The 72089-nt window shown below is 38.3% G+C and overlaps 1 protein-coding gene and 1 long non-coding RNA gene across 2 annotated transcripts; both read right to left on the bottom strand.

Moving 5' to 3' along the window:
- Positions 1-23397: 23397 nt before the first annotated feature.
- LOC142172809 (uncharacterized) lies at positions 23398-36436 on the bottom strand. The gene is made up of 3 exons (XR_012701780.1): positions 36222-36436; positions 34971-35062; positions 23398-23636 (listed from the first exon to the last, which is right to left on the bottom strand). It is a non-coding gene; the product is annotated as an uncharacterized LOC142172809 (long non-coding RNA).
- A 728-nt stretch (positions 36437-37164) lies between these two features.
- LOC107789398 (sodium/hydrogen exchanger 8) lies at positions 37165-64755 on the bottom strand. The gene is made up of 23 exons (XM_016611193.2): positions 64317-64755; positions 63542-63592; positions 63279-63370; positions 58610-58687; positions 58378-58535; positions 58092-58193; positions 57900-58017; positions 51572-51624; positions 51428-51493; positions 50964-51008; positions 48972-49027; positions 47535-47719; positions 47383-47430; positions 47160-47267; positions 46078-46309; positions 45052-45354; positions 42342-42439; positions 41925-42056; positions 41625-41843; positions 41338-41544; positions 39752-40019; positions 39140-39444; positions 37165-37755 (listed from the first exon to the last, which is right to left on the bottom strand). The coding sequence occupies exons 1-23, from the start codon at positions 64522-64524 to the stop codon at positions 37423-37425; spliced, it is 3465 nt and encodes a 1154-aa protein (XP_016466679.1). The 5' UTR covers positions 64525-64755; the 3' UTR covers positions 37165-37422.
- Positions 64756-72089: the final 7334 nt, after the last annotated feature.

The following is a 72089-nucleotide window of genomic DNA, read 5'->3' as shown; positions in this document are numbered from 1 at the left end:
GATCATCTTGTATTTTAATCATACCACACTTGCGATTTAAACTTGATTAACACCCGCTCTTCCCCCATGGCGAATTCTTCATGACAAACAATTTCCTGCCCCTGTTTCAATCACTGAAAATTTCGTTAGTTTTTTTTTATTTTTTTATTTTTTTTTTTTAAAAAAATGGTGGTTAGTTGATGTCATTCTTGCTGCATCGTCCTTCCATTGCCTTGCTTTGTATTGCCCGACATCCTCGGAACTGCCTGACTTTCCAACCGACTTCCCCGTTCCCCCAATTTCTGACCACCTGAATGCCTTTGTACCCATACTGTTGTCTCATCTTTCCGGCCCTTTTGCTTGAACCTTCATATTTCCCATAACATTTCCCAAATATTCTGCCGATGCAACTTCCGGTGACTTCCCTTATTCCATTTTACCTCATGTTGTTTTGACATGCTCTGACCACGTTGTGCTTTACAATTCCGGAAGCTGGTAGTGAGCCTTGAAATCCTTTCCCACTTGCTTTTGAACATAACTGACATTAGAACATTTAGACAAACAAAAAACCCCAAAAGAGAATGAAATGCAATGGTTTTACAGGTTAAGGATAAGAAGAATCCAAAACCAGATGACTACTAAAATGAAGTAAAGAAAAGAAACTTATCTGACCGGAACAGCTAGCACCAATGGTCATGACATGCATTTTGGATTAATCGGCCCAATCTGTCCAAATAACCAACTTTCAATTGCCATACTTTGTTGCCCAGAACTTCCATCAATTGTTTAAATTACCCAGACCTTTCCCTAGTTTTCCTGCGGTACCTCGAAACATTCTTCCACCCACAAACGTTTTGCCTTTTAACTATCTTCCAACTCACTTTCGCCTCAAGGTGCCCGCTAGGGTTTTCACCAATAAGACTCTCTCGTTTATTTTTCTCTCAGCTCCCGTTGCCTTATGGTGCCCGTGAGCCTTTTATACCTCTCGTTTATTTTTCGTACCAGAGTGTCGCCACTGATACGAATTACCATCACCTGTTCGACCTGGAATTTCTTAGAGATTGATCAAAAGGTCTTTCTTTGGACCGTAATGTAGGCTTTTGGATGGGGTTAGAAAGAGAGGTATAAAAGGATCAAAACGATTCGAATGGGTCCAAATTACAACTTTCGGAATCCAACTTATCGGTGAAAATCACAATTTCTACCCCAGTTTCTTGCTTGGGGATTTTAGGATTTTTATTTGATATGACTGAACCTCGGAGTAAGGCTGCCTACGTACCCTTTCGGGATCAAGTCAAACGTAGTTCACTGTATTTAACTTTGTCGTTGTGATTTTCTTTCTTTCCTTTTTCTTTCGCTTTTCTTTCTTTCTTTTCCTTTTCTTCTTTTCTTTTCTTCTCTTTCTTCTTTTTTTTTCTTCTTTCCTTTTTTTTTCTTCTTCCTTTCCTTTTTTCTTTCCTTTCTTTTCTTTTCTTTCTTTTTCCTTTTGTTTTTCTCTTCTTTCTTTTATGTTCGGCACCTGTGTTCTCTGATAGTGCCGCTGATTCCGAAAGAGGGGTATGAAAAATAAGTAAGGCTTGAAGGGGGATAACAAGGGATAATAGTGTTTGGATAGCAGGACAAAATGCCTTCATCATTTCAATCTTTAAGATATGCCAAATACAGACAGACACATTCAGAAAAATAAAGAAATCATACATAATATCTTTTGACCGCATCGGAATTGATGGCCATTTCTACACATTTTCCTTCCACATCGGTCAAATACAATGCTCCGTTAGACAACACTCTGGTTACTACAAATGGTACCTGCCAGTTTGGGGCAAATTTTCCTTTTGCCTCAGCCCAATGAGGCAAGATCCGCCTCAGTACTAATTGTCCGACTTCAAATTTCCTTGGACGTACTTTCTTGTTGTATGCTCTTGCCATTCTTCGTTGGTGCAGTTGGCCATGACACACTGATGCCAACCTTTTCTCGTCGATCAAACTCAACTGCTCAAGACGGCTTTTCACTCATTCATCATCATCGATCTCAGCCTCTGCAATGATTCGCATAGATGGGATTTCCACTTCTGCGGGTATTACTGCCTCGGTACCGTATACCAATGAGTAAGGGGTAGCCCCTACCGAGGTACGCACGGTGGTGCGATATCCTAACAATGCAAAAGGCAATTTCTCGTGCCATTGTCTAGATCCTTCAACCATCTTCCAGAGTATTTTCTTTATGTTCTTATTAGTCGCTTCAACCGCACCATTTGCCTTGGGACGATACGGAGTAGAGTGCCTGTGAGCAATCTTAAACTGCTCACATATCTCCTTCATCAAATGACTATTAAGATTAGCCCCATTATTTGTGATGATTACCTTCGGGATCCCAAACCGACAGATGATATTTGAATGCACGAAGTCGACTATAGCCTTCTTAGTCACAGACATGAATGTCTTAGCTTCCACCCATTTGGTAAAATAATCTATAGCTACCAAGATAAACCTGTGCCCATTTGATGTTGCTGGATCAATTGGACCGATAACATCCATGCCCCATGCAATAAAAGGCCATGGTGCGGACATCGTAAGCAATTCTGATGGTGGAGAATGAATCAAATCTCCATGTACTTGGTATTGATGACACTTACGCACAAAACAGATACAGTCCTGCTCCATTGTGAGCCAATAATAACCCGCTCAGAGAATCTTCTTTGCTAGAACATACCCACTCATATGCGGTCCACAAACTCCGGAATGCACCTCAGTCATGATAGTTGTGGCCTGCCGTGCATCTATACATCTCAACAACCCGAGATCTGGCGTTCTTTTGTACAGTACCCCTCCACTAAGGAAAAACCCACTTGCCAACCGTCGAATTGTTCTTTTCTGATCACCGGTGGCCTGCGTTGGATATATTCCCACTTTGATGTACTCTTTGATATCATTGAACCACGGCTCTCCATCGATTTCCTCTTCTATCACATTACAGTAAGCATGCTGATCACGGACCTGAATCTGCAACGGATCAACATAAACCTTATCTGGATGGTGCAACATTGACGCCAAAGTAGCCAAAGTGTTAGCAACCTCATTATGAATCCTTGGAATATGCCTGAATTCTATGGCCTGAAAATGCTGGCAAAGCTCATGCAGACATTGCCGATACAGTATAAGCTTCAAGTCCCGTGTTTCCCATTCCCCTTGAATCTGGTGTACTAGTAGGTCCGAGTCACCCATGACCAAGATTTCCCGTACACCCATATCCACAGCTAATCTTAATCCCAATATACATGCCTCATATTTTGCCATGTTGTTTGTACAGTAGAAATGAAGCCGAGCTGTAACGGGGTAATGCTGACCTGTTTCCGAAATAAGTACTGCTCCTATTCCCACGCCCTTCATATTTGTAGCCCCATCAAAGAAAAGTTTTCATCCCGACTTCTCAGCTTGTTCCAATTCGTCAATGTGCATTACCTCTTCATCAGGGAAATAAGTTTTCAAAGGCTCATAATCTTCATCAACGGGGTTCTCCGCCAAGTGATCGGCTAATGCCTGTGCTTTCATGGCAGTCCGGGTCACATATATAATGTCGAATTCTGTAAGTAAGATCTTCCACTTTGCAAGCCTTCCTGTGGGCATGGGTTTCTGAAAAATATACTTCAACGGGTCCAGGCGAGATATAAGGTAAGTGGTGTAGGATGACAAGTAATGTTTCAATTTCTGTGCTACCCAAGTTAGGGCACAACATGTCCTTTCCAGATGAGTATACTTGACCTCGTAAGATGTGAACTTCTTACTGAGAAAGTAGATAGCCTGCTCTTTTCTGTCCGTAACATCGTGCTGCCCCAGTACACAGCCAAATGAACCGTCCACAACTGTCAGATATAGAATCAAAGGCCTCCCTGGTTCTGGCAGAACCAACACAGGTGGGTTTGACAAATACCCCTTTATCTTATCAAAAGCCTCCTGACATTCATTAGTCCATTTGACCGCAGCATCGTTCTTCAACAACTTGAAAATTGGTTCACAAGTTGCCGTGAGCTGAGCAATGAACCTGCTGATATAGTTCAATTGTCCCAACAAACTCATCACCTCGGTTTTGTTTCTTGGAGGTGGCAACTCCTGAATAGCTTTGATCTTTGACGGGTCTAATTCAATACACCGCTGGCTGACTATAAATCCCAACAACTTCCCAGATGGCACCCCGAAAGCACATTTCGCAGGATTGAGCTTAAGATTGTACCTGCGAAGCCTTTGAAAGAATTTTCTCAAATCTCTGACATGGTCAGATTGCTGTCTAGACTTCACGATCACATCATCCACGTATACCTCGATTTCCTTATGTATCATATCATGGAAGATGGTTGTCATGGCCCTCATATAAGTTGCCCCAGCATTTTTCAAACCAAAGGGCATGACCCGATAACAATACATTCCCCGTGGCGTAATGAATGTCGTCTTTTCTGCATCTTCCTTGTCCATTAGAATCTGATGGTAACCCGCATAACAATCCACAAAAGAGCCAATATCATGTTTGGCACAATTGTCGATTAGTATATGGATGTTGGGCAATGGGAAATTATCTTTTGGACTTGCCTTGTTAAGGTCTCGATAATCGACGCACACCCTGGTCTTACCATCTTTCTTTGGCACAGGCACGACATTAGCTAACCAAGTGGGATATCGTGTAACCTGAATGACCCTTGCCTCAAACTGCTTGGTGATCTCTTCTTTGATCTTCACACTTATGTCCGTTTTGAACTTTCTCAACTTCTGCTTGACAGGGAGGAGTACTGGATTAGTGGGCAATTTATGAACCACCAAATCGGTGCTTAGACCCGGCATATCATCATATGACCATGCGAAAACATCTTTATACTCATGCAACACTTTAATTATCTCCTCCTTGAGTTATGGCTCCAGATGAACACTTATTTTAGTGTCCCGTACATTATCTTGGTCCCCTAGATTAACTGCTTTTGTGTCATTTAGGTTAGGTTTGGGTTTTTCTTCAAAGTGACTTAATTCTTTACTAATTTCCTCATAAGCTTCATCATTGTTACAATCCACCCCATCATCACACTCGATCTCTTGTATTACTACTTCCGAGCTAGATTGGCTTTTAAAACTGGGCCGAAGATTCCTCATGCATGTCATGTCATTGATATCAGCATAAAAAGAACACGACTCCCTCCGGACTGGAAGAGGAGCAGCTTCCCAATTGTTGATGTTGACATGTGGTCCGATGTACTGTATGTCTGCTCCGTTTGACCCTTCCCCGGCCTCAACCATGTTTACTTCAGCAAATACTTTCTCAAACACCTTATCCAAATTCCCCTCCGCCTCAATCAACGAACCTGACATCTTTGCCAATGACTGTTTCTTAATACTCGGCCTGACGAAGGACCTGGACAATCGAGGAATTGGTTTAGGGAGCACCCAAGCTTTCTTCTTCAATTTACGGGCCTTTCTGACATCTGCCGCTGTTGGTTTGAACCCTAACCCGAAGGTGTCCAGATTTTTGGGCAAAGACACAGGTTGAGTAATGCCCTGCAGTTCAACCCCCAAACCCTTCCCGGTCACGAACCCGTTATTCAGCATTTCTGACACTACCATGACGGTCGCAGCTGACACCCTGGGATAGGGCATGCTTTTACCCTCATGCACCCTGCTCACCGGAACCGCGTCGAGGATCTGATACACCCATGGACCCTTATCATCTTCGGTCTCTATAAAGGGTACAATGGCATCATTCATGGCGCACGAAGGATCTTCCCCATGTAACATAATTTCTTGTCTGTCCCACTCGAATTTGATCATTTGGTGCAGTGTGGAGGGCACGGCTTTTGCTGCATGAATCCATGGTCGACCCAACAAAAGATTATAGGATACTGCAGCATCCAACACCTGAAATTCCATCGCGAACTCGACTGGTCCAATAGTCAATTCGAGTACAATATCCCCTACTGTGTTTGTTCCCCCTCCGTCGAACCCTCGAACACAAATGCTATTTTTGCGGATTCTATCCTCATCAATCTTTAACTTGTTCAATGTGGATAATGTGAAAATATTAGCGCTCGACCTGTTATCGATTAGTGCCCGAGTAACCATTGAACCTTCACATTTGACTGTCAAATACAGAGCCTTGTTGTGTTCTGTGCCTTCCATAGGCAATTCATCATCCGAAAATGCTACCCTGTTCACTTCAAAGATCTTGTTGGCAATTGTCTCTAAATGGTTCACTGAAATTTTGTCAGGCACATGAGCCTCATTCAATATCTTCATTAAAGCTCGGCAGTGCTCCTCAGAGTGAATTAATAACGACAACAACGAGATTTGGGGCGGTGTTTTTCTCAGTTGTTCGACAATGTAATAATCTTGTACTTTCATCCTTTTCAGAAACTCTTCTGCCTCTTCTTCCGTTACAGCTTTTTTAACTGGCACTGGATTTTCTTTTGCGCCCTTAGCCTTTCTCAACTCCTCGGGAGCGAAACAACGTCCCGACCGGGTTAGTCCTTGTGCTTCACAACTCTCTTCCTCAATTTCCTTTCCTTTGTATGTCACCACTACCTTGTCATATTTCTACGGTACGGCTTTGCTATCCACCATGGGTAACTGGACTACCGGTTCTACATAAGCTCCCTTCACAACTACCACGGGCGCTGATAATGACCCTGGTACCACTATCTTGACTGGCTCCTTCTTTTTCTTGGCCACAACGGTCCCTTCCCCTGAGCAGTACTCGCAGCTAACAGAATGGTCCAGGTTTCTGGGAAGGGGGTTAGGTGTTTTGGATTCAATTGGGGTCAACATCCCCAACTGTTTCAGTCTGTGGAAGAGGGCAGTGTAAGATTCTCCCAGTGGAGTAAATGTTTTTCTGTTTGGGGCTTTCTCACTTCTAAAGGCTTGGTTTGGGCGGAAGCTGGTTCCTGGTCTGTTTGGCCTGGGAGGTGGATAGGTGTTTTGTGGGAGTGGATGTGTGTTTTGGGGGTTCGGTGCACGCCATTGCGAGTGCACCGGGGGCTGAGTGTAGGTCTGGGCATGGTGAATAGAAAAGTGTGGTTCTGGTGGTGGATAATAGTGTTGCGGCGGGCCATATGGGGTATATTGGTAATTTGGGTGGTGAGGTCTGGGTTGGTTGTAGTAGGGTGGAGGGTTATTGGGCCTAGACCAAGCACTAGCCTCAACTGCAGCAACTTCTTCTTTCTTCTTTTTCCCAAGCACACCACCAGTACCGCTTTGGATGGCCTGGGTGGTTGCTTTCAACGCCGAGTAGCTCAATATCTTGTTAGATTTCAATCCTTCTTCAATCATGGCTCCCATCTTTACCACTTCATTAAACGACTTTCCGACAGATGTCACTAGATGACCAAAATAGGTAGGTTCCAATGTTTGCAGGAAGTAGTCTACCATCTCACTCTCCCTCATGGGAGGATCAACCCTTGTAGCTTGTTCCCTCCAGCGAAAACCAAACTCTCTAAAACTTTCCCCAGGCTTCTTTTCTAATTTCAATAATGACAGACGATCAGGGACTATCTCGAGGTTATATTGAAAATGGCCAATGAATGCCTGGGCCAAGTCATCCCATGTATACCATCGGTCGGGGTCTTGCCTCGTGTACCATTCTAGCGCTGACCCGCTCAGGATTTGCCCGAAATATGCTATCAACAACTCATCCTTTCCCCCGGCACCTCTAATTTTGCTACAGAAACCATGCAGATAGGCTACTGGGTCACCGTGCCCCTCATACAAGTCAAACTTCGGCATTTTAAACCCCGCAGGCAACTGTACATCAGGAAAAGGGCACAAATCTTTGTATGCGATGCTAACTTGGTTTCCTAAACCATGCATGTTCCTGAAGGATTGCTCCAGGCTTTTGACTTTGCGAATCACTTCCTCTTGTTCTGCATTCTTAACCGGTTTCTCAATTTCTCCTGGGATTTCAAAATGGGGAGAATAGGTATATGGCTCAGGCGCTTTGAAAGTGGGTTCGGGAGGGTAATATTGGGTGTCGTGAGCTTGGAATAGCGGCTCACTGGATGATCTATGTAGTGGAGCTGGGGGAGGTGCCACAAAGACGGGAACCATGGTTGGTGGAGGGTTCTGTTTAGAGGGTGGAGCTGGGGGAGCGTATGACGTAGTACCATAACCCTAGGCCTGATAAGGGAAAGATGAAGATGCATGGGGAGTGGTAGGCTCCTAAGCTTGAGCCAGGGGTGGGATGTAAGATGGGTTGGCAGGATATAGTGGTGTTGGGTGTCCCTGCGACCATGCCCGATGCATTTCAGCCATTTGTGCTTTTAATTTCCTCATCTCTTCTTTCATAGCACCCACATCTGTCACCTCAACCTCATTCGAAGGGTCTATGATGCTGATTTCCGAATCCTGCCCTGTCATTTTTACTTGATCTTTCGACCGGGTGTTGTATGGATGAGTTGCCAGAATTGCCAATCAACTATCCACCTGCCTGAAATCACACATTTAGACAATCACTTTGTTAGCGATTAGGTCTTAACAGATTTAACAACCACACATTGGCATGAATGCATTTATACAGTTATTCCTTTCTATTATGCGTTTGCTCGATTGCATGCGTCATCCCGGCATTTCATTCCTTGTTTCGTTTTTCTTCTCCTCGCCTTATCCCTCTCTTGTGTTTTTCTTTTCTCCCTCTGTTTTTTCGCTCTTTTCTTTCTTTCTCTTTTTCTTGGTTTTCTTTATATTTTCACTTTCATTCTTTTTGTTTTCCTTTTGGTTATGGTCGAATCCTATGGAGATTGCCTACGTATCGTGACCCCGCACGAATCATACCAAGCGTAGTTCGTGAAGATAAATGTAAAAATAAGGGTGGAAATAAAATGCTCAATTTCATTAATAAACAGACTCTTACAAACTTGACATCTTTTGTTTTGGAAAGAAACTAACAAACGCAAGCTGACAACAAACCAAAAACCCTAAACCTGCAAACATACTCAATTCAGAAAGGTAACAGACGTACAAAAGACTGACTCGAAATGGTAGACACTTACAGACACGGACTATGCATATTCTAGTGCTTCAAACTTAGGTATCCGCGGGGCATCGTTCGGCCTCGCCGCGGGTCTAGGATCCAAATCCCTTTCAAGCTACTCTAACTCATTCATGGTTCGCTTCACATAGATCATCACTGCTGAGATAAAAGTAGTACGGGTCATGTCTTCACAAACCCGGCATCTCCTGACAATAGCATGAGCAATGGCTCTAATCCTGTCTTTTGTTTGCTTCTTTTCTATGAGCAAGCGTCTTATTTGATCGCTGCACGTTTTTAAAGCTCGGGAGTCTTGCAAGTGATGGTCTTGCAGCTGTTGCACTTCTGCCTCCATTTGGGCCAACAAGTTGTAACAATGTCCGCTTTCGGTTTTGAAGTCTCTAGCCTACCTAACCGCTTTACCCTCAAGGGCAGCCACTTTTCTCTTTAAATTGGAAACAATTTTCTCATGGTCCCTTTTCAACTGATTCAAGTATTGGCGATGCTCCTCGGTTCTTGTCGCTCACTGGGCCTTAATTTCTTGCCATGGCCTTTTCAGATTTCCCTAACTCATCCCGCCGTTCTCTGACTTCGCCTTCCAATCTTTTTACCAATTGTTCATCGGACCGGCTCCTGGGTTGCTTATCAATGGTTGTCTTCAACTGTCGGATCTGGACCCTAAGTGCTTCATTTTCTTTGGCTAGTCTATTCTTTTCACCTTGATCCGCGGCCATCTATACACTGTTCTCGAATTTCAGACTCTCGACTTGTTGCTTTAATTTACCAATCTCAACTCGATAGCTTTCTTCCTTTGCTAACCGATCCCACTGCTCTTGGGATGACTTGGCGAAATCTTCGAGATGAGGTCTTTTAGCCGGTCTCCCATATGCCACGTCACCTCTGAACCATTCGTGATACCCTGGAGCAATTTCCCCTTTGACCCTATCAGACACACAAGTGTTTGCCATCAGATATTGACACTCACTCCAAATTTGATGAACCTCTTCCTCGGGGAATCGACCGTCAGGACTAATTTCGACCACTTGGGTACTCAAATCTTCATCTCTCGGTATTACTTGATATCTACCGAGTTGCCTCAGAACCCAATACGAAGCATAAGGTTGTATACTTTTGAGTCCCATTAACAAAAAAATGCGGTCGGGCTGCTGGCATATATATGACTTCCTCGACAGACAACCATCCAAGCACCCACTGTATCTGGCTAGCCTTGAGGTTCCGAAATAATAATGCCTAAGCCGTGACTCCTTCAGGTAGACTAGCCCATTTGATTCTCGTACAAAATTCCCCTATACAAGTTTTCTCAGCCGAACCATAACTCAATATCTGAGAGTGCGGGCACAAATGCTCAATCATCCACATCTGTAACAATAAGTTACATCCCTCAAAAAATTTGCCCCCAGCTTTGCACGCAGTGAGAGCTCTGAAGATATCAGCCACAATCATAGGTGCTAAAGTGCTTTTCCCCATGGTTTGCAAGGTACTGACGATGCCTGCTACTTTCAAATCAATATTATCATCTTTCCTTGGGAATATTACGTGACCCAAAAAAGCTATCATAAACGCCACTCGTCTATGGTCCTCCCATTTTTGTCTGTTATTTCTGCTGCACAGCTTAAAGTCTGGATTATTGAACCCGCCCACATGGCCATATCTATCATACATGAAGCGGAAACTGCAGAAACCCTTTGCAAAATCTGGATGATGAACTGTTCGGGGTATTTTCAAGGAATCCAGGAATCGGTGTATGGTAATGGCCCTAGGAGCAATCAAGTATTTAAATCTCAATGGAACTTGGTCACTTCCAATGTACCCCGCTATTTCTTCCAATGTTGGGGTGAGTTCAAAGTCTGAAAAATAAAACACATTATGTGTCGCATCCCAATGGGCAACCAATGCCATGATGATATCCCCCCGAGGCTGAATGTTTAATAAATCCGGAAGGTCTTTCAAATATTTTCTCACTTCGTCTTGCCCTTCGTTACCCAAATCATTCCACCACAATTGCAGCTCAAAAGGGATTTTGGTCATTATTTAAAAAGGCTCATTTATCATCGCGCTCATCCTGCACATTTATTAAAGCGTTTAAGCAAAAAAAAAAAGAAAACTTTTGTTTGACTCCAAAAAAAAACTATCTAGATTATCGACTCAAAATTACCCCTATATTTCACACGAAGAACTCAATTCTCAATTCTAAAAATTTTATTTTTTTTTTAGATAAAAGACCCGATATTGCGACACGGCCTTTCAATGCCTCGAGGGCGAAAATTTTAAGGCTGTGAGAGTAAAAAATCAAAATACAACCAAAGGTGGCCGTTTATGCAATGTCAGCCTTCTGGCGCCCCGTTTGGGAACATTTAGCTGTTTTTGACAAAAACGGCATCACCTGGTTTATTTGTGACAAAAATTAAAATTTCGATATTTTTTGGTTATTTTTGCAAAGGGGGAGGTTGGACCCAATGAGGGTTGCCTACGTATCTCACGCCCTGCGAGAATCAAACCATGCGTAGTTCGGGCAAATTAACCGAACTATTTTAAAACATGATTTCTATTTTTCCCTGGCAAGACAACCTATTTTCCTTTTCTATTTTTTGAAAACAAGACAAAAATGACGATTTTTCCATTTTCAACAAACAATAAAACAATCTATTTTTCCAAACTAAACTAAAAGACTTTTTTTCTATATTTTTTTTTTAGTAAAACAAAATAAAACACATTTTTTCAAAATTTCGGCAGAGTTTCGCCAGTAATTGGTCATTGATTTTTTATTTCTAAAATAATCAATTAACTCCCTAACTGATATATTTTTTCTCTCTTTTCTTTTTTTTTCGATTTTCCAACATTCCCGAGATTCAGAAACCGGTCAACATGCAGGTTCGAAACAAATATATGTACCGAGCAAGTAGAATGCATCAGGATGGTCTTTTCATTTTAGGTTGCTAGTCCTAGACGGACCCAACCCCTGTGTTGAGTCCCCTAAGTCAAATGCAATGTGATGCAAATAAGCGTTCCTACTAGGGATCCGGCATGAAGTCATGTTTATTCTATGTTCCAAACCTGGGTCGGTGTTCTAGACTGTGTACCCGAGCGGACAACTCGAATCGGGGAGGGGGAAACTTACCGGGAACCAAAAGGCCATCCGGCTTCGTAACTTATCCGACCTCTTTCTTATTTCAGGGTATGACACTAACAGAATAAGGAGTCTCAACCAGTGAGCACATCCCCGGAGGAGAAGAGAAAAGGGTGTCGGCACAGTTTATATATAGTTCAGATAATATCAAAGCGGTAACATTCGGCACATTCAGCATAAATCATGTAGGAAAATCAGATACAATTAAATACAACAATTTATCTAAGCTCGAATTCTGAACCCTGAACCAGAGATTCTGGGTTCGGTCCCCAGCAGAGTCGCCAGAGCTGTCACACCTCCTTTTTAACCTATACCCCGCAAAGGGCGTAAAGGAGTTTTTCCATTTAAAGGACAATCGGAACGGGATTTAATTATTAATTATTCCGAGTCTCCACTTGGGAGATTAATGGTGTCCCAAGTCACCGGTTGGATCCCGAACCGAGGAAATTTATGACTCTGTTAACAGTCCGCAAACCAGAAATCCGAGTAAGGAATTCTGTTAACCCGGGAGAAGGTGTTAGGCATTCCCGAGCTCCGTAGTTCTAACACGGTCGCTTAACTGTTGTATTTAATTTTATCTGATTTTGATACACGCTATCTTATGTGCTTGTTAATAATTTTGAACCGCTTTTATTATAATTATAATTTAGAAGAATTGCGACGTCGTGAAAATGCGTTTCGAACCGCGTCGCAATCAATGCACCCGTGGTTATCGACACATTTCGACTTCATCGAGATTTGGATTTGGGTCGCATCAATGCGCGCCCGAGTTTAAGAAAGTGATTTAATTAAATCATACCTAAAGATACTAACGTAGTGTTACTTTGGGGAAAAGCCATGAAGTTCGCTAAACGGCCATCCCAAATTCTAATTATTTCGATAATTATTTACTAAGGGCCCCACATTTATTTATTTTGTGTGGTAAAGCTCTTTTCTATCATTACTATTTTATAAGAATTACGATGTCGCGAAAAAGTGTTTCGAACCCCGTCGCAATCAATGCGCCCGTGATTGTCAACACATTTCGACTTCATCGAGATTTGGATTTGAGTCGCATCAATGCGCACCCGAATTTAAGAAGGTCATTTTATTAATAACGCTCCTAAATGGTCTAACGAGTTGTTATCTTTAGGGAATGTCGCGACATTCACTAAATGGCCCGTCCCGAAGTCTAAAAGTCCTTATTAATTTGCACGTTTTCAGCTTCAAGTTCATGGGATTATACTAATAGCCTCAGCGCCTATGAGATTGAGGAAGGCTGCCCAAATTCCAAGCATGCAGCTAGCTACTCTTCAAATATGAGATTCGGTATTATTTGATCCCAAATCATCTCCATTGACAAATTATATGGCATAACAAAGGACCGAGGATAGATATATGCAACATACATAGTATTTAAGCTCGGACAGGATAGTAACCAATATCAACTCAAAACACAGGTTAGAAATGAACTCTTGTGTTGATGAATCAAGTTGGAGGTTTGCAATTCAACAGTTAAACCAGTGGATCAAATAGCTAAGAGAAAAGAATATGCAATCCTGTTACTACAAGAATAAAATGGATCCTGAATTGCAGATAAACCAAAAGCCAAGACAGATACCGCTAACAATGCAGAATTGGCACTCAAAATGCACAAACTTGCTGCTCAATTAATGCACAACAAAGCAGATTTTCAGTAGATCCGCAGTTCAAACAAATAACCAAAATATTGCACGTCATCAGCTTAATCTACTGCTGAAATTGCCTTCTTCAGCAGCTCGAAAGAGCAAGACTATTACAGTAGTAACAAGACAAAGAGAGCATTTAAACCTTCAGATTCGCCACTGCCTCACCAGGAAACTATTCCAAGTATATATCAGAGAAGCAGCACAAAACAAACTATTTCAAACTCGAACCTGATGGAACTAAACCATATGATATCAAGCAGAGTGTCGATTAATTTAATAGAATTAGATGCCAAGGAAATCTCAGTTCCAACAAATGATCTATGTCAATCAAAGAACAAGAGAAGTATCAAACCTCAACAAATGAACTAACAAATTCGAACAACTCTCACCACACACGGAAGATCAGTGATATTAAAAGAAAGGTGAGACATGACAGAAGTTAGAGTTTTCTAATTAATCAAACCGAGGCAATTAGACGGACTGAAACAGAGCAGCAGTTTCAACTAAATCAACATAGCATTCAAGACATCAGCCACACAAGTTTCACTATCGATGCCACAACTGGAAGGAAACGAAAATGCTGTCTAATCTAGACTTCAGCACTAGGCTACTACCAGTAATCTAAGAGAATGCCAACCAACAAGCAACCAAACAGCAATTTCATATTCTGCTAAACAATCTCATGAGCAGATGTTTTGCAACGAAAGGACAACAAACGATATTCACCATGTATTCTTAGAGCATACGATCGATGTTCAACACAGATTCCAATTGATGTTGAAAGAAACACAAAAACAGATATGAAAGTCAATCGATCATACTAAATGGAAATCACAGGGAAGAAGGCAGGGGAGCTAAGCTTTCATTATAGTAACCGGGAAGTATTCATGGACATACGCAGACTTCGTTTAACTCACTGCACAAGGCTATTCGACATCACTTAATTTCGAAAATGAAACTAGTACCTGAAATCAACTCTTCAATTAACAAAGTTTGGCGATTACAGTGAATTACTCGAACCAAAACCAAATGAATCAATGACGACTAAGATACCTCGGCTGGGATCCACGACGAACAACAATGACGATGAACTCAAAACAGCCTCCTCTCAATGGCATTACACATTAGAACCAAACCAATGAAGAATGAAATTCAGGGTTCGAAAAGAAAACCAACTCAAACTAAACCCTTTGATTTTTGTATATTTTGTTTAGAAATTCCAGGAAAAAAAAAGAAAAAGAAGTCACCATTTTCTCTCTGAAAATCTATCACTCCCCAAAAATCCTCTCCGAAAAAAACCCCCCCTTCAAAGAATCAGATTCAATCCTTTTATGAAACGAACCCCGGATGAATGTAGGGCTCGGATTGAACGAAATCCATCTGATGCCTCACATTCATCCAACGTATCATCTCTAGGACCTTCTAATCGCGTCACTTCTCTCAAACTCGAGCGAGTGAAGGAAAAGAGAATATTTGGTGTGAAATCTGTTATCTGGGGTAGGAGGAGAGATAGATGAACGCGCAGGTTAGGGATTTAGGCTCACTCGCTTGGAATTTGGGGTTGGGTTTGAGTGATTTGGAGAAGAAGAACAGGGCTGCGTTGGGTTTGGGACTTAGGGCTCATCCGCTGCTTCTTCGTGCTTTTGGGATGGGTCGGGTTACGGGGATGGGTTGGCAGGCAAGGAGGGGTGATTTGGGCTGGGGTTAGAATAGTTATTGATTTTGGGCTAGGATCCGTTTGGGCTGGGGGTTTTAAGAACGGAACTTGGCCCAGATTTTGGGTCTTTTTAAGACCACCTATTTTACTCTTATTTTCTTTTCTCTTTTATTTCCTTTTTCTCATTTTTAAAATTTTTTCTAATTTTTATAAAGATGTAAAACTAACATGAAATCCTAATTATTTCAAAACAAAGACTAATTAATTCCTAAAATTGTTTTAAAACTATTTCATGACAAATTCACAATAAAAATCATTCAAATGAACTAATTTTGTGATTTTTCATGTTTTGCCTAAACAAACTAACCCTTAATTGATACTAAAATATAAAACTAAAACCTAAATGCAAAAATGCATATTTTTGTATTTTATAAAAATTAACATGTGCAAATAAAAATGCAACCATTATCAAAAATGACACCAAAATGCACAAAAAATCATTTTACTTGAATTTTTGGGAATAATTCATATATAGGGCAAAAATCACGTGCTCACAGATACCAGAGGTTATACCGATACCGCCTGCAGTCCTAGTTCAGCCCGAGGATAGAGCAATAGCTTCTAAGGATGAGCGGCGGAGGCTGGAGGGTTCAAGAAGTATAAGCCTCTTGTATTCAGTGGTTTAGCATTAGATGATGCCCTGGGATTTCTGGAGGAGTGTTACCGTATACTCCGCACAATGGGTATATCAGCATCGAGTGGGGTTTCTTTCACTGCCTTCCAGCTTTGAGGAGCAGCCCACCACTGGTGGCATACTTTTGAGTTGGACAGTCCAGCTGAGGCAGCATCTCTTACTTGGACTCAGTTTTTAGATATGTTCCTAAGAGAGTTTGTCCCTCAGAGCCTTAGGGACGCGTGGCGCGTAGAGTTTGAGCATTTGCGCCTGGGCACTATGACTGTTTCGGAGTATGTTGTCCGTTTCACTAACCTGGATAGGCATGCACCAACCTTGGTTGCTACAGTTCGTAAGAGAGTTTGCCGGTTTATTGAGGGGCTCATTCCCAGCATCAGGTCTAGCAGGGCTCATGAGTTGGAGATGGATATTTCTTATTAGCAGGTGGTGAACATTAAAAGGAAAGTGGAGGGTATGCATGCTCGAGATAGAGAGGAGAGGGAGGCCAAGATGTCTCGAGAGTCGGGCCATTATTCTAGTGCCCGCGCTCCAGCTGCAATTCGTCATGGTAGGGGTTATATGAGTCACATCATTCATTCAGCTCTTCCAGCAGCCAGTGGTATTCCAGCTCCTCCTAGACATCAGGAGTATTATTATGCACCTCAAGTATCTAATGTGCCTCCTGGGCGGGGTGCTTTCAGTGGTCAGTCCAGCAAACCTGGCCCGAGCCAGTCATAGCCACCATGCCTTCCCAAAGCTTGTTTTTAGTATGGCAACACACGCCATATGGTGAGGGATTGCCCCAGACTTAGGAGGGGTGCACCTTCACAGGCTCCTTAGCCATAGCGTGCCCCGCAGAGTTCCCAGGCTATGGTTCCAACACCAGTTGCTACCCCACCTGCTCAGCCAACTACAGGTGGAGGTCAGGGAGGTAGAGGTTGCCCTAGAGAGGGAGGCCAAGCAAGATATTATGCCCTTCATGTCCCTACTAAGGTTGTCGCCTCCGATTCTATCATCACAGGTATTGTCCTGGTTTGTCATTGAGATGCATCGGTTCTATTCGATCTACGATCCACTTATTCTTATGTGTCTTCTTACTTTGCCCCGCATTTGGGCATATCTCAAGATTCTTTTAGTTCCCCTGTTTATGTTTCTACTCCTGCAGGGGATTCTCTTGTTGTGGATCGCGTTTATCAGTCGTGTTTGGTTGCTCTTAGTGGTTTTGAGACCAGAGCCGATTTATTATTGCTCAGCGTGATAGATTTCGATGTTATCTTAGGCATGGACTGGTTGTCGCCCCATTATGCTATTATTGATTGTCACGCCACAACCGTGACGCTAGCTATGCCAGGTGTACCGTGAGTAGAGTGGAGGGGTACTTTAGATCACACTCCCAGTAGAGTTATTTCCTTCCTTAAAGCTCAGCAAATGGTTGAGAAGGGGTGTGACGCGTATCACGCCTATGTGAGAGATGTTAGTGTTGATACCCCTACAGTTGATTCAGTCCCCGTAGTACAGGACTTCCCTTATGTGTTTCCAGCTGACCTTCCAGGAATGCCGCCCAATAGAGATATTGATTTTGGCATTGATCTGTTGCCTGGAACTCAACCCATTTCCATTCCTCCGTATCATATGGCCACTCCTAAGTTGAAGTAAAGGATCAGTCACAGGAATTGCTTGATAAGGGTTTCATTCGGCCCAGTGTATCACCTTGGGGTGCTCTTATCTTGTTTGTGAAGAAAAGGGATGGTTCTATGCGTATGTGCATTGATTATCGCCAATTGAACAAAGTTACAATAAAGAACTGGTATCCTTTTCCTCGTATAAATGATTTGTTTGACTAGTTACAGGGTGCACGAGTGTTTTCTAAGATTGACTTGCATTCATGTTACCATCAGTTGAAGATTCGAGAGCCAGATATCCCGAAGACTGCCTTCTAGACTTGGTATGGTCATTACGAGTTCCATGTTATGTCATTTGGGCTGATCAATGCCCCAGTAGCCTTCATGCATTTGATGCACAGTGTGTTCCGGCCATATCTTGACTTGTTCGTTATTGTCTTTATTGATGATATTCTGGCATACTCCTGGAGTCGGGAGGATCATGAGCAACACCTAAGGACAGTGCTTCAGACTTTGAGGGAAAAGAAGTTATATGCAAAGTTCTCAAAATGTGAGTTTTGGTTGGATTCCATGGCATTCTTGGGTCACGTTGTACTGAGTGAGGGTATACGGGTAGATCCAAAGAAAGTGGAAGCACTGCAGAGTTGGCCCAGACCATCCTCAGCTATAGAGATCCGCAGTTTCTTGGCTTGGCAGGTTATTACTGTCGATTTGTTGAGGGGTTTTTATCTATTGTAGCACCTATGACCAGGCTGACCCAGAAGGGTACTCCGTTCTAGTGGACGGAAGAGTGTGAGGCGAGCTTCTAGAAACTCAAGACAACTTAGACTACAGCCCCAAGTTTGATATTGCCTACAGGTTCGGGGTCTTATACTATCTATTGTGATGCCTCGAGGATTGGCCTTGAAGCGGTATTGATGCAGTACGGTAGGGTGATTGCCTACGCATCCAAACAGTTGAAGGTACATGAGAAGAATTATCTTGTCCATGATCTCAAGTTAGCTACTATTGTTCACGCCTTGAAGATCTGGCGTCATTATTTGTACGGCGTTCCTTGTGAGATTTCTACTGACCAACGGAGCCTGCAGCACATGTTCAAGCAAAAGGATCTTAATTTGAGCCAGAGGAGGTGGTTAGAGTTGCTGAAAGACTATGATATCACTATCTTGTATCACCCTAGCAAGGCCAATGTGATTGCTGATGCCTTTAGTCACCGGGCAGAGAGTTTGGGGAGTTTGGCTTATTTACTAGCAGCGGAGAGGCCCCGGGCGATGGATGTTCAGGCCTTAGCCAGTCAGTTTGTGAGATTGGATCTTTCGAAGCCCAGTCGGGTCCTAGCTTGTGTGATTTCTCGGCCTTCCTTATTTGATCATATCAAAGAACGTCAGTATGATGACCCTCACTTGTATGTCCTCAAAGACAAGGTTCTGCATGGTGATGCTAGATATGTGACTATTGGTGATGACGGGGCATTGATGATTCAGGGTCGGGTATGTGTACCCAATGTTGATGGGCTTCGGGAGTTGATTCTAAAGGAGGACCATAGTTCGCAGTATTCCATCCACCCGGGTGTCGCGAAGATATACCAGGATTTGAGGCAGCACTATTGGTGGAGGTGGATGAAGAAAGATATAGTTGGGTTTGTAGCTCGGTGCCTCAACTATCAGCAGGTAAAGTATGAGCACCAGAGACCGGGTGGGTTGTTTCAGCCAATAGAGATTCCGGAGTGGAAGTGGGAGCGGATCACCATGCACTTCGTAGTTAGACTCCCACGGTCTTTGAAAAAGTTTGATGCCATTTGGGTGATTATGGATCGGCTGACGAAGTTTGCGCACTTCATTCCTGTGTGTACTACATATTCTTCAGAGCGGTCGGCGGAGATTTATATCCGGAAGATTGTTCATCGGCATGGTATTCCAGTTTCCATCATATTAGACAAAGGTACTCAGTTCACATCACGGTTCTAGAGGGTCGTACAATATGAGTTAGGTACTTGGGTGGAGTTGAGCACAACATTTCACCCCCAGACGGACGGACAGTCCGAGTGCACTATCCAGATTCTTGAGGATATTCTCCGTACATATGTGATGGAGTTTGGAGGTTCTTGGGATCAGTTCTTGCCACTGGCAAAATTTGCCTACAACAACAGTTATTAGTCCAGCATTCAGATGTCACCATATAAGGCTTTATATGGTAGGCGGTGTAGATCTCCGGTGGGTTGGTTTGAGCCGGGTGAGGATAGATTACTGGGCACAAACTCGGTTCAGGATGCCTTGGAGAAGGTTATGGTGATTCAAGATAAACTTCGTACAGCCCCGTCTAGATAGAAGAGTTACACGGACTGGAAGGTTTGTGATGTTTCCTATATGGGGGTTTTGCTTCGGGTTTCACCTATAAAGGGCGTTATGAGATTTGGGAAGAAAGGGAAGTTGAGTCCGATGTTTATCGGTCCTTTTGAGATATTGAGACATGTTGGGGAGGTTGCTTATGAGCTTGCCTTACCTCCCAGCTTGGCAGGAGTTCATCCAGTATGTCATGTTTCAATGCTTCAGAAGTATCACGGTGATCCGTCAAACGTATTGGATTTCAGTTCAGTCCAGTTGGACAAGGATCTATCTTATGTTGAAGAGCCAGTGGCAATATTGGACAGGCAGGTCCGGAAGCTGAGGTCAAAGAACATTGCATCAGTGAAGGTTCAGTGGTGGGGTCAGCCGGTCGAGGAGGAGACCTAGGAGACCGAGCAGGATATGCGCAGCCATTACCCTAATCTTTTCACTACTTCAGGTATGTCTCTATGCTCGTTCGAGGACGAACGAATGTTTTAAGAGTGGGAGGATGTAACGACCCAGCTGGTCGTTTTAAGAACAAACTCCCCGATCCCCTATTAACTGCTTTCCTCGTGTTTGTTTTTGCTATTTTGAGTTGCCGAGAGGATTCGTCTTGTGTTTCGGAGTGTTTTGGGACACTTGGTCCTTAAATGAGATCTTAAGCTTTAGAATTTGGACCGTAATCGGAGCAGTGTGAAGACGGCCTCGGAATGGAATTTCGTAGGTTCTGTTAGCTCCGTTGGGTGATTTCGGGCTTAGGGGCATGTTCGATTTGTGTTTTGGATGTCTGTAGCTTATTTAGGTATGAAATGCCGAAAGTTAAAATTTGGAAGTTTCCGGTTCGATAGTGAAATTTTGATATCGGGGTCAAAATCTAATTCCGAGAGTTGGGGTAGCTCCGTAGTGTTGAATGTGATGTGTGCGCAAAATTTCAGATCATTCGGACGAGGTTTGATAGACTTTTTAATCGAAAGTGGAATTTGGATGTTTTGGAATCCTTAGGCTTGAATCCAAGAGTGATTTGGTGTTCCCGCGTTGTTTTGAGTGTTCCGAGGGGTGGTACAAGTTTCAATAGTGTTATGTGACTTGTTTGTACTTTTGGTTAAGGTCTCGGGGGCCTCGGGATGATTCCGGATGGTTGATGGGAAGTAGAGAGTTAGAGTGTGTAGCTGAAGCTGTTGAATTACTGTCATAACCGCACCTACGGATTGGGGACCGCAGGTGCAGAACCAGAGAAGTGAATGGTCAGCCGCAGATGCGGCCAGATAAGGGAAAGTCAGAAGTCGTAGATGTGGGTGCTTTATCGCACCTACGGGACCATAGGAGCAGGTATATGGGCGCAGGTGCGGTCCCAGTGCATTAAGTGAAAAATGCATATGCGGTTGGTTAGACCGCAGAAGCGGCACCGCAAAAGTGGGAAAAAGGGCCGCAGGTGCAGAATCCCTGGGCCGGAACCTAAATAAGGTTTCCTTCGCGACTTTCAGCTTTATTTCACCATTTTCAAGTCGGATTGGGAGCTTTTTTGGGAGATTTTGAAGAGAGAATTCAAGGGAACTTCATGGAGGTAAGATTTTTGGAACCAAAACTCGTTTCTATTGTGATATTCTACTGATTAGACAAGAAATTTATGGAATTAGTGGTTAAAAAAATTGGGGGTTTAGGGTTTGAAATTGGAGACTTTGATTTAGGGATTTGAGGGGTCGTTTATGGTCGGATTTTGATGTATTTGGTATGTATGAACTAGTGAGAGTGTAAGGATTCTAGTTTTGTGAATTTTATCAGATTCCGAGACGTGGGCCCGGAGGACTTTTTGGGCGATTTTCTTAATTTTGCATGTTAGCTTCGAATTAATCAGTTAAACTAGTTACTTGAAGTTATATTTACATTATACAATTACTTTGAATAGATTTGAGCCATTTGGACTCGGGTACTCATGGCAAGAACGTGATTTCGAGTTGATTGAGCTGGTTCGAGGTAAGTGGCTTGCCTAATCTTGTGTGGGGGAACTCCCCTTAGGATTTGGTATTGTGTTATGTGAGTACCGTGTACGTGAGGTGATGAGTGCATACACGTGTTAATTGTTGAAATCCCGTTTTCATTAAGTTAATACCTATGTTTTCTAGTAATTGAGCAATATTTGCACTTGAAGCCTCTTGCTTAGTTTAGAAAAAGCATGCTTATGTGATTTAACTGTCTTACCTACTTTAATTGCCTACTTGTACTCCGTGCAGCATGTTAGAGTAGAATTTCCTTCTTAAATTCTAGAATAGGACTGTAAATTCTTCTGAGATTGTTGTGTGCTTTACTTTGGGACTACGGGACGATATCCCGAGATATCCCTCTGCCTGTTTACTTTGGGACTACAAATCGGTATTCTGGTAGATCCCCTTGCATATTTATATTTGGGACGACAGATTGGTATTCCGGGAATTTCCCCTGCATATTTATGATTCGGACTACAGGACGATATCTTGGGAGATCCTCTGGATATTTACGTTTGGGACAATGGGACGATATCCCGGAAGATCCCCTGTTGTTATTTCTGTGTACTAAGTTAGATTATTTCTGTGATTTTATTCGTTATAGACTGTTAGCATTTTAATTATGATGTCATAATCTATACTATTTTACTTGTTTTTCATCTATAATCAGTAAGGCCCGGACTTTCCTCGTCACTACTCGACCGAGGTTAGGCTCGGCACTTACTGAGTACTGCTATGGTGTACTCATGCCCTTCCTGCGCATGTTTTTCGTGTGCAAATCTAGGTTCTACGACTTAGCCATACTTCCAGTGAGATGAGCCGATCTTCAGAGACTTCGAGATATCTACCGCGTCCGCAGACCGAGGAATCCCTCTTTATTCTGCCTTCTAGCTTTAGCTCTCATATATTTACTTTTGTTTAGATATTTTGGAGTTAGAACGCTTTGTAGTTATTCCACAGCTTGTGATTTCATGAGATTTCGGGTTTTGGGAGTTGATTCAGTTTGAGAGTTTATATTTGTATATGTCGAGCTACATCTTAAACATTCTATTTATGTTTATTTCGCAGTGTTTGGCTAGTTTTTATCTTTCGTTTCTTTTTCCGCAAATCGTTAGGCTTACCTAGTCGTAGAGACTAGGTGCCATCATGACAGTTCACGGAGGGTGAATGTCACTCCCCAAACTTGGGCCTGAACATAACACGACACTCAAAGCCTGACTACATGTGACCGAGCGAACCAACTGGCTGGTTGAATCAACATGTGGTATCATAACATACTAAATGCGGAAGATAAACTAACACGTGTTGATATACTGAAAGTCTATATGTTATAAATCAAAGTGCGGAAATACTAATACAATTCTGAAATATATTTGTTGCCAACATAGCTTAATATGAAAAGCCTGCGACTTTTGTCTAGTTGTTACTCTAGTCTATGAAGCCTTTAATGAAGCACTGAAAAATACTGATTGTCTGAAAATACTGAAGACTGTAAGGTAATGATAATGCCCCGAAAGAACTGGGGATCACCAAATAGCTGGTACGAGAATCCTAGTGCTTTGAATCATCAACCTGTAAATCATTACCTGCATCGTGAGATACAGGCCCCAGGCAAAGGGACGTCAGTACATTTGAATTGCACTGGTATGTAAAGCAACTAAAAGAAAGAATTATAAATGTTGAAACTGAGAATTGATAATTGATAACTATTGAAATTGAAACTGAAATGATAACTGATAACTGATAACTGATAACTGAACTGATAACTAATAATTGAACTAATGAAACTGAAACTGAAATGTAATTGATAACTAATAACTGATAACGGAACTGATAACTGATAACTGAATTGAACAAAGGAAGTAAGGATATGAATACTCCCTCTTCTGAATGATGAACAACATGTTTATCTGAATAACCTATGGCCTCGGGCCCAATAAATATGTTCACAAGCTAAGGCCTCAGGACCAAGTATACGTATACATAACTATAGCCTCAGGCCCAAAAATGCATAAAGCATAAACTACGGCCTCAGGCCCAAACATGCATAAAGCATAAACTACGGCCTCAGACCCAAACATGCATAAAGCATATAAATTACGGCCTCAAGCCCAAATACAGGTGTTCAACATTCAGGAATTAAAATCAGGAACTGAGAATCATACTACAATACATGATAGTGAAATACTAAATCACGCTGAGTTACATGATATTGGAATACTGGATCACACTGAGTTACATAATACTGGAATACTGAATAGGACTAGACTGAGACATGTATTCTTGAACTGATTATGAACACTGAAACTCCAACTGTTTATGGTATACTGAGTAATCTATACTAAGACTAGGGGTAATCAAACCCAAGTCTATATTGAATACTCACTGAGCTCACAAAGTTCAGAATGAAAGTCATGAACGAGTTATGAAGCTAAAGAATAGAAGTTCTACAACTATTCAAGGAACTAGGCTAAATTATATTTCTGAGGCAATTAGTAACGTCGTAAAAGAAACGTAGTGTATGGAATCATTAACGTTCCCAAACATAGAGAGTTAGCGCCACATACCTTAACTTCCTACTCTTGAGCATAACACAACATTCGCCAACCCTTTCAACTTTAATCTATATCAATACAAGTCAAAGGGATTCCAAATTAGCAACAATAGTCATGTTTTGGTCACTTAGGAATTTTATCAAACACTTGGTGGCATAACGCTTCATAGCCCTTATTAATGGTGTCTCTACACCCAATAACCCATTCTCTTGATCCTAGATAAATTTTAAAGTCTCAAATGGTTATAATCAATATTATTCTTTATCACTCATAAGGTAATCAACACCCATAACCAATAATAACCAATCAACAACCCAAACCTATTACCGTTCATGCTTTACTATCAAACCCATCAACTCATATCTCATGAACTAGAGTCTATAATCATTAATTCAATGATAGAATCAATTATAGGGTGAAGATATTACCTTTTTGACGTTCAATCTTCTTGAATTTGAGTTCTAGGATTTCTTCTCTGAACAATGATGTCTCAATCGAATATCTAATGATATGGAGGGTTTACCCATGTTAATAAGGTATTGGGGAATTGAAATTAACTTAGAATCACCATTAGAACTTATCTTGGGTGGTGGAGGGACTCTTAAGGAGTTAGGTTTTTGAGAGTTTTCCTTTCTAGGGCAAGTTTTTATGTTTTGGGGCTGTGGGGGACGAAATAGGGCTAAAAATGACTTCCCAAGTCGGCCACCACGTCCCAGTAGGCCTGACCGTGGTCCCGACCGTGGTAAATAGCTGGAGCACTGCCTCATGACCGCGGTCATGGTCAAACGCGACCGAACGCGGTGGTTACGTATTATTCTGTAAAATGGGCATAACTTTTTATACAAAGCTCTATTTGGGCTCCACAATATATTGTTGGAAAGATATTTTAAAGGCCTGCCACCTTTATCCTTTGAGTTTTCCCAAATTCCTTACACATTTTAACTAAACCCTACTGGAAGACGGACCTTCTGCAAACTTAATCGATTTTGTCAAATCTTATGCACCTCACTTTCCATCTTGATTTTGAAACAACTATTTTCACCCATACTCATCCCGATAGTACTTCGTATGTCTAAAATATCAAATTAATACCCATTTAACATATCCACATCTAGTCTAAATGTACAGGGTGTTACAACAAACTTGGGTTGTGACATCTGAAGACTCTACACGAACGCGGGAACACCTTCGCGAACACGTAGAAGGAAACCAAAAGCACCAGATTTTAGCAATCAAAATGTTCTGAAATGTGTCAGACATGGTTCGAATCACATCCGAGGCCCTTGAGACCTCAACCAATTATATCAATAAGTCCTAAAACATCATACGAACTTAGTCGAGCCTTCAAATCACATCAAACAACACTAAAACCACGAATTGTGCATCGATTCAAGCCTAATGAACTTTTGAACTTCTAACTTTTTCATTCGATGTTGAACCCTACCAAATCAAGTCTGATTGACCTCAATTTTCACACAAGTCACATTTGACATTTTGAACCTACTCCAACTTTCGGAATCGGAATCTGACTCCGATATCAAAAAGTCCACTCCCGATCTAACTTTCCAAAAAATTTCCAACTTTCGCCAATTAACGCCAAAATGACCTACAGGCCTCCAAATCAACATCCGCATACGCTCCTAAGACCAAAATCACCATACGGAGCTATTAGAACCATCAAAACTCCATTTTGAAGTCGTCTTCACACAAGTCAAACTACGGTCAACTCCTATGACCTAAACATCCAATTTAAGGACTATATGTCTCATTTCACTCCGGAATCAAAAAGCAAACCTCCAGAAAAGTCACATAACAGCAGTATAACACAGAGAAGAAAATAATTAGGGGATCGGGGCTAATACACTCAAAATACATCCTTCCCATCTTAAAACAAACGTTCGTCCTCGAACAAGTATAGAGAGATACCTGAAGTGGTGAAAAGATGAGGATAATGGCTATGCATATCATGTTCGGTCTCCCAAGTCGCCTACTTGACTGGCTGACCCCTCCACTGAACCTTCACTGAAGCAATATTCTTCGACCTCAACTTTTGAACCTGCATGTCCAAAATCGCCACCAGCTCCTCAACATAAGATAGATCCTTGTCCAACTGGAATAAGCTGAAGTCTAACACATGAATAAATCGTCATGATACTTTCGAAGCATGGAAACATGGAACGGTGATGAACTGCATAAAGACTAGGTGGTAGTGCAAGTCTGTAAGCCACCTCTCCAACCCTATCAAGAGTCTCAAAAGCTCCGATATACCTAGGGCTCAACTTGCCCTTCTTCTTGAACCTCATAACACCCTTTATGGGCAAAAATCAAAGTAAGACCCACTCCCCAACCATGAATGCAAAGTTGCGAGCCTTCCGATCCGCATAAATCTTTTGTCTGGATTGGACTATATAAAGTTGATCCTGAATCAATTTAGCCTTTTCTAAAGCATCCTGAACCAAATCTGTATCCAATAGACTAGCCTCACCCGGTTCAAACCAGCTCACCGATGACCGGTACCACCTACCATACAAAGCCTCATACGGTGCCATCTGAATGTTCGACTGATAACTGTTGTTGTAGGCAAACTCCACAAGCGGCAAGAACTAATCCCAAGAACTCCAAAAATCCGTCACACACATACGGAGCATATCCTCCAATATCTTAATAGTGTGCTCGGACTGTCTGTCCATTTGAGGGTGAAATGTTGTACTCAACTCCACCCGCGTGCCCAACTCATGCTATACGACTCTCTAGAACCGCGATGTATACTGCGTACCCCTATCAGAGATGATAGATATCGGCATGCCATGAAGCCTGACAATCTCGCGAATATAAACCTGAGTCAGTTGCTCTGAAGAATAAGTAGTCGCTACTGGAATGAAATGAGTTGAAGACTTGGTCAATCTCTCCATAATCACCCATATTGCATCGAACTTCCTCCGAGTCTGTGGAAGCGCAATAACAAAATCTATAGTGATTCGCTCCTGTATCTACTCTGGAATCTCTAACTTCTGAAGCAATCCACCTGTCCATTGATGCTCATGTTTCACCTACTGACAATTTAGGCACCGAGCTACATACTCCACTATATCCTTCTTTATCCGCCTCCACCAATAGTCCTACCTCAAGTCCTGATACATCTTCGCGGCACCTAGATGAATTGTGTACCGCAAACTGTGAGCCTCCTAAAAAATCAACTCATGTAAACTATCTACATTGGGCACACATAGCCTGCCCTGCATCCGTAATACACTATCATCCCCAATAGTGACCTCATTGTAATCACAGTGTTGAACCGTGTCCTTAAGGACAAGCAGATGGGGGTCATCATATTGACGCTCTCTAATACAATCATAAAGAGAAGACTAAGAAACCACACAAGCCAAAACTCGGCTCGGCTCGAAAACATCCAATCGAACAAACTAGTTGGCTAGGGCCTAAACATACAAGGCTAAAGGCCTCTATACTACCGGTAGATATGCTAATCTACCCAAACTCTCCACCTTGCGACTCAAGGCATCGACCACCACAGTTTCCCTTCCTATCTTCAGTTACATTCGAGTTGTTGCTTGTAAGGTGTGAACTACGACATATGTGCCTAGGTGGTGTATAGAGTGGATTTCCAGTTGTATAGCTTGTACCGGATGAGATGAGATTATTGGACCTGAAATTAGTGTGATTGGACCTGGTTGAGGTATGTCTAGACAAGAATGTCGTTGATAAGCTTAGATCTTGGTGTTGGTTCTAGTTAGGTGAGAGAACTCCACGATTTGTTGGTTTAGTGAGTGGTATGAGTTTCACATGGTTCTTACATCATTAGCAGTATGGTGAAGGCTTTGAGCAAGGTTGTATTCGATAGGAGGTTATTTATCGGTACCGGGTTTGATTATGGGCAGTTTTGGTGGTGGGAGATGTTGTTGTAGGCATATGAGTAATAAGTTACATTGTGTGATTTTACCTTGAGAATGTATTTATGATTTATTGTAGCTGGTTGAGGTTGACATAGTGTGTATATGTGAGAATCGGGTCTTTGGGGGAGGTTTGGATGTGAAATTTGGTTTTAAGGCTTATAGGTTATTGTTGAAGGAATAATCTCTAGTTGAGGCGATTTTGATGGGCCTATGTGGGTTGATATTACATGGGATCACCCGTGTGTATGTGTATGTTAAGTTTGTTTAGTGATTTTATGGCTTTGGAATGACTCTTGGCGCGTTCGAGGACAAACATTTGCTTAAAAAGGGAGAATGTAATGATGTGACTGGTCATTTTGTGTCTTTGAGATTCGTTATTCGTTATTCCTTTAGAATCTTTCTGTGTGTGTATTTGTGGCTATTTGACTTACGGGGATTGTTGGTTGGGCTTCGGAGAGCTCTTGGATTGATCTTGAAGTCTTGGTTCTTAGTTTGAAAGCTTAAGTTGGAAATGTTGATCAATGTTTGACCTTTGCGAGAATGACACCGGAATGGTATTTTGATGGCTCCTATAGGTTTTAATGGTTATTTTGAACTTAGGTGTATGCTCGGAATTATATATAGAGGTTCCTAAGTTGATTTGATTATTTTTATTGAAAGTTGACAATTTAAAGGTTTAGAAATTTCCTAAGTTTGACCATGGGTTAACTTTATGGATATCGGGTTCGGATATTGGTTTCGAGACTTGGAATATGTCTGTTTTATCATTTGTGACTTGTGTGTAAAGTTTGGTGTCATTCCAGGTTGGTTTGGTAGGAATCGAGAGCTTGGTTGTGTTTTTAAAAGTTCTTGAGTTTCATGTTGAATGATGAACAACATGTTTATCTGAATAAGCTACGGCCTCGGGCCCAATATATATGTTTACAAGCTACGGCCTCAGGCCCAAGTTTGACCATGGGTTAGCTTTTTGGATATCGGGTTCAAATATTGGTTTCGGGACTTGAAATAGGTCTGTTTTATCATTTGTGACTTGTGTGTAAAGTTTGGTGTCATTCCAAGTTGGTTTGGTAGGAATCGAGAGCTTCGTTGTGCTTTTAGAAGTTCTTGAGTTTCACGGCGATTTCCATGCATTTTGGTGCTCGATTTGTGGTTTTATATGTTATTTTGATTATCCGAGTGCACAAGCGAGTTCGTATGATGTTATGTACATGTGTTGATATTTGGTGTGGATCCTTGGGGGCTCGGGTGAGTTTCAGACTCATTGAGTGTTTTCAGACTATTAGTGATTGTTGGTTTTTGCACCACATTTGTGAGGTGAACATCGCAAATTCGAAGGAGGGATAAGGGTGGCAGCCTTCGCAAATGTGAAGCTAACCTCGCATTTGTGAAGGGGGACCTAGGCTGGGATAATCGCATTTGCGATTGAGCTGCCGCTTTTGCGATGGTTCTAACTTTGCATTTGTGAAGTATGTATCGCATATGTATTATATTATTTATATAGTAAAAAAATAGATATTATCGATTTGAAAAATATTTTACTGCATTCAATACTAATTAATAAGAGTAAATAATTTAATTTTAAAAGGGAGGGTTTAAACTGGTCGTCAACAAGAGGCGATGTTTTAGAGGGAATTTTACATTTAGCTATTGGGTGAGTGATTTTGACTCAATTTTAATATTTTAGCATGATTGTTTATGGATTTAATCATCAAAATCATGAGATTTGAAAGGAATTTTTAGGGAATTTTTACTATGTTTGAAAAATAAAAATTTGAGATTTGAGAGTCGAATTGGACTCGGATTTAAAAACCAAACACATATTGGACTCGTGGGGTTATGAATAGCTAAGATCTACCCTTCGACTTGGGTTTTGACTGGGTGAGCTTGGGTTGACTTTTTTTTTTACCTTTGGGAAATTGTGTAAAAATCTTAATTTTATTGATTGAAATTGATTCTCTTGCATTGTTTTATATTATTAAGTCGATTTTGGTTATATTTGAGCCGAGCGGAGGTTAATTTTAAAGAGAAAGTTGTTTTGGAGTGTTGATTTAGGCAATTTGAGGTAAGTATCTTGCATAACTTTGTGAGGGGGAATTACTCCTTAGGATCTGGCCTAATTGCTTATTTGTGATATGTGTGATCGACGTGTACATGAGGTGACGAGTATGTATATAGTCGTATGTATGAATTATGATTGGATTTGACCCGATGTCGTTCTTGTTACCTTGATTTGCTTGAGAAGTCCTTGCTCTTCAAGTATTCACTTGGGATGATTACTTGAGTTCATGCTCCATGCTACAAATCATGTTTTAGGATTTGTATTTCCTAAATTGGCCAAGTTGGGCGTCTGTGAGATTATTGCTAAAATGAGTTAGCTGAATTCATGTTATTATGTTGAACACTCATCCACATTCCCTTATTTGGTTTGTCCTTGTGCACTCTGTTGGCAAATTATGAGTTTATATCTTGATGGCAATTGTTGACATAATGTGTTGTTATGATTATGGCACATGTGGACTTGTTGGATAGATTATTCAGGTGTTTGCACGAGGTTTCTAACGTGCTATTGCTATTGTTGATACTACACATGTGGCGAGACAAGGCGGGCTATGTATATCGGGTTTACACATGGTGAGGTGGAATATTGTTAATACGCGTGTGGCGAGACAAGGCAAATATTTATTTTATTGTTGTGCACGCGATGAGATAAGGGTGGCTATGTGGGGATGATATGTGATGGCCTGGGGGCATATTGTTGATGACAAAGGGATATTCATGTTTGTGTCTATGACTTCTTTGTGTGTGTCATGCATATTACGTGATTCGTTGTGTGTTCCCAATGTGCTACTCTATGTCTCTATTATTACTTGATGATTTGGCTGTTAAGATGGATTACCAATGTAGAATTATTATCTCATATTCTTTTGAGTTATTGGTAACATAACAGATTGAAATAAAAGAAAGTTATTATTATCCATTACTTCATTTGATTCTTGATGAATTTCTCTTGAACGTGTTATTGGTAACTAACACGGGTACGATATACATGGTGGCATGAGGTCTTTGTCGTGCGGTTATAGTATATGTTATGGCACGAGGTCTTTGTCATGCGAGTGTGACTTATATTGTGGCATGAGGTCTTTGTCGTACAAGTGAGACTTATATTGTGGCACGAGGACTTTTTCGTGCGGGGTATGGCCTATGTTGCGGGGGATGATTGATAATATGGACACGAGGTGCCTTGTGTATGATTCTATCTGATGACTTATTGTCGTAACGAGACCTTCGTTTGTTCTAAATGGTTATCGCTTAATTTGATGAGATTACAAGTATTACTTTCTGTTATTATTCCTTTATGCCGTTTTTTATATTTTGGACATGTTATTTGATTAGTGGGTGTCTTGATTTGAACCTCATAACTACTCTACCGAGGTTAACATTGATACTTATTGGGTATTTACCATGATGTAATCATACTATACTTCTGTACATTTTTGTACAAATCCAGGTGTTGGAGATAGCAGATCCAGGACGTGAGAGTTTTCTTTGATTGTGAGGATTCAAGATAGAGCTGCTTTAATCGTCGCAGTCCCTTAGAGTCCTTTCCTTACCCTTGTACTATCTCTCTATCCAAACAGTATTGTATTTGAGTTATTTCCATGTATTTAGTTAGAGTTCGTGACTCTATATACCTAGTCTTGGGGATTTATTGTAATTTTTACCATGTTGCCTTGTATCACTTTTATTTCCGCGTTTATATTAAACTTTGCTTCATAATATCATGTTTTTATTGGTTTTTACTGTTGTAAGTGATCGTCTTACCTAGTTTTAGAGACTAGGTGTTATCACGATCCTTAAGGTGGGATTTTAGGTCATGACAAAACAAACCATCCCGGTAAGTTACATAACCACCAATACAAATACGGAAAGCTTCCAAAGAAAAAATGGGGACTCAAATACACAAAATGACTGGTCAGGTCGTTACAAAAATGGGATGTTTCCTTCGAATATCGTCATTGATGATTTTTTCCTTTTTTCTTACTTATATGTATTGGTATAAGGTTATTCACATTTCTAAGTGGCACATTAAAAAAAAATCATTCAATTTTACCAGTAAAAATTTTATGGGGTGCCCTATTTGGTCAACCCCATTTAACTTATACTCACTTTATAGAAAAGGTTTAACTAATACTCAATTTTTGGGTAACTTTAGTTCTGCTTCTTTGCTACTGTTTTTTCTTTACTGTATTCGTGTCATATATATCCAGGAGCTTTGATGCTTCTTTTTTCTTCTTTGCATTCATGTCCCATATACCTAGGGGCAGTTTGGTTTTTTCTTCTTCTTCTTAGTTGCAAAACACTATTATAGGTTGTGCTTAGGAATGCTTCGTCTTTTTCTTCTTCTTCTTAGTTGCATAGATAGCCCCTTAAATTTGTCACTATCTTCCACGTAGACACTTTAACTAAGGCATTTTCCAATTAGACACTTCAACTTCACCTAATATGTGCTAATTAAACACTAATTTGACCGTCCTGAATAAAGTAAAGAGTGTGAGGTTCTAACATGCCTAATGTGGCAAATAAACGATTAAGTGAATGACACATGGCAAACAAGGAAACAAAAAGAAGGAAGACTCATTCTGGACAAAAAACCCCACCCCCTTTCGTTTTCCTCTTTCCTTTTCTCTTGATCTGAACGTGTATATTATTATTTTCTATCTGTTATAAAAAACATGGACATATACTGTGCATAAATGGTTGGAAAGAAATCTTAAAAGTGAAAGAGATCAACATTGACCCAATTAAAGATGACAAATTCAGTTCTGATTTTAGAGGACAATTAGAGAAAGTTTATTTAAGAGAAATGCGACTTGCTCTTTGATGGAAAGATTAAGACCTTTTAAACCATCACCACAGTTTCACTGTAAAGAAAAACACATTGATTCTCCAAAATTTCCAAATTCCCAAAGAAATTGTTCAAGCAAGCATTCTCTCCCCGACCCAAGAAGAAAGATTTTGACACTTTTTCCGCAGCTACTTTCGAAAATTGATCAGAGAACCTACAATTTAAAAAATTCTTCAAGTTCAAGAAATTAAAAAGAGATATTCGCAGGTGATAACCTTGTCAACGATATTCGTGGATATTTTTGAACTATTAGTTCTTAGTTACCTTTCCTTTACTAATAATATTTATTACTCTCTCCGTCTCAGTTTATGTTAATATATTTTTTTTGTCTATTCCAAAAAGAATGACTCCTTTCTAAATTTGGAAATAATTTAGGTTAAATTTACAATTCTACTCTTAATGAGAAACTTTTATAACCACACAAATACTCTGTGCCCCTTTTTGACTTGTTTAGGACCACAAATTCTAAAATTCTTTATTTTTTCTTAAATTTCGTGCCCAATCAAACATGTTTCCTAGTCAAATGGAAAAATGAGAAGGATCAGAATGAAAAGAAGTGAAAAATGGGAAAAGTTGTATAATATTGTGTGGAAGAACTGACGAAAGACTCTAGAATCACGCAGCCTTTCACGCGCTTAAAAGATGTGTAAAACACACATTGTGCCATGTCAGCAACCTGTGTTTAATTGGCACACATTAGATGAGGTTAAAATGTCTAATAGGTAAAAATCTTAGTTAAAGTGTCCAAGTTGACATAAGTGACAACTTTAAGGAGCTGTCTATGTATTTAGCCTAGTTGCAAAATGAATTTATTAGATTTTTGTTGTTTTGACAATTTGATGATTGAGGTTTGTTATTTATGATGTTTGAAAATTACTTTTTAAATTTGAGCTCATTTGGAGTTGATTTGAGCATTGAATTGTGTGTTAGATTGTTGCAATTCGAAAAATAAGTTTATGTTTCATAATGTATGATCCGATTTCCGAAGTTGCATTGAAGAGATAAAACTACTTAATATCTTGTTTTTTTTTTTTTGAAGTTGCATAAAAATGATAAGAACTTAAGATCCGATTTCTGAAGTTGCATTGAAAAATAGAAGAATTTAAGATCTGATTTCTAAAGTTGTATTAAAGAGATAAAACTACAGTAGAACCTCTCTAAATTAATATTATCGGGACCATAAAATATTATTATTTTGTAGAGGTATTATTTAATCGATAAGGTAATATTTATTAATTTAAAAAATATTTTCGAAATTCGATGAAAGTTAATTTTGATCACATCAAAATCATTGTATCTTACTAATTTATGTATCATATTTATTGAATTAATATAAAAAATAAATTTATTATACGTAAAGTACAATGCATGATGATGATTCATTGTAATATTTTTTTTACTAAATGATTCATTATAATGTTCATTGTTTATTTATTGTAATAAATAAATCGTTGTAATGTTCGTTGTTTCTTAATAATCAAATATTATTCATTGTATTTTTACTAAAAATATTCAATGTATGATGGTGAGAGAATAAAAATACCATACCTTTAAAACCAGTTACCTGTAAGGAAACACTTATTGCATCTAGAACTCTTCACAATTTTTTGGTGCAGTTCGAGATGACAATATCGGGACTTCTGATGCAATAGGAAAAGTTAGAGATGAGCTTCAGCTAGATTTAAATTTTAAGCAAAAACAAAAAAATACTAGAATTATATTTCACTAAATTGTCTTAGATATTTTTGTAATTTTAAAGATTATTAATTTATAATATTAATGGGACCATATATTTATATAAGGGTCTTCCGAAAATATATTATCTTATCAAAATGTGTGATTTTTTTCACCGGCCCAAGTCAGGACCGAAAAAAAATATTATTTTAAAAAGTTTATTAATTTACCGAGTATTAATTTAAAAAGATTTTATTGTACTTAAGATTTGATTTTCTGAAGTTGCATTGAAAAGATAGAACAACTTTAGATCCGACTCTAAAATTGCATCGAAGAGATATAAGAATTTCATATCTAAGTTAGTAAATATTACAAATTTATTTGTATAATATAGGTATGACTTCAATAACGGCATCAAAGGTGGGTATCTTTAAACTTCCCCTCATTTATCGTAATACTAAAGTGCAAGAAATGAGATAGATTAAACTTTTACACGTGCTCATATCTCATATAAATATAAGTACAATTGTAAATCTGAACCATCTGCTTTCGCTTCAACCTATATCCACTATACTTAAATTATCCAAATCAACGCTATAATTTTATAGATAGTGCAAAACAAAAAAAGGCACAAATATAGAATTTAAAGTGTGGTATAGATGTCACATCTATATTTCCTTATCATTAATTTTACTGTATTTCCTTTTATATTAGGGTAACGAAAAAAACCTCATTGAAAACCAAAAAGTATTAAAATAAAAGGTACAAGTACGGTTACAAAACAGGAAAAGACAAAGCTAAAAGTACAAAAATATAGTGTCATGACCAACTAACTCTGCATTTTAACTCAAGTAGTTAGCATACTAGTCACGATATAAAGTATGATATCATGAGTTCGAATCTCGATAATAGTCCAAAGATCTTGTTAACTATATAAAATTATTCTCTCTCATAATTTAGGACTGTATGGCTGTATCACATCTTCTAACATTATCCCTCTGTGCTTCTTTTAGTTGATTTTGATATCACAGTATATAATTATTGATCATCAGAAGCAGCAAAAACAGTGGAAGAATAATGTTTGGAACGACATCGTATACAGAAGCAAGAGAAGATAGTTCTTACTGCATTTTTAAGAACCTCTCCCCTTTCCGGTATCCAACGTGGTGCCGTTGCTGTTGCTGCGGCGGCGGCATTTCCTATTTGCCGCCGTGAAAATTCGACGCTAATTGCCATTGTAATTAATGTAATGATGACTGTTTAATTAACTTGATCAGGCTTCGTTTAAAAGATACAGAAAGAGGGAAAAAAGGTGGGATAATTTAACAAAGCGCCGACGTCAGTATATAAAGGAAGCTCAAGCGACGCGTAAGCCGCGTAAAAGTCAGGGCCAAAATGACTTCTCTCAGAACTTTTATTTTGCTTGGTCTCTGAATAAAAGTCCTCTCTGCCTTTGTGCTTGTTTTTGGTGCGAATGAGTCTTTGATTAAACCAAAAGCTCAAAATCACCTACCTGCTTTACTTCCGAACTAACGGTGAAGCTTTAGATAGTAGTAACAATTTAAATATATATATATATATATATATATATATATATATATATATATCTTATTTATATATGTTCTTTTATAATAATAGTCTTTAGATTCTGAATATATAAATTTTATATAAGAAAAAAAAAGAATCAATATAATGTCCAAATTCATACAAAATTTTAATAGTTTGACTTTCGTATCCCAAACATCATTAGTCTTTTGAAATGGAGTAAGACTTCTTTGACTCAAAGAGAATGAAAGGGTTCAACATTGGAGAGTATAATTATCTAACTTTAGAAGTAAAAGTAAACATCAATTTCTTATTTTTTTTGGATATAAAAATTTACATGTAGAAAAACTATACAAAAGTACTACTACTATCTAACTTCAGAAGTAAAACTAATACGCCATGCAGCTATCTCATTCTAAAAATGAAAAGAGAACTTCCTCTAGCTAAACTATTGTATTGTCTTTCTAGAAACAAGCCACTTAACGCAAAAATTGAGACCTCAATATAAAGGTAAGTTTACAACTTTCTCAACACAAGTTGCACTTTTTTTGTGCACATACTTAGAAAATTTATTCATAAGAACTGTTGAAGAACAAAATGGTACCGTACCACGCTATTCAAACATAATATGAATACACGAAACACAAGACACATAAAGCCTCAGGAAGTCTGTTCAAGAGCGGCTTATAACAACTGTCAGTAACACAAAGCTCTCCGTAGTTTCAATACTTACATTGTGGAAAGGCTCAAATAACATTGTGTACACAAAATTAGAGAATGCCTACGATGTTTTTTCTTCCTCCGTGATCCATTGAGGAAAGCTCGGTCTTGATGAATCAATTCTGATAAGATGCTCATCCTCTGCGCCAGAATCATCACTCGAGTCCTCTCTTGTGTGACTTTCTTCTATTGGTTTGCTTGGAAGTTGTATACGGATATCTTTATTCTCTCCTTGTGCTTGACCATTCTTTCGCAATGTGGTAGATCCTTCGGATCTCACAGAAACAAGTCTCTGTGCACGATTTGATGGAACTTCTGGATAAGACTGACTGTGAGAGGTTTTAGCTTCACCTATTCTAGGAAAACTTCTGGCACGCCTTCTTGTGTCGCTTATCTAATAACCAAAAAGAGCAAGTTATCTTAGAGGCCAATATTGTAAAACCGGTGATTTCAACTGAATTCAACTCGAAGCTGAACAAAACAAGAAGCGTCTCTTCAAGCCCATATTGGTGGTTACAACGCCAGGGAACGGGAAGGGGAGAAGGGGCGGGATAGACGTGAGAAAGTAGGAGAAATCATAATCTTAACAAACAATATCCGCAGGTGTACTTCCACTCCACAGTTGAATATAGTAATAGCGCAAAATGGCCAGTCCCATGTACATCCATCAGTAGATGTTTAAGGGCCTTAGACTTAACAGAGTTAGAAATCATGATTGGATTGATCAGCACCAGAGCAGATGAAGTAGTGTGCTAGGCAAGGGTAACTTGGGCACGATATCTTTCCAACTTAGACACCTTGTGGACAGGGAAGACATATCGTGTCCATCTAACTAATGTACAGTTCGAATAGAACTGTTCTAAAAAGACTCAAGTCCCCCATAGCGTGAAAATCACTTGCTCTCAGGTGAACAATGTGCCTCCAGGGCCTCCAGTATACATCTAATATATTGACTACTGGGAAAGAGCATAAACATATTCAAAGAGGCAAAGTTTATTTTAAAAAATCTCATGAAAAACTTTGTGCAAAGAAGTTTGCTTTAATTGAGCCAGTATATATCCTACATATGTTAAGAAACTTAAAAGTAGACAAACATCATTTTTGCATCTGTGAACTTCATATTCTATGTGCAGTCACATCCTCGGGCTCAAACCCAGATATATTGGAGTGTACATTAAGTTGACCAACAGAGAGAACTTATCAACTTGTGATAAATACCTAAAACATTAAGAACTTTAGGATATGCTCTCCTAGGAAAACACCATATAGGTACTGGAATGTGGTTAAAATAGGTAGGCGCGGTTTTTCATCACATAGCCAGCTGGGAATGAGAAACAAGGTTTCTTTCATCATGGATTAGTGTGGGTGAAAGTTATTGCACCACATCAACACCCAATATGGTGCTGAAGTTTAGGAACTAGTTCTGTTTTTGTTATATATTTATTCCTATAAATGCTGTAACATAATATAAGTGAAAATATTCTCTTCCATTCAAATCTTCACTTTCCTTTCTATACTAGTTTCTCTATTCAAATTATTTATCAATCTGAGGCTTATTTAGTATAAGGACATGGCATGCTCCATCAAACAGTACACGGTAATCTGGCCTAATTGACACGCTGTTTCGAGTAGTTGCTCCATTACCCAAAGCCTAACATTTAAGTAAACTCTGTTACGGGACCTTGCTTCAACGCAGAGGTTTGGTGACAGACTAAGTTGCAAAATGGTCTTTAAAATCATACTCAAAGAATATCTACAAAAATTAAGTTACTACTAACCATGCTACCATAGATGCTTAGCTGCATTGCCCGGGTAGACATATTGGTTTCATGCTGACCAGTCTGTTCCACATCCTGTCTATGTTGCATAGCCTTGTAACTATTTTCTTGCCAGCTCATTAAACCACCGTGCTCTCTACTAAAAGACCTTGAGGGATGATCAATTGAGTGTGATAATAGCGAAGACGATCTTCTCTGGAGACCCCTGCCTGTTAGAAATCCCGCAATATCAAACATAATCACCCTTGCCCTTGTCTCAACTTGATACCAAGAAGGTTGATGAGAAAAACTAGCTGTATGGACACCTAATAATGAGCCAAAAAATAGAAATTAATTAGAATTCTCTGAGATGAGACTATGAATCAAGAGGATTTGTGCAAGTAACCAAAGCTCTAAGTACTATCAATTTCTGAAGCAAAATTGTTTAGTGCATATATGCAAACCATGCCAACCTTAGAGAATAAAATTGAAGCACCAAAAAAACCAAAGGAGAAAATTGTTTTTAACAAGCATGTAAGTTTCTAATCAAAGGATATAACCAAAATACCAGCATTCCCCACATTACAAAGAGAGGGGTACAGCGGAAGTGCAGTTAGAGGGGTAAGAAGCAACCTGATGCCTCTGTGTTGTGGAAGCTTTGTTGTTCCCAAGAGGAAGGCAGTAATGGTGCAGGGGCTGAAAGAAGCTCTTCATGTGAACCATGAGCTTTAACAAATCCCTCCAACAGAAAACCAATGGAATGGTGAGGCAATTCAAAACTTTCCCCCCTTATGTATACGCTCATAGTTGACCTTTCTGCAACCAGAGCTCTCATATCTTGCATTGTCGTCTTTTCAAACATTTGAGGAAGCAAGATTTTTGCAAGAACAAGTGCACTTTCCTGCAGACACCGAGATAACCTGTGTGATCCACTTCTTCAGAAAGACCTAAATTCTAGTTACTCCCTATGTTCCATTTTATGTAGCACACTCTTTCCTTATTAGTCTGTTGCGAAAAGAATGACATCTTTCTACATTGGAAAACAATTTAACTTTAAATTTCTCATTTTATCCTTAATGACATGGTTTTATAGCCACATCAATATCATGGAAGGCTTAACGCCACAAGTTTCAAAAGTCAAACACCGCTACATAAATTGTAATGGTGGGAGTAATACAAACCAGTAAAGAGAGATTTCACTTGGTTATCAATAGCTTTCGCTTTGAAATTTCAGAATGTATCTTTTAGCCTCACTATCGTATCCTGTTGGTTTACCTATTTTATTTTTAATTGGTGAAGCCATTAGCTTATGGTAAAGCCTTAATACAATATTCTGTAGGTTTTACGTATTTCTGGTTCTAGAAAGTGAGAACACAGAGTTTGTCCAATTTTTTTTTCTTAAACCAATATATTATAGAGCTCATAATGTACGCGCAAATTCTCCAGATCCATGGTACATTGAACGCGAAAACTTGACAATCTTTACCTCCTGACAGGGCACTATGTTCTGCAAGAAATAAACTATAGTTCTGTATATATGGTAAGTCTTTCCGCATTGGTCTGTAGCATTAGAGATACCTATGGATTGTCAAATACTACTTGTATTTGTAAGACATCAAATGACCCGATCTTTATTGAGCTTTAAGGATTTATTCACAGAGAAAAGGTGACCTCTTTGGAAGTGTTTGAAAAATTAGGGTGCATATCCTCAGGCAGAATGCAACAGCAGAAAGAAGAGAGCCTTTGAGTATCATTGAAAATTATTCAAGGTGATATCAGTTCCTTTTCTTTGGATAGGTAAGCAAAAAAAAACTGTAGGAAAAGGGTAACACAGAAAAGAGCAGTTCTTTCTAAAATAATTTTTTTTTTCATTTCTATCTGGTCTAAAGATGAAAAGCCTTTTCTAAAATCACTATCACTCAATTGGAGCAATTCTAGACCTTAATATAAATAATCTTTGCTTGCTGAGATGTGCTTGAGTTCTTTGTTTTCTTCAGTGCAAAAAGAATAGTGGAAGAACCGTGCATTATGTAAAAAATGTTAATGTTAGGAACCAAAAATCTCTTCTTTCTCTTTTCTATACTCAGTATATTCTTTCACTAGTTCGAGATCCCAAGTGCTATTTTCCACCATACTCATAATGACAAGAGAAAGATGAGTTAAGCATACACATATTTATGGAAGATAATATGGTTAAAAATGATGATCATTCAAAATACCTGCCAAAAGAAATCTTCTATAGCGGGATCAGATCTGAGAGCAATAAGTATCTTCTCACTATCAACAGAAAAGCAGAGAACCACCGAGTCCGTGACAATGTCACAAATGTAAGGTTTTCCCACAAGCACTTCATATAAACCTAGCGTACTCCCATGTGAGAAAGTTGGATGCAATAGAGGCTTATTCCTTGCACTCTTACTTGACCACTATCAAACAGGACATCATATTTTCAGAAATGTTTCTGGCTAAAAAGTATTATTGTAACAACGGTTACACTACTAATTACCTTCACTACTCCATTTGATATAAGCCAAACTCCAGTTGGCTTTGATCCCTCTCCATAGAGGGTCGCACCACGTAACTTCATTATCTCTTTGGTTGAACCAATTAGTCTCTCACGCACTGTGGGAGGAAGGGCTCCCAACAGAGGATTAGTACTAATCAAATCGCGAATTTTTGGAATTTTGACCAGAGGTGGATTTCTTACAAGCCTTTTCAAATCAGTCTGCAACAAATTACATGTATGAAATCAGATGTAACACGAAAGCAATGAAACAGAACTAGAGGATGAGAAGAAGATGCTCACCTGAACAGCATCGTGAAGATGTGCCATCTCTTTTTCCTCCAATATACCAATCTTCTCAAGATTATGGACATAATCAATCAAGTGATTCAACACCGCATATGTGACTTGTCTGGTTTTCACAACTCGGAGAACCTGAATATGTACTTTCTTTTAGAACAGGTAAATTACGCAAGAAGTAAATTGGACATTGTCAACAGGCTAAATTTCACTTATATGTCGCAGAAACCAGACAACTGTATTCTTGGGTTTCAAAATTAAGTGTATGAATGAATCAATCATGGAGTAATCTGGCAAAAGAATGCAGGTAGCATAAAATTTCTTGAACTATCAGACATGCATCCTTTAGTATTTTTATTCAACGTGTTTGAATCTAACAGGAAATATTGAGCTCATCGAGGGAGATTTGTCTTTGTATACCTGAGGAAATGTGACACGGACTTCTTCTAGAAACTTCTGTGCATCCTCTCCTTCTTCCTCGCTTTCCTTGATCACAAGGGAAGCAATTTCACTCTCACCTGAAGTGATAATTGCTTGCATAAGAAACTGTAACTCCAATACATATCATTCCTTTTCTTTTTCTTTTTTCCTCTTTTGGGAGGATTCCACTGCTCAGAAAGCTTCCCCATAAGAAGATATAAAAAGAATAAAGCGACGAAACTGATGCTAAAGTTAACGCTTTCGTTAGTACGCGCCAAGAAAGATTAAGCAGCTAGGTCGACCCAGCTGCTGTACTTGTGTTTGGTGTTCCATGTTCCTTCATCCACCAAATGAATTAAATTCACTGATTGCTAGTGAAAGATAATGATAAGGGACTTGGCCAAATACTTCTAATCATAACAAAACAAAGATCCTTCAGAAATTCACACTTACCGCTTTTTGTGAGGTACTGTTGCTAAGAAAGAGCTAGAGAATCTTTAAGAAAGACTTATGGTTTACGACTTATGCTTGTGGTTTTATGAGATCTTGTTTAAAATGACATTATGCTTCGTGGGGAATCAGTCTTCAATAACCTACCTCATTAATTGTGACTTTTAAAACTGAGAACATTCCCGTTTTCTTTTCTGTAGTTTCTTTCTCTTGGTAAAATCTTTTCCTTTGTTCCCTTTCTTCAGGAAGAGGATACGAGGAGAAAATAATGTAACAATAGATATTTCTCCACATGTGAAAGCTTTTTGACCTAATATGTGACCATTATCACTAATTAGTACCGGCAGCATAAAAAGACAAACTTAAGGATGCCACCTGACCTTGGAACCCTTTTCATTCCACTCTTGCCAAATATCTACAGTTTTCAACATTTCTTAGTATTATCTTCATCAAAATAATGCTTAATACACCATAACTCGCTTTAAAACTATAGAAGCATATGTTACTTGAATGCAATAGATCAACTTCAACATAATTGTGGGTAGTCACAATTAGGGGTGGCAAACAGGCGTGTCAGATCGAATATGGGCGGGTGAAAAACGGGTAATGTAAAAATAGACAAATTATCCGACCCGACCCATATTTTATACGGATAAAAAATGGGTTAACCGGCGGATAATATGGATATCCATATCATCCATGGCTTCTTGAATATGATTACCTTTGGGAGAATTCTTAGTCTCCCAAACTTGAGGAACCCCCAATCTGAGGCTTTACAAATATAAAAGTTAAACCCAATAGTTATCCATTGGTTATCCATTTTCTAAGTGGATAATATGATTCTTATCCATATTTGACCCGTTTTTAAAAAGTTCATTATCCAACCCATTTTCTAATATGGGTGGATAAACGTTTTCTTTTATCCATATTGCCACCACTAGTCACAATCTATAGAAGTCAATTCACAGATTATTGTTTAGAGAGCAAAGTGAAAAATGGAGATAACTCATATAAAAGACCTAACGAATAGTTTTCATCGATTAAACATAAAAGCAGAAAAGCCACCGTAAAAATCAAGGCAAACCTTGGAAGTTACGGTTCTTTTCCACAAAATCAAGGGGAAGCGAGCCTTTAAGCGAAATTATTTTAAGGATTAATTCTTAGTAATGTAGCTTTACAAATTGAATTGATTACGTTAGACTACTCAAGATGATGGCACTCTAATCTATAAATGCAAATGGACTTTTTGGTCAATGGAAAAGGCAAAAATGCTTAGTTATGCTAAGCCAGAATGTCTCAGATGATTTGTGGGTTGAGCCGTCAATATGGGCTTGGCCCTCTTGGTTGGGCCGGCTCAGCCCGTGATTTAGTAGGATTGTGCTAAAATTTTCTAAGCCCATTTTGAGAATGAGGATTTCTAGCCCGGCCCAAGTAGGCATGTGGCCCGTGAGGCTTGACCAAGGCTAGGCTGGGCCAGCCTATGAGCCTATTAAAAAAATATTTAATTGGACATATAAAATGTAAAAGGGAATAGTGAACTAAAAATAACAAGAAGAGTAGCTTAAACTCAAAGTCTACTAAGTCCATCATATTAAAAGATCAAGGTCTTGCATTTTAAATTTTAAACATAAATAAGTTGAATAAAAGTATGAAATAAGCAAATAATAAAATCCTAAATTTCCTAAACCCTAAAAAGAAGTAGCGCTCTTTCCTCTCTTTAAATGAGCTTGATGAAGATGATGTGTTGGTGTTGGATATGCCACAAGTTCTATGAAAGTTTTTTTGAGTAGTTTGTTTTGAGTTTTGACTTTTAATGAAAGAAATATTGTCCTCCCTTCTTTGTATTTTATTGTAATCAATTGGAAAAATGCCAAAAGTTATTAAGTTTGCAGAAGCTTTCTATCCAGCAAGATGTTTTTGTAAATATTTTTTTTTTTTTTGCATTTCTAGGTTAGAATTTAAATTAAAATATTTTTAAAAAGCGGTGGACTGGCCATTGGGGCCGTGCACGTAGAACTGGGCTGGGCTGGCCATTCTTTAGCCCATTGAAATGGTGGGCTGGCCCAGCCCAACCCATCAAATGCCAAGGCCCGCGTGGGTTGGGCTAGACTGGGCTGGCCAGCTCATATTGACAGCTCTGGCAGAAAGCAATTGTCCAACTAAAGATGAGTAGAGAAAGCTAGACATAATAAAAATCATAACACTGAAAAGAAATGTGCCAATAAGATGCTGTATATAGAAATCTTTACTAGTTACTTACCGATGAATTCATTTAGTTGCAGTCTTGCAGTTCTATGGGCCCGGAGAAATCCAGCACAGATATAGCATGCAGACTCTAATCTCTCAACACTGAAATATGTCACAAGCTTTCGAGGGACAACACTTGTCTGAAGAAACTTGTAATAATTTGGGATATTAACATAAGATCTTAAACCCTTCCAATCACACAGGGGCTCGTGAGATACTCGGTCAATTGCTTCTTCCACAGATTGCATTAGAAGATTTGCTATAGTTTGTGGGATCCTGCCCTCATTGAGCATTTCCCAGTATGCTGCTTGAACACCTGGAAACATAACTTCTCTTTAGCAATCAAATTTGAATATGCACGATTGAGATCAGACACAAACGTTAATCTCCAAGCATTCTCTCAATCTCTTCTTCCTTTCACTTACTTCCCACTTGCTATTAAAGCAGAGCTCTCGGATTCTCTCAACCTCTTCTTCCTTCCTCTTACTTCCCTCAATGATACTCTTCAATCAAATATTTTCACGTGCTTTGTCCAAGCAAAAAAAGCAATAAACCTACATAAACGAATAAATGTGTTCTCTGTGTACAATCATTGCTCAGGAGTAGAAAATACTGTTTCCCTACAAGAAAACAAAGGTGATAAAGGTTGGAACTATCTTCTCGACCTGATATTTGCTTATTAGGTGAGTATGCTAGGTCTTTCTCTGAATTATCTGTGTGAAAGTCATTCGAATCCAAAGTCTAAATTTTAATGTCTAATCATAAGAAAGGACAACTCTACGAGGATAAAGTACAAGTAGATTTTCTACTATACTGATGCACATTGCATAGAGTCACCTTCTGATAGACGCTCTACTTCATATACATTGTACTGATGGGAGGTGATTTGACGTGTTAGTGGTCACAAGACTGCAAAGTGCACAAATTATCGGGGGAAATTATCCAAAAAATTTGTCCATATATTTTGTAGCTGGGCACAAAAAGTTATAGATCACAAACAAAATATACTTTTCCCCAGAACTGAGTGTAATGTTCTCACCATTTAGCAGGCGGATCCGAATATCTTTTAAATTCATATGGTCTAGATTATCATCATTTTCAGCTGAAGTATGAGGATGGACTGGTTCACCCGCCACATCATTTAGGCTAGTAATATATCTTTTAACAGTTGGCCAGTCAGCAGGTCCTAGTTCCTCATCATCTCCAAGATCACCAAATGCTTCCAGAGCTTTATTCAACATCTCATGTTTTGTGTAGTTCAATATGCGCTTCTGCAAGGAGATAAAACTAAGTGACGAAAAAAATTTATAGATGAAAAATTGAAAAATATAAAGCTGCAAACAACATGACTTTGCTTGCTTACCTCAGCATCCATCATTTCAACATGAAACGTAAGAGTTTTAGTTTAAAAAGTCATGACTAGTTAAACTACCTTCTTTAATTATCCGTGTGATACCATCTCTCTTTTATTCATAATACCTCCGCTACTTTTCCAAACATATGAATTTCCTTATCATGACCCTTCTTTTTCCGGGAACACAAGTGACAGAGAGGAAGAGGTCTTCCATCTCTTTTGGATTCTATCACTCAACCATCTTTACTCATCTCGCCATCATTGAATTTGGTCTTTGAACAGTGTTGACTGTCAAGGGTAGTACCCATTTCTTTTTTTTTTCTTTTTCTTTTTTTTCTTTTTTTTGTGATAAGGATGTAAGGTAATATCCCTTTTCTCAGATTATGCTTAATTTCAATATCCTGTAGTGTTTCTGTTGGTCAGTTAGAGAAAAGCAGTTGTTCCATAAAAGAAATATTATGCTATGAAGGGCCAATTCGAATTTCTGAGAGGCTGACAAATCTGAGAGCAACCAATGACAAACCACATAAAGAAAGAATATAGGCAGCAAACATGTGAACTGATTATAAATGAGCAAGCATAACATAAATAGGGCTAGGTGAATAGTAACTCATCCCATTTGTCACCCATTTTATGTCGCTGGAAAATGGGTTGGATCTTATAGGGTATACCTAAACCACGCATTTTCTCCATTAACACCCATTAAAGAAATCAAAACCTTCTTACAATTTCACCTATAGTATAAGCAACCTTCAAAACAACTCTACCTTTGCTGTCGATAGCTTATCCATTCCCAGAAAATGTAAGACGAACTGTGTGGTTGAGCCGTTGATGATGAGTGTCAAAAATACAACCCCACCAGTGAAGAAAACGAACTGCAAGAGAGGGAGGCTTCTATGACTAGAAATTAATATAGCTAAATTATAATGAAGTATAGCATACTTCCATTTTGATGGATTTCTTATTAATTCAATTCCTTTCTTTACTTACCAGAGTTCCAGTATCAGAACTGATATATTGAGAGCCATCACTGACACGCTGAAAATAGCCAAGGCATAATTATAAAACTAAGGGATTAGGTAAGAGATTTTGCAGAAATTAAGGAATGAGAGGCACGGAGAGAAGAATCTGACATAGCTTACCTTGACAGACAATGAAAGAGACAACGCTACGGCACCTCGAAGTCCACCCCAGACAAGAATGCAAGCTTCTTTCAAGTCCAAACCATAGCCAAAGTATCGTAAAAATGGATACAACACACCAACTACAACGGCCCGCGAGACAAGGATAAGCACATAAAGAAGGATGAGGTAACCCCACGAATAATCTGAAACACATTAAAGGCAAAGCAAAACAAAAAAAGATGTAGTTTAACTTGAACAGAACTTAAATTTAGTGTAAAGACTGCATCAAACGAAATAGAACAGAAACTTGGCCCACATACATACATACATAGAGAGAGAGAGAGAGAGAGAGAGAGGGAGGGAGGGAGAGAGAACAATCATAATACTTGCGTAAACAGAGAAGCCAAAAGAGAAAATGCACAAACTAAGAATATAAGGGAAAGTAAGAAAATATTCCCAATCAAGGCACTTTTTGTTTTCTGGCAAGTCCACGTCATCCTCAACATTGAGCACAGGTCACATTGAAGAGTTGCTTACGCACAGAGAAAACTACCAACTGAAGAGCACCAACAACGTCCAAGTAATTCAGAATTATCGGAAGAGGGATAGTTTAATCATAACAAGAGAGTAAAAAGTTTCGTGTTTCTCCAAAATATAGAACAAGCATGACATTAATGATGGACGGTGTTAACCTCTTAAACAATTGCATGCTTTTTGTATTCTTTACCTTCAGATAGACTAGAAGGTTGTTTTAACTTTAACTTGTATCTTGCACTATTCTACTTGGCTTATCTGGAAGATCGTTTTTAGCATTCAAATATTGAGAGGAATAAAACACCAAATACTGATTAGTCATCTTCAATAAAAGAGATGCAGAAGGAAGTTATTTATATTCCTCTCAATTAACTTTTAAAGCCATTATGTCAGTTATACAATGTCCACCTTTTAAGCTGACAACTTTGAGAGAACGCAGAAAAGAATCTCCTCAGCTTAACATCTTGACACTAACACACCTTTTACTTCGTGGTTTTGGTATCATTGGGACAATGCACTAACTATTAAAGTCAACATGTTGTCATTTAAATTACAGACCTCCAACAGTTCTCACTTTTAAACATAAAATGCGGGTCATTAAATTAAAGACCTCAATGACTCTTACTCCCAAAAGCCTATTATCTTGTATATGTTATATGCATTTGTTGTAACAAATACCGTGGCCTGCTCTTTCACTGATTTAATGTCAGTTAACTCTTAGTTGGAAGATATCTCAAGTATCTGAGATCTGTTGAAGCCCATTAGTACCAATTCATTTTGGAAATAACAATTGCAGGCAAAATGTACAGAAAATAAATAGAGAATAAACATAACACAAGAAAATACGTAAATCGGATTGGTTACAGTAATATAAATGTTACTTCTGTATTCATAAGTCAAATGTCATTTTAGCAGTAGTACCATGGGTTTTAAAAATATTGTCACCATGAAGAATTCCTTCGGCTATGACGACTCCACTGCAGAAAAAGATAACCAAAATCAGCAACTAGGTTTTCATTTTCAGGGGATAAGTTGATAAGAACAAGAATCAGTTCCACTCAGATAAAAAAAATATAGCCAACTGCACTGTTGATGTACACAAGCACCTAAAGAAAACATCAACATAACTTCCACCAAAAATATAATTCTCAACAGTACTTTTAATTTGCTGATGGTTAAGGATGGAAAGTCCCAAACAGTGGCACCAAAGGAGCGCCTCCCCCGTGCACTAGCAAAAAGAGTGCCACCACAAACTGACTAACAAAAAGAACAGCCAGAAACCTAGAAACCACCCATCTGACAAGCTCAGCTCATCCATGGTCACATAGTGTTCCCTAACCTATGGCATATTAAGTATGCAAAAGAAAGGAATTAAACACTGACACCTGCTCATACTGAAAGGCCATTCTATTTTCTTTCTATCAAACTGCACCGAAACGATGTTTAAGGATGATATCCATAGCTTCTTGGCTCTTCCAACATATAAAGAGATTAGTGCAAGGATGATTTTGATTTCCAGTTCTTGAGATTTTGGTTTCTGTTATAAAGTGAAAATTAGTAGCATAATCATCTTTTCTGTTCATTGAGACCCTCCTTACACTCATCATATCTAAAACCTGCATTTCACCAGTTCCCACTTTAGAGGAAATAAATATGGCAAAAGAATCACACATACCATTTGGACTCCATTCTTCATTTGTCTTGCTAACTTGTTTAGAACTCCAGCTACCCTCATCCACTCTGTAATTCCACCCATCTCTGAGTTCTATCCTCTGCTTAATCTCCACATCTTTTTTCCTATTAAGGCTTGATGAGGTATGTGCAGTTCCCTTATGCGCAGACCACTATTTCTTATCAGGGAAAATACAATCTACCACATCGTCAAGTGGTCCTTACGAACTTTACTGCAACCTTCCCAAAAGAAAATGTGTTGAAGGGACACTAAAACATGCATCAGAAAAGAATGACATTAAGCAAGCTATGTGAGTTCCTAATAAGGACTTAGAAAGAGTTAACATGCAGGCTTTAGGGAAGTATTGTTTCTTCAAAATAGGCAACTTGAGAGCCGCCACATGAATCCAATCTCCCACACGCTTGAAGGCAGTCCGAAAGGGAGCCTTATAAACACTCATAAATCATATTTGTTTGGTTGCTAAAAAATGCTGTATCTGATTCTATTGTCAACAAGTTTTTCCAACTACATAAACTTGCTTGTTCCCCAATTCTATTTCCAGTAACAGGGTATTATAGAGAGGCTACTTTGTTGTTGGGCTTGTAGTGAATTATCAAAGTACAACCAACACTCCAGCCATGCGCATCTGAATAGATGATTAACGTATCAACCTTTCCTCCAAAAATAATCATTCTAAAAGTATTATTAAGTAACTTTGAAGTAGGTAAGGCTCTTGGAAAAACAGAATTCCCCACTTCAGAATTGAGCATGGTAGACAAAGAAGCCCACCTCCATGCCTTTCAAGTTTCTCTTTAGCCCGTGTTACAGGTTCCTATCCAAAGTTAGCAGTAGCAAGTCCATTTCTGTCACTTTGGTTTCGATGACCCCAAAAACACCACCTGTCCTGAAAAATCCCTTATAACCAGTTTGTCAGGGACTTGCCTATTGGTGCACATTATATTGATGCTAGATTAGAATTAATAATGCTAAAGTTGTTCATTATCTCAAATAGGGGGTTTTCTTAATATTACTCTTTCAACAAGTTTACTAGATTAGCTAATAGTAAATTGACCTATTGCTTTTATAGGATTTGGAATGAAGAAACATTTAAGGCTGGCAACCTAAATTCTTTTAAGCAACATAGCCATCTAAAGACCCCTTCCGAAAGTAGTAATGCTAACCACTACTGTTAAAAATAGCTAAAGCAACAGACTTGATAAAAAGCTGAAATACATACTTACCTTAAGATAAAAATTAATGTATTTGCAATATAGGCAACCATTTCCCTGAAACAAAGGTAAGATTTATATTAAAAAACCAAAATCTAAAGTTGTTCTAAGCAGACATGACATGCTATCATCTTACAGATGTTCAATCGTGTGGGTAGTGATATCAGAAGGTAAGACATAAATCTTATACTCAAATATATAATGCAACGCTTGTAGATGATGTTACCCGATTCAAATTAGATATTAGTAGTTTTTACACAAATTTTTCTGGAGCAGTAAACTGTGCAACTCAAAACAAGATGACAAGAAATAGAATTAGTAGATACTACAGTTGTTATATCAGAGTCTGTAGGTTTTTATAAAATTATTGCTTTTTGTCTTTGGAAGGGAAGTAGTATACAAGGTCTAGTGGCAGAAGCAAGTCTTCTTGTCAGTTGTTCAATTTCAATGTCTGTAAGAGGGTCAGTAAAATTTACCAAAAGTGATGCAAACTTTGTTGACTCTCACCCTTGAAAGCAGTTTTAGCTACAGCTGAGTAGAACCTGTCAATGCATGTCATATCAAAATAAGGTGTTTTCCAGCCGTAGAAAGAATATCTAAAGCTCAATTTTAACACTTACATCCCCAGAGTCATCACAGTCAATACACCAGAGATATCAGCCCCTTGTTGTGCCTGTTTCATGGAAGCTGTGATTGGCCTTTGTCACATGGAAAAATATGTGAACTTGAAGTAGCCACTTACAACTAGATAGAAAACACAAACGTGGAATGCACAGATGAGAAATTGGATTTGCATATGGGTCAATTGGTTTTGTGAACCTTTACAAACTTGTTTTTAGTTTTATGACCCTACCTCTTTTCTTTTTTTTTACACATGGGAAATTTACTTTTACCCGTAAGAGATCTGTCTTTTACACATAAGAGATCTAAAAAGATCATTTTCTTAATTTTAAAATTGTAAAGGGGCATGATGCTAAGTTGCTTCGACTTCGCAGTTTAGGTGCCGCACCCGTGTCGACACGACACTACACACTAGTATGGGTGTGGGTGTGGGAATCGTACCACATTTGGTCAAACAAATTTGGGTACTTTGACCGCGACGGATGGAAAAATTTGAGACAAGATAAAATTTGATTCCAAAAATCAGAACCAAAACTAGGGTAGATTTGAAGAAAATAGCATACCTTATCTGGGAAAACAATCTTTTACATATCTACAACTTGAGAATAAAAAAGAAATCCATACTTTACAAGCTACATGTAAGTATTCCACAAAATTTATCATAATTTAGAGATTTTATATTTTTATTTTTTTTTATTAGACGGATCTCCGCACCCGTATCCATACTAGGATCCGTATCCCCAATCTTATAATTTATATCTCGAAGGATCCGACTTCTAGATCCGCACTCGTGTCGGACACCCGCACCCGTGTCCGAGCAACTTAGGCATGATGTAAAAATAGCATATTGGCTAAGGGAAAATGAAAAGAGTGGCAGCAGACTTGTAAATCCACATGAAGGACAAAGTCAACAACAAATACATAGGTAGAGGTAATAGAGATGATTATAAAAATGGCACGGATTAAAAGATAAAAAATCACAATTATTAATTCACATCAAAGAGATTCAGCCTATGAAGTACTCTATACCTTCCAACTTATGTGACACGCTTTCCATTTTGAAATATCCTAAAAATGCTTAGCACCATTCTAATTATAATAGTACTATATTATGCAACTTTCACAAGTTTCAAACTCAAATTTATTTGACCTTTCATTTTTAAATTTCAATATGAAATACCCTGTAATGGAAACCTACTGCTAACTTTGATAATCTACCCAGCATCACTACAGAGAAAGATTGGTTGGAAAGAGAATTTGAGGAAGAGGAAGTATTAGTAGTAATAAAGGCCTGTGCACCTGTCAAAGCCCAGGCCCTGATGGTTACACTATGGCTTTCTTCCAAACGTCTTGGGATATCCTAAAGCAAGACATCATGGGGACTCTAATAGCCCGTTTGGCCAAGCTGCAAAAATCAGCTTATTTTGAGAAGTGCTTTTTTTCAAAAGTGCTTTTCTCAAAAGTAATTTTGGTGAGAAACAGTTTGTGTTTGGCTAATTAATTTGAAAAGCACTTCTGAGTAGCAATTAGTGTTTAGCCAAGCTTTAAAAAACTGCTTCTAAGTGTATTTTTCTCAAAAGTGTTTCTCAAAAAAGTGCTTTTGGAGAGAAGCTACTTTTGTCTGCTTCTCCAAAACTGCTTCTGCTTCTCCTCAAAAGCACTTTTTTTCCTTCCAAAAGCTTGGCCAAAAAGAAGTTTGGCCAAACAGGCTATAAATCACTTTCATCAGAACTGCTACATGGTAAGATCTTGTAATGCCTCATTCATTGCACTAGTTCCTAAAAGGAAGAGTGCTATTGAACTCAAAGAATTCAGACCTATAAGCCTCATAGGCAGCATATACAAGATAACTGCAAAGCTTTTGGCTGAGAGACTCAAGTCAGTGATTGGGAAGCTCATCTCCGAGAATCAAAATGCGTTCATCAAGCAAAAGCAAATTACTTATGCAGCTTTGATCGCTAATGAGGTATTAGATGAAAGGTTAAAAAGTGGAGTTCCACATATCTTGTGCAAACTGGATATTGACAAAGTGGAGTTCCAACGGGACCATACTAATTTCTGGTGACTTTATCGACGGTATAGCGTCTACTTTGAGTGAACATTTTGGTGGCACCATGCCTATTTCAGGAGACCGTTTTAGCAGCGTCCTACATCTTTTCAATGACCTTTCCTGAAAACACTGCATCTTTTTCTGCTGACCTTTCCTGCAAGACGTCTCTTTGTGGTGATCGTTGCGGCAGCATGCATGCCTCTTTCCTAGCTAGTATTCAGGCAATTCATCCAGCAAATGCTCTAGCGATCATTTTCTAGTAGCTGGAAATCTATTTATTTCAGAAACAATTCCCAAGAACTATTTGTAATTTCCCAGTAAGTTTGATCCCTTCTGGCGCAACCTTTGAGGCCTCACGGTTTTTTGTCCCCTTAGGCTTTAATCCAAAAAGCACCTCGACAATTAAATCCTAAACTCGCCATTTTATGGCCCCTAACTTTTCCCTCCCATCCCATTGTGGGATTTCCCTAAGGCAGGCTTTACAACAAACCTTTTTCGAGTTCAATTGTCAGCGATCCACGAGTTGTTACACTCACCCCCCCCCCCAAGGAACTCAGCGTTCTCGTTAAGGTTTGCCCATAATTGTACTACGTGCGGTACTGCTTCTGATACCACTTGTAATGACTCAAGCCCAACTTCCAAGGTACTGTCCAGTATGGCCTAACCATTGGGGCCTCATGATTTTGTCCTCTTGGGCTTTAACCCAAAAGGCACCTCATGTTGCATAAGGCAAGCTTCGCAGTGAACCCCTTTCTAGTTCAACGCTAGCAGTAAGTAGGTTGTTACAATCACTAAGTTTGTAAGGTCAAATGATCAGTTTGCAAGACATTCACCAAGTCTCTTGTTGGTCCACGAACTAGTTACCTATGTAAGGAAAACTAGGTATATATGGCATGTATGTAACACCTTGAGAGGACCTTTTGGTAGCACTCCACCTTATTGCTAGATTCAATGCAGAAGCCAAATATCCAAGCATAATGGTGGCAACTCTGAACTTATATTACTCAAACTAGAACTTCAAGAACTGAAATTCATGGACATTTGATTGAAGGAGTTAGAGTGTAGTTGCACTACATATTGAATTAGATTTAGTGTTTCACGAGAGGACCAAACTCATGAAAGATTGTAAAGTCAAATGATCAGCATGCAAGACATATTCATCAAATCCCTCCCTGGTTTGCGAACTAGTTATATATGTAAACAAAATCTAGGTATATACGACATCTATGCACTACCTTAAGGGGGAAGCTTAGATACTTAGTAAAAAATTTAGTGTATCTTAGTATATACTAGAGTCCATCGCAGGTTAAATATAAAAATAGAATGTATCTTACACCTATTGTATTAAAATTATCGTTAAACCATTGAGATATCTCCTATCTTCTCTTATTTTCTCACAATTTGGAACTTGAAAGCTAATGATAAAAAGAATCTAGACAAGTTGACAAACTTTACAGGCCAAGGTAGTAGATAAAAGATAAGGTTTCCCATCCAATTACAAATAAATGGCAGAAAGATGTGAGAAAAAGCTAGCTAGATGGAAACCATAGTACATTTCTCTGGGAGGTAGACTAGTTCATATCAACTCTGTGCTCGATGCTCTCCCGACCTACATGATGTCCTTATTCCCTTTACCTGCAAGTGTAGTATAGAGGCTGGAAACCTTGAGAAGGAATTTTCTATGGCAGGGAAACAAAGAGAGAAAAGGATTGCACTTAGTTAAATGGAAAAAGCTGACTATTAGCAAACAAGAAGAGGGACTGGGAATCAGAAATCTGGAAAGGAAAAACAAATGTCTATTGATGAAATGGTTGTGGAGGTTTACAAGGGAAGAACAAACACTACGGGGCGGGGTGATAAAGGTAACAACAACAACAAACCCAGCTTAAATCCCATATGTGAGGTCCGGGGAGGATAGTGTGCGCGCAACCTTACCCCTACCCTCTAAAGGCAGAAAGGTTGTTTCCGATAGACCCTCGGCTTAAGGAACGATAAAAATAAAGCAACAAGCAATAACAGCAGTAATATAATGCGGTAATGAAAGCGAGTGACATAACAAGTAATAAAGAACTAGGAATAAAAGAATACAAGAATAGTACTAGTACTACAGGTAAACCTAGGAGAAACTCGCAACTACCTGCCAACCCGCCACCTTAATCCTCGACCTCCACACCTTCATATCACTAGTCATGTCCTTGGTTAGGTGAAGCACTGATATGTCCTGCCTAATCATCTCTCCCCAATAATTTTTTGGCCTACCCCTGCCCTTCTTCAAGCCCGCCATGGTCAACCTCTCACACCTCCTAACCAGGGCATATAAGTCTCTCCTTTTCACATGCCCAAACCATCACAGCTTCGATTCCTGAAACTTGTCTTCCACGGATGTCACTCCCGTCTTGTCCCTAATAACTTCATTCCTAATCTTGTCTTTCCTGGTACGTCCACACATCCATCTCAACATCTTCATTTCAGCTACTTTCAACTTCTGGACATGGGACTTCTTGACGGGCCAACACTCAGCTCCATACAACATAGCCGGTCTAACCACCACCCTGCAGAATTTGCCCTTGAGTCTAGACGGCGCGTTCTTATCGCATAAAACCCCCGAAGCTAGCCTCCATCTCATCCACCCCACTCCAATGCGGTGAGTAACATCCTCGTCAATCTCTCCGTTGCCTTGGATTATAGACCCAAGATACTTGAAACTATCTCTTTTGGGAATGACTTGAGCATCAATCTTCACTTCCACTTCTTCTTCATGCCTCTCATCACTGAACTTGCACTCCAAGTATTCAGTTTTCGACCTACTCAACTTGAAACCTTTGGACTCCAGCGTCTGTCTCCAAACTTCCAACCTAGCGTTGACACCCCCTCGCGTCTCGTCAATCAGTACTATATCATCAGCAAATAACATACATTATGGCACCCTCCAGTCTCCAAGGTGATAAAGGCAAAGTATGGAAAAGAAGGCTTCTGGATGACTAGCGAGGTGAAGAATGCTTATGGAACCAGTCTGTGGAGACTGGAGATCAATCAGGAACCTGAGGCCAAGTCTTTTGTTCAAACTGAATTTCAATGTGAGGGATGGAAGAAAAATATTATACTGGGAGGACAACTGGCTGGGAAAAAGATATCTGAAGAGTTTATTCCCTGATGTTTTGCTCTGAATAAGCAACAGGGGGCTACAGTGCTGAATTATGGGGAACTCGAAGATGGAACTTAACCTTCAGAAGACTTCTTTAGGATAGGGATTTGCCTAAAATTATAGGATTTTATAACACCTTGGAACAATGCAGAGGACTACAAAAGCAGGAAGACACTCTTTCATGGCATAAGCACAGCAGTGGAAGACTGGAAGTTATACAGTAAGTTCAGCTTACAGAGATTTGAATCAGGTGTCTCAAATCAGCTTATGGCCTTGGAAACACATTTCTAAAGTTAAGAGGCATCCTTTAGTTGGTTGGTAGCTAAAGAAGCAGTACTTACTCAGGAAAATCTTAGGAAAAGAAGATTAACAATTGGTTCTAGATGATTTTATGTGGACAAGAGAGACAATTAGCCATCTGTTTCTACACTGTAGAATGACCAGGCAGTTGTGGGAATTGTTCATCAACCTCAGGGGTATCAAGTAGACAATGCCAGGAAGAACCTCTGAATTTTTTTCTAGCTAGAATAAGGGAGGAACTCTACCTGTAACAAAGACAGAGAAAATTTTCCTAGCTGCATTACCAATTGGTTCTAGATGCTATTTATGTGGATAAGAGAGACAATTGGCCGTCTGTTTCTACACTGTAGGATGACCAGGCAGTTAGGGGAATTGTTCATCAACATCAGGGGTATCAGGTGGACAATGCCAGGAAGAACCTCTGAACTTTTTTCTAGCAAGAATACAGGGAGGAACTCTACCTCTAACAAAGACATGGAAATTTTCCCAGCTGGTATTTGGGGGACAGCATGGAAGGAGAGGAATGCAAGGTGCTTTGAAGATACAAGTAGCCCTCCACAGAAGATCAAAATGAATTGTATTCTCCTTTTCAGCTTTTAGTGTAAATTAGAAAATATTGATGACCAGGATTCAATCATAGAAGTCTTAGGCTCCTTGTAAGAAGAACAAGGATTGTTTAGCTTTTGGTTTTTGTCTTCACCCTTCATGATGTACATTCTGACTCCCAGCACAAAACTTTGTGCCGATGAATTAACCATTATATTGGAATTGTTACCTTTTCAAAACAAAAAAAGAAAGTGTTTCACGTATGCAAGATCGGAAGGGTACATACTGTGAAGTAAGCAACATAGCTCACGGTAAGAGTCAGGGTGATCTCAATCACCGTGTCATTGAAAATGAATCCCAGCCATAAAACAGAAGCTATTCCAAAAGCAAGACCAACGCCTACTCTGGACCACAAAAACAAAATTTATCAGAAGACTTCCACTAGTAGATAACCAATATTGAATGCAAATATACATACGCCCCAAGGGAAACTTGTACTAAAAATTTGATGACGGCTCCCCAGTTAAATGCCCAACCAGTTACCATCCTTAAAAGTAGCTGATACACAACAATTGCCGTCCTGAAGGAAAAGGAGGAGTTACCACAATGAAGAATAAGCAAAATATTATTGGAAAACTCTCCAAGGAAAAGGGAAGGAAAGAGGATACAATTATCATGAAATTCAACTTATCCCCTCGCTATGGAAAATAAGCAAATTTTCATCTCTTAACATAAGCAACATACAACATATTTCTATAAATTACCCATCATTCATCAAGGACTCTCCTTCAATTATGGTACCCAATTTCTTGCTGGCACCGAGCTCCTTCAGAAGGGCTACAACAGCCACAGGATCAGTAGCACTTAGAAGTCCACCAAGCAACAACGATGTTTGCCAGCTCCAGTTATAAGGAAAAGCAAGCTACATTCGTCACTAATTTCAGATGCTTCCGCCGAAAAAACTATTAAACTCTGGAAAATAAGAATTCAGCTGACCTTGAGGGCAGATCCAAGACAAAAGGTGGAAATAAGCACGCCAGGCCCAGCAAGTAGTATCATCTGTACTGCACACCTCTGCATTTGGAGAAATGACTGGTTTAGTTCACTAATACAGGTTAAAGCCAATTGACAAATTCAATGATCAGAGGTGGAAACCAGAAAAATAATGTGACAGCAGGCAAATAGTGTTAAGCCAAATGCCATAATATGATTAATGATAGAGGAAAAAAAGGATCACTTCTAAGTGGGAAACATACTAGAACAAAGAGATTAACATGGAAGTGTATCGAGAAAAGCTTCTCCAATTACAGTAAAAATGTGAGGAATTAAGGTCAATATATTTGAGATATCTAAGGAAAGCGAAAAAAATATGCATTTTTAAGCCAATTTGTCAGTTTGAGTTATTCAGATTATCTCTTTAGGTGGCACCAAGTAGATGCAAAGAGTACAAGAGTGCAACATTGAGATTTGGCTCCAGTATAAGTGATTAAGCTAAATCTAGGGAGCTAACGAAATCAAAAATTTGGTCTAAGTTATTTACAGGGGTAAATTTTGATCAACTAAATAGGTTTACAAGACATTTAACCTTCAAGGAGTGATGTGGACATGCCATCAAAACATCTCTTGTTCCTCCCTGTCCGTAAACACCAAAAGATAAAAGATGGGATCATGTTATTCAAATTATTTAAATCCTTTTGCAATGATCATATTTTGATGGGAGAGTTAACATAGGTTGTTTTATACAGCAGTGGTTAGGCCTGCCATGTTATATGGAACTGAATGTTGGCCGGTAAAGAACTCACACACCCAGAAGATGAAAGTAGCAGAGATGAGGATGTTGAGGTGGATGTGCGGGCATACAAGGATGGATAAGATTAGGAATGAAGATATTCGAGAGAAGGTGGGTGTGGCCCCCATGGAGGACAAGATGCGGGAAGTAAGACTCAGATGGTTCGGGCACATTCAGAGGAGGAGCACTGATGCACCGGTGAGGAGGTGTGAGCGACTGGCTGTAGTGGGCACGCGGAGAGGTAGAGGGCGACCTAAGAAGTATTGGGGAGAGGTGATCAGACAGGACATGGCGCGACTTAGGATTACTGAGGACATGGCCCTTGACAGGGAATTATGGAGGTCGAGCATTAAGGTTGTAGGTTAGGGGAAAGTTGTGAATATTTCTACAGCACAATAGAGTGAGACTAGCTAGTTAGGAGTTAGACTAAGAATATCATTGGTCGTCTATTGATGCAGGGGTTTACCTGCTAGTTTTACTATACCAGTCATTTATTTCGTATTTCGTATTCTGTATTTCATATATCTTATATTGCTGTTATTGTATTATGCATTTTTTATGGTACTAATATATCGGCTCCTGTTGCTTTTTTTTTTAGCCGAGGGTCTCCCGGAAACAGCCTCTCTACCCTTCGGGGTAGAGGTAAGGTCTGCGTACATATTACCCTCCCCAGACCCCACTTGTGGGATTATACTGGGTCGTTGTTGTTGTTGTTGTTGTTGTTGTAGTTAACATAGGCTGTTTGTGCTAAGTTTATGGTTTCTGAGCTCTCGAGGTTTTCATATATTGCCAATATAGAATATCTTTGCTCCTCTCCACACCGCCAATCACCTAACTTCTTTCATCAACTTCCTTCATCTGAAACCCTCCAACTCCTCATCTTCCTTTTCCGGCATCTTCAAACACCTCAAAGCCTCACAGCCTCGCATCGGAGTCCCAAATCTCCACAGTTTCCTTTATATTTATACACAAACTTCACAGATACAAACTATTATCTTTCAGCTCCCAGCAATAATCCTTTCCTCAGGATTCATAGATTAAGCATAAGTTTTGCGTTAGTCATGTGGTAACTTAACCCAAGTAGAGAGAAACATGAAACATGGTCAATTTAAAACTAGTGGTGAACTCTCAGAAGATGGAATATATTGTCTAACGGAGAAAAGTCACTTGAGGTAATAGGAAAAAGATGATTTGGGTCCAACAGATTGAGATGTGCAAGTCCTACATTAAAATAATCAGGGGGTAGACAATTCCTCTTTTCTCTTTACCTGTTAAAGTTTACTAAGGGACTCTGCAGGACTAGGCAAGATTCGCTGGAAATAGAAAAAATGGAACATTATCAAGACTGTCATGTCTGTCAAGAGTTACAATGAATATGGCAGGTTCATTAGAATCTACCATCCAAGGGAACATAGAAGTATAACTATTGTCCGAGAAATCAGTCAAAACTCTGGTGGGCAGGAAATAGCCAACAAAATTTTGGAACTCAGACAGAAAGGAACAATCTCACCACACGGTAGCAGGATAAACTATGAAGTGGAAAACTTTGCTGAGGTTATAGCTACAGAGAGAGGAAAGAAACTAAACTAGCAGTTTAACGTGTGCCAGATGCAAAAAACCCTTGCATCGAAAGTGGAAGAGGCATCATGGATTCACAGATAAAAATTTCATCAAAAAGCTTGGTGTGAAGATCGGGTACTTTGATAGCTGAACATCCAAGAAAGTTGAATGTTGGATTCGATAAAATACGAAATAACAGTAGGAGTCAGCACAAAAGAGACTAACGCATTAAACTTCTTATTTGAATTTTCATAAGATCTGAAGCAGAGAAAATTATGAATAGTGAACAGTAATATAGTATTGTAAGGGGCACAAACTCTACGTATGGAGTCACCAACTGCAGCATTCCACGGCTTGACAATGAAATTAAACAAAATCTGGATCTATTCCATCTTTCATTGGATAATGTACTCAAGGCAATAGAGAAGTGTGTGAAGGTTTTCTAGAACTAAATGATGACAGAAGAAGATGGCATAGATCTCTATTGGGCCAGAATATGCACTCGCCGATCCAAAGACGATCCCAGCAGAAACCAACATCAAGTCTGGGAATCTAATATACAAGATCCCGTGGGAAACATCCTCTAGATTCCTCTTGGAACAAAACAGAGGAGCACATCTGTATGGTGGAGTCATTGAGAAAGCTCAGAGGAAGCTGTCAAACTGGAAAAAGAATTATCTCACTCTTGGGCAGACTAGTTTTAATTCATAGCATTTTAGACATCTTCCGACCTACCACATGTCCTTTATACCACTTAATCAATTTCTCTGAAACTGAAAAAGCTTAAAGGGGACTTTCCATGGGATGGTAATGCAGAAGGCAAAGTATTCCACGTGGTTAACTGAGCAAGAGTGCAAACGGAAGATGGTCATTTAGTTACAACGGTTAAATCTACACAACAGAAGTCTTCTGTACAAATGGAATTGGGAATTAACGCTGAACAGAATGCCATGGGGAAGTCAGTAGTCACAGTAAAGTTTGAGCTCCTCCCCAAGGTGGTCTAACTCAGTCACTGCTTCATATGGAATTTGCTTATGGAAGTACATTAGGGAGCTTTTGGAAGAACTCTATTCTGGTTACAGCATCCAACTTAGGCTACGGAAGGAAAATAAAGTTTTGGCAGGATGGATGGTTAGGCATATCCTCCTACAAGATGAATTTCAAGATATGCTCCATATGATGCAGAATACTGTGAGACATGGAAGCCCAATGCACGACGGAAAAGGGATGGGAATAAAAGCTTAGAAGAATTCTAAAAGATTGACAGATAGGCAGCATCACAGGATTAATAGAGAAGCTGGACAAGTACGGCCATTTGTCTGATAAACCAGATTGTTTGTGCTGGAAAGCATACCAAAAAGTGGCTCTCACAATCAAATCGTGTTATCCATCCTTAGTTTCATCAGGGAGAGCCAGAATGGGTTCTCATGGAAGCACCTGTGGAAGATCAACACCCCATTAAAAGCATCCTTCATGTGGGCAGCTTTACACAGTGGCTGGCTTACACAAGCAAACCTCCAGAAAAGAGAAATTGTCCTATGCAATAGATGATACACCTGTGAGCAGTGAATCTGAAGACATAGACCATCTCTTCCTCGCCATCAGGTGATATTGGTGTTGCCTAGGTGCTTAAAGAATTACTGGCCTATTGGTTTGGAAAGAGAGTGAAAAAGCAACACAGGGACATTTGGATCACCACCCCAGCATGTATGTTATGGGTATTAGGAGAGAAAGAAACTGCAGATGTTCTGAGAGCAAGGAGGATGAATTTCATATACTTAAAATTAGGTGTTTGTATCTACTAGCATTTTGGACCAAATTGAAAGATTATACAATTTATATACTTTTTTGAGTTCCTGTCTTCTTTCCAGGAACATAGGGAAAATGCAAACCATTTTTGTAAATTGCAGCCTTTTCTGTGCATGACAGCATTCCCTCAATGCTACATTTTATTCAATAAAATTATTACTCATCAGAAAATACATTGCCCTCGTTAGGCTATACAATAAGTTCAATGCCAGCAGATCAATACTTGGTCAGCATTTAAAGATAAAAGCAGCAAGATATAAGGTTGTAAAACATGAAGAAGACATAATGCATGACATTTTATTTTATAGGTGATAAATAGCATAAATTATGCCATAAACGATCATATGAAAAAAACAATAATACAAGCAAGGACGTAGAAGTCAAAAGAATGCACAATCATAATAACATACAGATGTACATACATAGAGGAGAAAAATCAATACTGGAGCGCCCGTAGTTTCCGCATTCTACGAGCAGTAGAAGAAAGAAAGGCTAGTGGCAATGTACCTTTATCTGGTGAACTTCCATTGAGAAAGCACTCTCAAAAAGAAGAGCAGGAAGGAAAACCGCCAACAGAAGATCAGGATCAATGTTTGCCCCTGTGCAGATGCCAAATGTTTCATGGTTTACCAGGAACAGAATATTTGAGAGCAGAATAATTAACCGATGGTATACTGGGGAATGGGGGGTTCTAGTTGCTATTGGACAGAGAGAAATTCGATTTGAACTTAATGGATACTTGTGCGAAGTATATAAAGAACTGAACTTACAGATACGAATACCATCTCCAATCCTTCCCAACCCATGATGCGTTCCATATTCTGCAGGGTAATTTGCTATGTCTATATCAGCACTCAAAATATAAAGATTTTTTACTTCAAATTTTGTTGGCACCCGAAGCAGAGGTGCATAATATTAAGGTCAATAACATCAGTGTCATTTACATCTCGAGCTGGCAGCTGATGCTCCAAAAGATGTCCAAAAAACAGATTCCAGAAAGAGAAAAAAGAAAACACATACACTTAAGCAACTAGAAATCGAAGCTACAATTTCAAACATTTCAAATTTTCTTCTCTCCTCCTCCAGCTATCTCTTAGTTATGGTTAATTTTGCAGATCTAATAAATAAATAAAAGTATCCCTACTGTAGTAGCTTAAACTTTTAGATGAGAGATTTTACTTGATTCAAACTGCTATGGTCTTGAATTTGGTCTCACTACCACCATCAACTTAAATGCTTTCACTTGCTTGGCCCAAGAAGAAATCAAATCGGTATGTTACTGAATTAAAAATGAATAAGTCCCCTCTCTAACAATTTAAGTTGTTAAATGACGCCGTTATCTCATTCATCATTTACTTTTTCGCACAAGCTGAAGCTAATTAGGTGGATGCAGCTTAGAAGACATTGAATGTTAAATGGGGAAATTCCTTGGTTTTGCTCAGTTTTCGATCATATGATCACCACTGTACTGATGATCATTCAGGAAGTGAAAATATAAAAATAAATAGATAAATACACAATCAAAAATAAACAGGAAAAACGAACCTAAAGAGCCAATGCCAATGCCAAGAACAAGCAAAGCGACAGAGTATGGAACTCTGGTACCCCTCAACACGTGTCTGCAAGCGATTCCCAGTAGCAAACTGATCCCTACAAATATCACTGCGTTTGTAGGATCCGAACCTGAACTTTCTGAACTACTTGTTGACTCCTCCAGCACTCTAAACGGCGTCGTTAATACTATCGACTCCATTGCAATTTCTTTAACAATAGCAGTTCATGTAGTCGAAAATCAATGGCAGTTGACTTAGAATGTGATTTTCCAAAATTACGTTTTAACTTCAAATGAGCTCAAACCCTTCATTTCTATATAATAGTGGTGATGATGATCAATTGGAGTATTAAACTATACCCCTCCAAAATAATAAGCATTTTTCCAGATTTCTGAATTAATTTTTTTATATATTATTTTTGGAGTAAATACTGTTTGGAATATGTGTTACAAATATTTATGCATGTGAGATAGTAAAGATTAATATGATCCATTTTATTGCTAATTAATGTTAAAAGGATAATTTTTTAATATATGTAAAAACATTCAAAAAAAAAAAAATCATGGACGGGAGGTAGTACTATGTTGTGACGCAGAGGGAAAAGAGAAGATTTAAGACGCAATCATACAAGTTGATTTCTTTTGTCGTGTACGATGATTCAATTCTTTTTATTTTAGTAGTTTTAATTTTTAATAGAATAATCACTGCTGTCTTGGATTATTAGCGCCTGTTTGTTGAATTATTCTGCCTAATTTAAAAGAATCTTAAAAAGAACGGAAAAGGATTAAAACTGCCCCTAGATTATTGGAGTATGTACAGTAATACTCTCCATTTACCTATTTTGTAAAATTTACCTTTACCATTTTTTTTTCGGCTTAAGACTAACAGCCTTGTTTGGTTTTAAAAAAAAATTTTAATTAATTTTCACGTGTCATCATCTCATTGGTCTAACTTAAAACTCACCTAAATTAAAATAAACTCACCCGTATTCTAAGACCCATAAACAAAAATACGTTATCCCAGTTTATCTCTCTTCCTCTCCTTCTTCCGTTTCTTTATCCTCTTTCTTTTCAAAAATATTACAACATCCATAAATCTAATACACCCATTTATTTCCTAAGCAAACAAAACTTATTTTATAGTTAATCACCTTCCTCTTCCCAATTTCTTCCTTTATTAAATGTACACATCAATACTTCTATTTTTTTCCTATCACAGAAATATCATTCATCATCAATTTTTCTTACTACACTTCATTGCTTCATACAGTAAGCTCAATCAAGTGTTTATTACAGTCACATTCTCCAATAAATCGTATTCTCTCATATTCTCAAACATAGTATCTCAAATATTCCTCTTGATTTTATTGTCTCTTTTTTAAAATTGGCGGTGTTGATATATCTTGAAGAGCTCATCCTCGTACTATAGCTTAATTTATGGGCATGATCGGATGTTCAGACTATGGTGAGCCAATGTAGAAGACAAAGGTCGCCGAGCAGAGACTAAATAAAACTCTGGTATAATTGAAATTGGATGTGAAGTTGTCAGGAAATATACACCGAAAAACATTGCAAATGCTCAATGACCGTTACTAGTGACTCTCTGTTAGTGTTCATATATTCGGGTGAAAGTTGTATGACATAAAATGTTGGTGACTAAAAATTCTGGTTGTCTAAAAATAGAAACGTTAGTGGTTGTTGTAGTAATTATTCAAATAGAGTGCAAGTTAAAAAAAAAGTATGAGAAGAAGAAGAATATAAACGCACAGACACTAGAGGGGGTGGAGGGGCGGGGGGAAGACTGATAAGGTGATGCATTTTTTTGAGAAGAGGACGACGCTTTGAGAAGGAGAAGAGCAAAGAAAAATAAGTCTTTTGGATATGGGGTTTACATACGGGTGGGTATATTTTAATTTTGGGTGACTTTTAAGTTAGTCTAATGGGATGGGGACACGTAGAAATTAATTAGAGCTTTTTTTAATCTAATAGGACTGTTAGTCGTAAGGGCAGTCTTGAGCCGAAAAGAAAATTGTAAGAATAATTTTTAGAAAATAGATGAACGAAGAATATTATTGTACCAACTCTAATAGTTTAGGAGTAGTTTTGGCTCTAACATGGTCGGAGCAAGAGACTCGGATCTCTATGACTTACTATACCCTGTGGCTTTTTGGGTTTTATAATAGAAATTAGCTATGTTTAGGATTCTAAACTAGAATAGAAGAACAATGTGGTTTTCTTCTTAACTCTTTTGATAAGGAATAAGTGTCGTTTTTGTTATAATTTTGCCAATAATAGTTTTGTTACAATTTTGTCAATGATAATTGTTGAAGACATAACTGAGTTTGTTGTTGTTATTATTATATAATTATTATTGAAGACTTCAATAAATAAAATCTCCTCTTTAATAACTTAAGTTTTTGAATTAAATAATTCACGTAGTTCATTTGTAAAAAAATATTTTGCAATTTGTAGAAATTTTACTTTAGCTTTGTAATTGCTAAGTTTTATTTTCAGCTTTGGAATCAACAGACAATATTTTAAATTCAGAAATAAATAAATTTCACTTCCACTAGTGCATGCAACTATGTCAAATAAAGTTAAGTGTAATAATTTATTATTTTTATATTTTAATCAAGTAGAACTTGACTTAAAAACTTTAATATAATGTAGAACTTGGAGTTCTTTTAGCACCTCTTTCTCTTGTTGGTCGCTTTTTTGTATCGTTTTCACTGTTAAGGCTTAAGGTTATATATTGAAATTTATTTCCTTATATAGCAAATTAACGATTAAATGAAGTCAAATTACCTTAAATGACCAATCTCTATTCCCATTCCCGAATTGTGGATAGCCTTTGTATTTGTCACTTCGACAATTGCTTTTTACAATTTTGACTTTGCAATCTTCCACCTTAAAAGAGACTGGTCTTATAATTAAAACGGTTCAAAGGTGTTTTTAATATAGTACTAGTCTTAGAGTACGCGCGATGCACGTGTACTCATGTGTTGAATAAACACTTCTTAAAACGGACATAAATATTATTTTAAAAATATGTCTTGCGAGTAAGATATTAGGATTCACAATGTCAGTTTACATTTTTCATCGTCAGTATGTTTGTACTTTAACTAAATATTTTCAAAGGTTTAATTCTAGTCTTTTATTAATTGTAGGTAAATATTAACTCATTAATAATATTCTACTTGATATTGTTGGAATTGAAAATATGAAGGGTGCGGCATCTTTATTAATGAAGGATTGGGGAGATTGGCAGAATAAACGTGGAAAAGATTTTGTGATTTAGTTGCTAATTTTGGGCCGTTGGTGATTTTTCGTTCTTTTTAATAATTTATATATATGGTAAAAGTTTATTTAATTTTAAAGTCTTAAATATTATAACTTCATACTTATTTCAAAAAAGGAATAATTTAATAAGAATGATTTTAGTTTTTTTCAAAGTCCTAAATATTAAGAAATAATCAAATGATTATTTTATCTAGTGTGAACTCTATTTTAAAAAAGTAAAAACACGAATGATATTTCGCTAAAAGTAGGGTGCCCACTTTGCATGTGTTCCCCTTGTCAATAAGTAAATAACTTCTTTAAAAATTACATAAATAATATTAAACAATGTTTTGATTTAAAATAAAAAATAAAATAAAATGTATAACTTTCTATATATATTGATCTTATATTCAACGCAATGAAAGTCCTTATACTTTTATAAGAATATCTTACGATAATTATTGTTATTTTATGCATTGGTAATGATCAAATAATTAAAATTAATTATTTTTATCATGACGAGGTTGGCCTGAAAAAAATTGATATGTGAAAATAAAAATGTTAAAAATAATTTTTATATATATATATTAAGAAACTTTCAGTTATTAAAATATTTTCAAAAAGAAAAAAAAATTGACGACAACTCATTTAGAATCAATTTTTCTTCTATTATTTTATCATCATTGTTTTAAGTTTGCATACATTAATAAAAAATAATAATTGATTGTATGTTGTTTTATAATTAGTGAATAGATTCTACACATTGAGAATAATGATGTTTGGAAGTCGAAATAATTATTGAGTGTAGTTTCAACTATTATACAAAAGTTCAATAGATAAAATTTAGTTGATTTCAAAATTATAGATATTAAAAAATTAACATGAAAGATATTATAAATGTGTTACACACTTCAAATAAGTAAATAATTTATTTAATATTTAAAATATTAGAATTTTGTATATAGTTATAACAAAGAGTTGTTTAATAACTAAAATTTTAGTTGATTTAAAAGTTTTAAATATTAAATTATAAATTTATCCAGTGGCTAAGTTAAGAGTATTTTACTTTGTTTTTCAACTGCACTAAATTGTATACTATTTATTTTTCATTATTTTTTTGTATAGTTGTCAAGTATTGTGAGCACGTGATTTTTGCCTTACGAAAACTACTCCAAAATAAATCAAAAAATAAAATAAATTTCTTTTACTGTGTAATTTTTGAATTTGCGTGGTGTTAAATACTTGTGTTATGTCCGTAAGTGTTTACTTTGTCATAATAAAATAAAAAATAAAATAAAATACATATTGCATGCATATAGGATTTAATTATGCATTTAAAAGATAATTTAAATAAAATCACAAAAAATATGCAATAGTTCTATTTTAAATATTCCACTGTGTGATTGATGTCTTATCTATGTGTTAAGTAATTGTTATAGAGTAATTAATATATTTTTGTGAAGTTAAAATTGTTTTATAATTAAAATTAGAAATTTAAATTAGAAAAATGAAATGGTTGAAAAAGAAATAAAAAAAATATAAAAAATAATCGGACCTGGATTTAAATCCAGGCCCAAACCAAATTACCCCCTTTAGCCCAGGTCCAGTCCAAACCAGACGAACCAAAACGACAGCGTTTGGTCGTGGCTTCTCAGGAACCGTTGGATCAAATCCAACCAACGGTTAAGATCTCATCCCCTTACCCGTAACCCGTAACCCGACCCATTCACCCGATTCAGTCCGACCCCAACGATAAACCAAACGACGTCGTTTGATTAAGTGAGATGATCCTGACCGTGAATCTTACTTGATCGGACGGACAAGATCAATCCACCCCTCCCCTATATAAGATCCAGACCCCTACCCCGGCCCCCCTAACTAAACCCCCCTCTCTACTGTTCATCATCACCTTCCTCAGACCCCCCTAACCCTAGCCACCCTAGGATCCCACCGCCTGAAACCCGGCGGCATCAACGCCGCCGGTCACCAAAATAACACCCTAGAATCCCCTGAACATCCTCTACACAGATCCAACCTTAGTTTCCTTCGAATCAGACCCCAACTCTTCGAATATTAAATCGAAGGTGGGTCTGAAAACTCCAACCTTTCCAATGGCTTCCAAAATAACACCATAGTACCCCCTAGCATGCCTTGTTATGGATCTGAAGTTTGTTTGGCTCGAATCAGTTCCGAGCTTCTCGAATCTTCTTTTGAAGATTCGGACCAAACAAGAACAAACTCAGATCCGTTTTAAGCTGACACCAAATGACCCCTAGGCTACCCTCACCCTTGTATCATATTTGGTTCTCCTCGAATCTGACCAGAAATGGTTAAGTCCCAAATCGAACTTTCAAGAACCCTAAAAATACCAAACTTTTGGATTCTGTTCAGATTGAATAAAGATTGAGGTTTAATCGACCTTAGTCGAAGTATTTTCAGTGGAAAATACTTCGACTAAGGTCTGTTTGATTTCAAACAAAGTCCAAATCCAAGTCGAGTTGAGTTCAGTTGAATTTAAAGGTTCAGAGGTAATTTCTGTTTCTTATGTGCATTCTATGTGTATTCTATGTTCGTTTCATTAGTTTGTTTAATTTTTCATAATTTTCTAGTCAAATTTTGTTATATTGTCCCCTACCCGTCAACTTGATTCTAAATGTGAATTGTTTCTGTTGATTGTGATTATGTACAATGTGTGTAATCGACTCGATTAAGTTCGTCGATTAGTTGTATTATGAATCTTGCTTTTGGAAATGTTGACTGAGATAGCCTGTTTTGAATAGATTATTTTGCTATAACCAGTTAATTAGTTATTGTTAAGCAGTTAGTTCTTGTTTAATAAACCAGTAAATTCAAATGAATGTTGTATATGTGTTGATTTATGAGCATTGAGTTTCAGGGCATTGTCAGTATATTGACAATGCTCCTGTATTTGTTTATTTTTTGGTTCAGTTTTGAATCTCAGTCGAAATGATCCTGCATATTCTGTGTAATGTTAGTGGGTAGTATTCAGGTTCAGTATTCAATTGAGAATCATCTATCTTAATTCAACTCTTGTGCATAAATGTGATGTACTGTCTTTAATACTAGGACTGGTTATAACTGTTAAAGCAGACTTTAAAATTTGTTTTGCAACATTCTGATTTTAGTTTAAGGGCTGTAATTACAGAAGGATTTCAGGTTTATTTTAGAATGAAACAGTAGGGTAATGTGATAGTGTGCTTTCAATAATATGATAGTGGCTATAATTTAAGTAATAATGGGGAACAAGGGATAATGGGGCTGCTGAAAAACAGGATAAATAGCACTTAGTTTTAAATTATTCAAAAGTAGTTTTAATGGAAAAACTTTCTGATTTTTAAAGGAGAAAAGGGTCCATCCAGCACTAAACTGTATAGGACCAGCCCTGTATAAATACAGGGAGCTGGACAGACTGAAAGGATCAGTTTTTTTTAGAGAGGGAATTGGGACTGATTTAGGGAGTTTTTCAGACAGAGAGAGATTTTAAGAGCTTTAGAGAGGAAGAAAAAATCTAAAGAAAATCAGTTTTTCAGAGAGGGAATTGGGACTGATTTAGGGCAGTTTTCAGAAAAGAGGAGTTTTTTTCAGAGAAGAGTTTGAAAGAGAAATAAAAATCAGATTTTAAGAGAGTTCAGGAAAGAGAAAAACAGAAAGAAAGAAAGAGATAGAAATAGAATCAGAAACGGAAATTTGAAAAGAAAAAGAAACAAAAAGGAACACTCACACAGTGAAGCTGAAACAGATACCAGAAAAGAAAAGAAAAATCTGAAACCTTGTTGTTCTTTTTGGAATCTGTCCGGGTCTGGGTATGGATACTATTTGGTTTTAAAAATCTGAAATTCTTTAAGAAGCGTTGCTCTTGTGAATCTGGGTTTCTCGGGTCTTATTACTCAAATCTGTGGAAATACTGATATTCTGCCAGTATTTTGTTACTGCTGCAACTGCTGAAACTTACTTTTTCTACCTTCATTTCCAGGTACTTATCTTTTAGATTCTATGTTGGAAAGAGATTCAGCGTGACGAATCAATGAAGCTTGAATTATAATTCTATTTTTATTTTGTCTAAGTTCGTTATTTTAAAGGTTCAGTCTTGTTTTTGCGTTTGGTTAATATAGTAGTATGTTTGACATGATAATTAGTAGTTGATTATTCTCTTTTAAAACTCATATAAGTGCTGTAATAATATTATTTATATTAGAATTTCTCATTAGTGTAGTTATATGTGAGTTGTCAAAACAGGGAGTATGGCATGAAAATGGGCCATTGATTACATCCCATAATACCTTTAGCTAAATGTAAAGTAAAATGGAAGTATTAAGAAGTTACATTAGTAGTATATCTAAAAAAAATATATGATTTTGCTTAGATTGATATAAGCTATTATATGGCATGATGACAGGTATATTTATAATCATATGAGTAAGGTGAGTTGGTATAGCTCGTTATAGTGTTAAGAATATTATGAATAT

This window comes from Nicotiana tabacum, chromosome 18, assembly GCF_000715075.1.
Source record: "Nicotiana tabacum cultivar K326 chromosome 18, ASM71507v2, whole genome shotgun sequence".
Taxonomy (NCBI): domain Eukaryota; kingdom Viridiplantae; phylum Streptophyta; class Magnoliopsida; order Solanales; family Solanaceae; genus Nicotiana; species Nicotiana tabacum.
This window is presented reverse-complemented; position numbering and strand designations above follow the sequence as displayed.

Excerpts from the sequence above, each read along its gene's own strand:
- LOC107789398 (XM_016611193.2), bottom strand. The coding sequence starts at position 64,524 with ATGGAGTCGATAGTATTAACGACGCCGTTTAGAGTGCTGGAGGAGTCA. Across the intron at positions 47,720-48,971 it reads CAATATTTTTAAAACCCATG|ATTATTCGTGGGGTTACCTC; the intron begins GTACTACTGCTA and ends AATGTGTTTCAG. Across the intron at positions 40,020-41,337 it reads TAGAAGATTTCTTTTGGCAG|GAAAGTGCACTTGTTCTTGC; the intron begins GTATTTTGAATG and ends CGGTGTCTGCAG.